The sequence below is a fragment of the Parasteatoda tepidariorum genome, chromosome 2 (assembly GCF_982258835.1).
Source record: "Parasteatoda tepidariorum strain Cologne lab strain chromosome 2, Ptep-v5.0, whole genome shotgun sequence".
Classification (NCBI taxonomy): Eukaryota; Metazoa; Arthropoda; class Arachnida; order Araneae; family Theridiidae; genus Parasteatoda; species Parasteatoda tepidariorum.
In genome coordinates, this window is record NC_141756.1 from 110992437 (window position 1) to 111064525 (window position 72089).

General features: G+C 29.0%; 1 protein-coding gene and 1 long non-coding RNA gene across 3 annotated transcripts; one reads left to right on the top strand and one right to left on the bottom strand.

Moving 5' to 3' along the window:
• Nucleotides 1-8497: 8497 nt before the first annotated feature.
• Trap1 (TNF receptor associated protein 1) lies at nucleotides 8498-57881 on the bottom strand. 2 transcript variants are annotated; one of them, XM_087158043.1, is made up of 17 exons: nucleotides 57624-57881; nucleotides 54974-55096; nucleotides 53648-53730; nucleotides 51532-51675; nucleotides 49744-49815; nucleotides 47673-47842; nucleotides 44173-44285; nucleotides 42727-42800; nucleotides 38661-38934; nucleotides 34366-34435; nucleotides 33082-33229; nucleotides 29781-29908; nucleotides 26059-26246; nucleotides 22305-22390; nucleotides 15039-15184; nucleotides 13152-13224; nucleotides 8498-8671 (listed from the first exon to the last, which is right to left on the bottom strand). In XM_087158043.1, the coding sequence occupies exons 1-17, from the start codon at nucleotides 57721-57723 to the stop codon at nucleotides 8570-8572; spliced, it is 2094 nt and encodes a 697-aa protein (XP_087014169.1). In that variant the 5' UTR covers nucleotides 57724-57881; the 3' UTR covers nucleotides 8498-8569. The 2 variants fall into 2 exon arrangements, with proteins under 2 accessions (XP_087014169.1, XP_087014170.1); XM_087158044.1 differs by lacking the exon at nucleotides 13152-13224 and having other exon boundaries at nucleotides 57624-57858.
• Nucleotides 9409-15078, top strand: LOC122270896 (uncharacterized). The gene is made up of 3 exons (XR_006226045.3): nucleotides 9409-9634; nucleotides 11286-11338; nucleotides 14939-15078. It is a non-coding gene; the product is annotated as an uncharacterized LOC122270896 (long non-coding RNA).
• Nucleotides 57882-72089: the final 14208 nt, after the last annotated feature.

The window sequence follows — 72089 nt, forward strand, 5'->3', positions numbered from 1 at the left end:
TCGATACTGTATAGTGATTTAATGATTACTCTACAATCATAATCTGTAGATACTATATAGTGATATAATGAGTATAATTGTGCAATTGAAATCTGTGAAAACTGTATAGTGTTATATTGAATATTACTCTGTGGGGTGATATATTGTGTATAACAGTACAATGAAAACTTGCGTATGCTGTATAATCATTTAATGTGTATTACTCTATAATGATAATGTGTGGATAATGTATAGGGATATAATGAGAATTTACTCTACAAAGATAATCTGTAAACACTGTATAGTGATATAATGAGTATAACTGTGCAATGAAAATCTTTGAACACTGTATAGTGATATAATGAATATTACTTTACAACAAAATCTATGGGCACTGCATATTGATATAATGAATATTTACTTTCCAATGTTAATCTGTGGACACTGTATAGTGATATAATGAGTATAACTTTGCAATTAAAATCTATTGGCACTGCATAGTGATATAATGAATATTAGGCTGTAATCAAAATCGATGGGCACTGTATTGTGATATAATGATTATTCTGCAATGATAATCTGTGAACACTCTTTAGTGCTATGATGAGTATAACTGTGCAATGAAAATCTGTAAACACTGTATAGTGAATATCACTCTACAACGAAAATATATGGACACTGCATAGTAATATAATAAATATTTACACTGCAATGATAATCTGTGGACATTGCTCTAATTTTATAATGAATATTACTCTACAATACCAGTGAACCAAATCTGTGGACATTGTGTGATATAGTGAATATAACTTTGGACAAGGTAATGTGTGGAACTATACTGTAAATAATGGACACTGCATAGTGAGATATTGTGTATAGCTGTACAATAATAATGTATGAACACTGTGTCCTTAACTTTAACCCACTCATAATCTGTGGACATTGCTCTAATTTTATAATGAATATTACTCTACAATACCAGAGAACCAAATCTGTGGACATTGTGTGATATAGTGAATATAACTTTGGACAAGGTAATGTGTGGAACTATACTGTAAATAATGGACATTGCATAGTGAGATATTGTGTATAGCTGTACAATAATAATGTATGAACACTGTGTCCTTAACTTTAACCCACTCATAATCTGTGGACATTGCTCTAATTGTGGACATTGCTCTCCCCGTAAAAAATCGAATTTCAACCTGCAGTCTTCTCTGCATAGCAAAACCGGTTTTCCCCAGCTAATAGATAGGGGAATAGTGTACAGGAGAGAAACTTTCTCCCGATTTTGCCCATTTCCTAAACTGCTAGTGGGTTAAAATATCTTTTCCTTTTAAATGAGTGTTAGTTTTGGTAACATGAGTGCGGAAGGAAACCAAAATATTCAAATAATTAAAAACAATTTCTTGATAAAAACATTTTTCTTCATCTCAGTCACAAAGGGAGGAAGAAAAAAAAGTAAATTTGTGGAAATCTACAAACAAATCTACGCCACGAGACACCGGAGAGCTCTCTCTGAAAAATAATCTCACAATCGGGAAGAAATAAAGGGGGGGGGGGTCGATTTACGAATGTTGGTAATACACATCAAACTGTCATTAAGCGAGAGAGATGGAGTCTTCTTCTTGGGATAAAAACTCCCTCATAAAGGACTGTCCTCCCTTTTTTCTTCTGAGATTTGCATATTATATTGCCGACCCCCCATCCACTCATTGCCGCCACACCAGTCCCTCTAATCTGTATTTCATGATACAGTGTAATACGGAAGATACCGGGTATTGGAAAAATGTAGAAACCACAATTTATCACAACAAAAAAAGAAAGGAAGAAAAGAAAGGAAAAAAAGATCCCTTTTTCTTGGACGAGGTCTTGAATTTATAATCAAGAGATGAGAAAAGAGAGAGACAAAAAAAAAATGAGTGAGGGGGGCCTGTAAAAAAAAAAATTTAATATTGATGGCATTCACGATAAGTGATGCAAGGCAAAATATTATAATGAAGTAAAAATCCTTTTGTTGCATGTTTTACAAGGGCCCTTCTCGATAAGAATGAAACGTTCGGACTATGGGGATTATTTGGAAAATTCTTCGACATTTTCATCACATTCTTCTTCATAGCAGGGAATTAATTTTCTCTATTAACGCACGCAGGAAAAGCGCATTTTAGATGATGCTTTTGTGCTTTGACAAATATAGTTGCCGCGAGATGAAGCCTACTTTCGCACATGGATGAAAATTTTTAATGAGATTTTATTTATTCATAGCGCTTTAATGAACATTTAAATGAAAAGTCATTATGTAAACAAACAATAAAATGTCTAGAATGAATTAACAATCAGGCAAGATGACCCCAAGAATTACAGTAGGAGTTACAAAAACAATCTAAATATTTTCAATAACTGTATTTCATTACAACTGTATTACAGTTCCTGGCCAAATTATTGGTCGCACTCTAAGATTTTATGTAAAATCTTAATTATCAGGTGATACTTTATACAGCTTTATTGTTTTGACGCGGTTTGCACTTGTTTAACTTCGTGTATCAATTGGTTAACATTGCCATGCAATACGTTAAAAATAAATACAAATAGGAAGTATATAAAAATCTCCTGAATAAAAACCCATTACATGTATGTTTAAATATAAAAGTATTACCTGTAAACTCGTGCAAATCGTGTCATTATTAAGAAAACTGCAGTGTATCTAATAATTTGATCTACTTATTATAATATACTAATATAATGCTCGATGTATTAAATATTCTATATTAATATTAGTAATTAGGTATAATTCGATGGTAATTAGATTTTCTTTTTTTTCAAATGTGCATTTTTTTCCTTGTATATATCGAGTAAATATTATTGTCTTTAAATATTTGCATTTATTGTGTTGAAATCTCTCAGGTTTCAAGACTGGGAGCGCATGCGTCGTCATATGCATGCGTTGCTATAGCGACCGCTGCTGTTAGATAATTTTTTAGAATTCTTTTTTCATTAAGTTCATTATGCGTTGTTATTTTTGGCGAGTTTATTCTTGAAAAGGGCACCTGAGAGATCCTAAAAATACCACTGAAATTGTAAATAAAGAGAATCTCATCCCTTGAACAATGTTTTCCTAGTATAATCAAGAATCAGAAATCTAGTCTACTGTTCAAATGGTGAAAAAAATGTTTAAAAGTAAGGTATAACTTTTTTGCATCATTTTAAAATATGCAATTTTACATTTCAAAATACAAAATTTAAGTAGAATCGAACGAACAATTCCTGAGAAATCGAATTTTAAGTATCTGGCTTTTTTGAAATTCGATTTCTCAGGAATTGTTCGTTCGATTCTTATCAAATCTTGTATTTTGCTATATAAAATAACATTCTTTAAAATGATGCAATTTTACTCTAGTCTAGTTGGTGAAGGCAGTTTATAACCTAGATAATTGAGCAAACTGTCAGTTTCTTGATACGTAAGCCCATGTCAAATGTACATCACATACATGCTGATTTTTTAAAAATACTATTCATTAGTAAGTATTCACAGAAATATATACCATTGTGATTTACTGTTGACACAAGTAAAGCCCTTGATGCGTAACTAAGAAATCCAGGGCTTAATATAGGAGTAGGTAATCCAGGGCTTAGGCACAAATACATTTTGAAAGTCAAAGTCTAAGTAGCTTTATTGAAGATTTTTTTTATTGGCCTTCGATCTTCAATACAAAGATCCACTGAAGATACATATTTAAATAACATAATTACATAGTTAATGTGGAAGTAGTAGAATACAAAATAACGATCAGCATCGTGGTTTACTCATTGCGCAAAAAATATTGGCAATTGATGCAAATACATGTAAATTGATGTGTTTTTTTTCTTCTTTAAATTCCAGAGGATTTTTAGTTTTGACTCACCTCATTTTTATCATTCCAACAAAAGCTTGAATGGGCATAATTATCGACTAAGTCAACCTTCATCTGTCAAAAGGTACCTCCAGATGGAATCGAGTAAACAAGCGTTATTTACTACTGAATTGGTATTTAATATTTACAGTGGTAGTTACGCCACAAGCTGACTAAATATTACTTCACATTCCGATCTCAAAGTTCGGCTTCATTTCTCATTCCGACATCAAAATTTGAAGCAATCATCATCCATAATATTTACCGATTCATCTGTCATAATCCGTAAGTAATACTTTTCATTTATACAAGTTATTTTCATTATCAAATAGTTACGATTTTTCTCGCTCCATGATAATATTACTGTTGGTAATAGTGATGTAGGTTAGAATCATTTTTAGAACAATTTTTAAATTATATTAGAATGAATATGAAAACACTCAATTCTAAAAGTACAATTAACAAGTCATTAAGTAGGAACATGATTTTAATTTGATTAATCCGCATTTTTAGCGACATTGTTGTTTCTTTCCTTTTTAATTAATTTAAGCAGCATTTTTTTACTGTGGCTAGCGTTTTCGGAAGAAAAAACTCTTTGATGCATTTTTATAATTTTAGTAGCTTGCTTTGAGTTTCCTCTTCTGTCTGAGCAAATGTTTTTAACATACATTTGCTCAAATAAAAGAGGGGTTATGAATAAGATAAAAACGATTAAATAGGGCAAAGATTTTTAACTCTTAATTATTAGTTCTTTAATAAAATCATCAGGTCTATTTCAATAAATATCTTCAGATCATTTTTAATTGCAATAATAAAGGGAAAAAAATCAAAAATACTAACAAAAGTATTAAAGCTATTTAACTTTAGCAGGTGTAAAGTTAAAATAAAATTGGAAAATTAAAAAGAGGAAAGCAAACTTTCTTTAATGTGCTACAGCATTTGTTTCTTAATTTTTATTTTATTTTTTGACTTCTTAACACGTCTTAATATCTCCCTTGTAAATGTTTTAAAGAACTCTCAATACCTGGAAAGATATTTATGATTTTACACCAAAGTTTGCAATGTTAGATTAAAATTTAAACAAGCTTAAAAATAAAAACTCTATAAGATGAATTTTAAAATGTGATATACTTTATAATTATGCACTATAAGAATAAATTACACAAAGAAACTTTACAAAATAAAATTTTTGAATTAATTGTAGCTTTTTTTTAAATATATTAAACATTTTTAGACGAAATTTTTATTAAAATAAGTTTCAATAAAGATAACTTATGATAAATTAATTAAAAAAAATAGTAGTTTTTTGGGTTTTTTTTTTTAAAAAAAAATTAAGTTTTGAAGTTTAACAGGAAAGTTTTTATCGTAATAGGATAAAACTTTGATTTTTAATTACAAAAATAAACATTTACGTAACATTACATAAACGTATTGTGAGTGCAAATCATGAGAAACACTTCTGAATTTTAAACAATTTTTAAAACTTATCACAATATACGTTTTTACCGTCTTAATAAAATTTATTCAAAAATAAGGATTTTCTTAATTTTATAAAAAACTAAACAACTTTGTATACAATTTATAAATATTATAAAAAATTGGATTCTTAAAAAAATTTTAATCTAGCAAAGCCTTGTCAAAAATTGATCTAATATTTAACTATTTCACAATTCCCCAGAGGCCATTCACCCCTCAACTCTCAGGGAGGAGGAATAATTCTAAATATGCTTTTAATCCTCCTTATTTAATTTTTACAAATATAGAGTGGATTACAAATGTTAAACGAGCATCTCTGTGTAATTTGGCAAGAGGTTTTCCTTCAATAACTTTAAATTGTATGTTCTGATAACTTGTAAGAAATTAACAGAATTTGCAGACTGGGTCGATTATCTCCTGAACTACTGGACAGATTTTAATGAAATTTGATATGTACATACATTGATACAATTCAAAACAAATAACCATTCAACAATTGTAATACACACACATGATCATACGCAATACTCATTGGAGTCGGAAGGTATGAAACAGCGGTTGCAGAATAAACAAAAAAAAAAAAATGGGTTAATAGGGGGTATGGTCCCCTCCTGCAGATATACAGGTCTTGCAGCGTGATTTCATACTTGAAATAAGGCAGTTTATCATTCCCTGTGACAATTGGAATGAATTGTCGAATGGCAATTTCATACCTCCCGACTCCAACGAATGTTATGCACGATCCTGCGAACTTATTACAATTGTTGAATGGTTATTTGTTTTGTATTGTATCAATGTATGTACATATCAAATTTCATTAAAATCGGTCCTGTAGTTCTAGAGATAATAGACCAAGTCTGCAAATTCTCTTTAATTTCTTACACCAGAGTACTTAAATAATTTCTACCTGTGCAGCTGCTACATGGTAATTGCATTTAATTTTTAATTCGTGCAGATGAAATCTTACTGTGACAAGCATGCTTCTAGATTTTTATTCCTTGACATTCCCCTCCCCCTTCCAATACCAGGGTTCCCACTCAAATTTTTTTTTTTAAATTCAAGGACTTTTCAAGGACCTAAAATCAAATTTTCAAGGTTCCATTCAGTAATATAGTTAGTATGCTAAAATACATGTAAACTAGATTTTATAATTACATCGAAGCAGAAATACTATATTTTTAAAAGCACAATGCTTAATTGACCCAAAAAAAATTATTCATTAAATTTATCAATTTTACATTGTTTAATAGTAACTTGATTGTTTAATATGCATAGTCAAATATCTTTGAAGACTATAAAAAAAAAAAATTCCAATTGACATTAGATAGTGAAACTTTTCATGAAATTAAATTAGCAAATTGCATGAAACCAGTGATTAATACTAGACATGGTTGTTTCAATATTTTTTTTCTCACAATTGATTTCTCCCACACCTTACTTGTATTTTATCATCCAATCATAATCATAGGAGAGGTAAATAAATATATGGGTCTTGAACTCTTAGTTTTCTGACTCTAACTATTCTTCAGAAAACAGCAAATGGATAATGAAGGAAGAACAATGATTTCAATTTCTATAAATTCCGCTTGAATTTTGGTGTGCTTTTTGTAAGTATAAGTTATTTTAATTTCCGGAAAATCAAATACTTTTCAAGTACCTTATCACAGAATTCAAGGACTTTTCAGAACCCTATTTTTTCCAACAAAATTCAAGAACTTTCAAGGTTTTTCAAGTACTGTGGGAACCTTGAATATGCTGTTTACTGCCATGGTTATTAGAATTTCTGAGGTATCTATTCAGTGCAGCCTTAGACCTTCCTATTTTTTTTGTGCAATTTGAGAGCCACTCAAATCCATTTCTTTACAAACTAAAGTTCTACCTCATTCGTCTACCATTAAATGAGTTAAACGGGTTCTCGTTAAATGAGCATGCTCTCATGTTTTATGCTTAAATGTATTATGACGTAATTAGTATAGACTTAATACTTTTTTTCAATGATTATGTCAATTTTGCCATGATTTAAATATTATGCAGAATAAAAATAAAATCGTCATGCAAAGAAATTGGGCTCTACATTTGCAAGTAGAAAATAAATTTGCATGCTCAGTCATAACAGGGGTGCTTCCTATTTGGCGACTTTTAGCTCAGCTTTGTACATTTTTCCAGCACTGTAAAATACTAAATCGTACACAAGCAGTTAATTTAATTAGAAGAGTTAATTAATTATCTGTAAAGTAGAGTAGTTAATTTAATTATCTGAGAGAAATAAATTAAATGATATTTTAATTCGATGAATATCAATTTCAAACTATTGTTTTTATATTCCTTGGTGAATATAATTGATCAATACATTTGAACTGTGATTTCAGTGTCATTCTAAAAATTAGAGTGATGTTAACTTCATGAGAAATAATACATTTAATAATTGTTACAATACTTTTTGAATCGAAAACTACTATGTAGGCTAAAAATGTTCGAAATAATAGTTTTATTTTAATATATAATTAATGAAGAACACAATTTTTCAACTTAACATTTCAATTTAGGGAAGAAAAAAAAAACTTTTGTGCAAACTCACTAAAAAATAGCAAGTGTAACAAAATGAAATGATAATATGTCACAGATGATTCTGACTAATGATCCAATCAACACACTTAAAATTTCTCTTTAGTTCGAGTAGATGTAAGGGGTGATTTAATGCATCCAGAACTCAGATCAACATCAAATAAATTAGCAGTGGTGTCTTGTACCAACCATCCATGTAAAAAAGATATGCAACTTGGTGTGCTTACCACAAAGTAGCATATTTTACCATAATTGTTACTTAACTCATTTCTTGTATTTTAATTTTTTACTACCAATCTCTTTTCTAACATTCTTTTTTTAAAAAAATCTTGTGAGAAATTAAAATGTATTAAAAATGTGTATAATTAAAAATATACACATTTTTACATGTTACAGAGCAACAATGTAAAAATGTGTATATTTTTAATTACTACCCCTTAGAACTAAATTTTTTATAATTTCGACTCCTGCCTTAATTATACCTGTTATAATTTTTTTTTTAAAATTATAACTGACAAAAAAATTTATTTAGAACAAATAGGTATCTGCAGGTCATTTTTAATAAAAATATCAACATGACAATAAAATAGGAAAGTTTCTCTTTATTCTTCAATGATTGCATTGAAATAAAAACTATTTACATTATTACGAAATGAAGATCAATGTTTTTCTAATAGCATGGCTAATAGCTCATTTAAATGAACAGTAATTTTACGAGGATCATCTACTAAACCAGCAGACACCATAGCAGCATCATATACCTGCAAGAAAAAATAAAATGATATAATATTTATGTAATCAATTTCATAGCACATATGGTAAGCCACAATATCAATATGCATTTACATGCATTTAAAGAATTGTTTATTAAATGATAATGTGTTAAAGTATATTTATATATTACTATCATTCTTAGAAATTTGTTGCGAATGATGGTAAATTTTGTCTACGAAATTTAACTATTACTTATCTATATTTGCAGGGGTGATTGTAAGCCCAACTCAAACACTTGAAAATTTCTTGAAATCATTAATGATGATGCATTTCAAAAAAATAATGTCCTTATAAAATTAAGTCATTGATCTTTTCAAAACAAGACATTCTTAATAAATTCTATGCAGCATGATTTAAATGAATATGTAAGTTTATTTTTATCTTTAAAAACATTTATTATTCTACCAGAAAAAATTTTTACAAATGAAAAAATATGGCAAGTATAAATTCTAGTCCTAATAATTCTAAATAAAATATACAAGAATTTGTATACATAAATGTAATTGATGATTCCTTAAACTTCTGGACCTTGGATTTCTGGAAACTTCTGTATCATAATTAGCATAAAATCTGGATTTTTTCCGGAGCACAATCATCTCTGTATTTGTAAACAATTTAAGTGAAAAGTTAGAAACCGAAAATAAGCAAAACAGAATTTTCAAGATGTGTATGCTGTTTTTGCTAACATACATATCTTAGGATTTTAATTTGCTTATTTTTGGTTTCTAATTTTTATTTAAATTGCTTACACATGACAAATTTGGTTTAAGCTGATTTTAGCACTTTTCCATTTTGACTCCACTTTAAAGTTTTTATCCTAAAATGTTATCTTAAAATTTGATTCAATCAATTTCATATTTTGATGGATTATCTATCTTTGTTTCAGGTCAAGCCAAAAACGTTAAGTTGGCAGTACCAGAGTCACAGGTACAGAAGCTTTTTAAAACTACGTAAGTATCCGCAGTTATTCTGTTTATGTGCAAAAATGGCAAAAGATATAAAGTGAATACGAAAAATAAATTATGCATGTTGTGTAATTCACCAGCGCAAAATAGTGTGTCGGCAAAGTTATGCAGTCAAATAACTAAACTTTAAATTTATAAGTAAATTTTTTTTTAATAACTTTTTTCTTGCTTAGAAAAACGTTGTTCTGTCTAATATATATTTTAAATACAGTTTGTACTTAAAAAGATATCCAGAAATTTAAATCCTAAAGACCCCTGTGGTAGAATTTTTTTGGGCTTTCTGCTACATACCTCTCTAGCATTAATAACTTTCTGCAAGATACTATTAATAATAACTAATATATATGTTATTAATTAAATTTAAAGTAACAGTATTTACAAAGAAAAGCCTATTTGGATATAATGAAATTGAAAGTATTTTTTTTAAAAATGAATATGTAATATTTTTTATTCTAATATCGTGGGTGATATTCTCACATTTTGAAAGAGGAACACGAAGAAATATTTTGTACACACTAAATATTTCTTTTTTCGCATTTCACAAATCATCATCACATAAAAAAATAATAATTAAAAATTAGTATTAATAATAATTAAAAATTAGAAGAAGAAAAGAAAACCAAAATTTTTTTATTTTTGGAATTAAGAAAAATCATGAGTATTTTCTTCCCCTCTGATGCTTGAAAAGGGTATCTCTTGAGTATAATTGTGGAGGTAAAAAAAATCTTTCAAACGATTCTGCAGAAAAAACATTTTTTGCTTCAATGTTCTTTATAATTTCATTCTTGTCAAATAGGGATTGAAAAATTAAGAACATTTTTTTCTCCTCTGATGCACAAAAAAGGCATCTTTTAAATATAATTTTAGAGAGAAAAAATAATCGAAATTTTTGCTGAAAAGAAAACTAAAATTTTTTACTTTCTAAAGGAAAATTCTTTCTGCAAGAACTCTGTAACGTTCTGCGACAATGTCGCAGTGATTCTGCCACGGGGCAAAAGACTAAGAACCCAAATCCTAAGTCTAATAAAATCACTGTATGCTACACACTAAAATCTCACTAATTTTTATTTAGTAACTTACATTGTAACGGGTGGTTTATTTGTAGCACTAGATGGCGCTAACCCTCTATCCCAAAAACGATATCAACAATCTTTCTGACTTAATACGAGATGATGCAGGACGAGCTCTGTGAACCATCCTGGTTCCCCTTTTCCTACTTATTTTGAGTAAACACTTTCTAGTTCATTTTGTTAGTTAATGTTATGTTTTTTTTTACTCTTTATTGCATGCATGTTTGTTACTATAAGTATCTTTCAGAAAGATATTAGTGCTAGAGAGGTTTGTCTGCCACAAGGTTGATAAGTATCAATAATATTTTTATAAATATTGGTAGTTATTTTGTTCAAATTTAAACTTTAATAATTTTGTATAATGAAGTATATTATCTCAATAATTTGCTTCAGTATTAAAAGGATGTAATGATTTATAGATACTTACTAAAATTTTTTATTTATTAATTTAATACAGATTATAAGGGCAGGTGACATTTTTTAACACTTTTTTTAAATTGTTAATAAATTCAGATTCTAACAAGTATGCTTAGTAAAAAGAATCTAATGTAATCTTTAACTAATAGTGGCATGCAGAAGAGGCAATGACATCCATTCAGCGAATACGGACACACAAAATGTAAGTCTGTAATGATTTTTTTTTTTTATGAAATTAAATTTTTCAATAGAATAGAATCAAATTTTTCAATTTTCAAGAATATTTAGTCTAGAGTTTTGCTTATAGAATTGCATTCCTTTCTACGCCACTAAGTTTATACTCTTAAACTTTTCACAATTTTTTGAGTGGATAAAAAATTTGAGTTTAGTGAATTGAGTGGATAAAAAGTTGCATTTAAAGTTTTTTTTATACAAGTTATTGAAATGCTTCATTAAGTCCAAAAATACCATAAGCAACAAAAGGCAAGTTTGTACAAGTGAAGAAGCTGGCGGTTTGAGACAGGTATTATTAAATGCATCTGAAGTTAGAGTATTTAAAAATTATATTAAATACATGCACAATTAACAAGAAACATAATGAATTACTATTTAATAATGTATGAGCCATTATTTTGAATGTGCAAAAAATGAATTTTTTCATGGAATGAAATATGTTAGTGTTTGAATTTGTTTTAAAATATTAGCAAACATTAAGTCACTTAATATTTCGATTTTAATCAATTAGTAAAATTTTGTTTTTAATTTATTAATTTATAATTTTTGATATATATTATTTTGAAAGTACTGGTACTGGTTGGCTCCATCAAAAAGTCCTCCACGAAGACAAATTTCTCTCATTACTCGATCCAAGAGTTCCCTTGTCTTCTGGATTGGGTTCAAAATTACAGGGCTACGGAGTAACCCATCATCATAAACGCATAAAATTGAGTCGGCTGTTCAATGACGGGACGGTTATAATATAAAATGATAGATACGAGAAAATGTGAATTAATGACTTGAAAATATTAGGATTGTAAAATAATAAATTTACAAAAATTCAAAATATTATGAACTTACTGCAAAAATATTTATGTTGCAAAAGAAAGATAAATTAACATTTATTTAAAATTTTTGGTTCGAAAACTTTTTTTCTTCTAAGGACAAACAAATAAATTTCTTTACTTCTAATAAATTGCAGTTCATTTTCTGTAAAATCTCATAAATACAGAAGGTTCCCCATTGTTACAAAGGCTTTGAAGCTTTCAACAAATGTTGGCACTGGTTGTGGTTACAGTTTACTGCCTTTACCGGCATAATTGTGTACTTCTATACCTTCTATAACCATATCTTGAAGTAAAAACATAACAAGTTTCAGCATTTTCAGTAACTGATGCTTGAGGCATTTTCCCTTAACTGTACTAAATGTTCATTTTCTTCATCATTAGAATCAGAAGCTACTGTATTTCCCCTCAAAACAAAATAATATTTTTTTTCTATTATTCTGTCAATAAGATTTCTGAGCTAAAGATGCAGGATTCTGCTCACTTTGCAAACGACCTAATAGGAACTTATTAACATTATAATAAGAATAGCAATTGTGACGGGACCATTAAAACAAGATGATACATATAGGAGGGATACAAAAGATAAGGAAACGATTGATCAAGGTTTGATTGCAAAGGTTTTGTTCACTTGATATTTTAATTTTACACAATTAAACACAAATTACAATTATTATTTTAATTTTACACAATTAACAATTATTTTAATTATTCACAATTTTTTGATCATGAATTGTTTTTTGTTATTCTTGATCTATTTTTTAATGTATTGAAATAATTCAAGGTTTGTGAATTAATCAATTTAAAAATATGATAAAAAATTTATCCTATTTCTATAAATATAAGCGGAAGTATTTATAATTCCACCAAAACTACTATTAATCCATTTTTTATGATTCTTGTAATATATGTAATAATCATGCAATAATCATTGATACAAAAAAGTGAATTTACTTGAAGAGCAACTAATTCTGCTAACTTAGGATTGCTATTACGCAATGTATTCAACTTCTGCATGATCGGGTGGCTGTAAGTAAATACAATTCAAAATTTTAATTACAATTATTTGCATTTTTTTAAAAAGAAACAAATTTTGTTTGTGAATTATTTTTTCTTTATAAATTAATACAAATTTTACAAAAAGTTTTAGGCAATAGACAATCATTCAGTTATCAAAAATCATCATTATCAAAAATTATTTGATATCACAATGTAATTTTGATGGCCTGGAAGATAGTAACAAAAAATATCTATTCATTATAATTATCCTATATTCATAAAAATTACCCTAGTCATCTTTATCAACTTTATTTACAATTTATTACATTCATAAATCACAGATTTATTTCAATTGTTCCTTTATTTTAAATTTATAAATACAACTATTGATTTATAATTTTTTTAAAAAGTTAATGTTAAACATGTTTTTAAAAATTAGTAGGGCTTTATTTTTTAAATTGATTTTTGGTGGTTTTTAGAATTTTTTTTTTTTTTCCATTTAAGAGCTTTTTTTTAAGAATTTTTATGCCATCAAAATCCTAGCACAGTTAATAAGCAATACACATTAAATAATATAGACACATTTTCTTAAATCACCTCAAAAAACAATTTCTATCATTATTTTTTCTCACAAGTTAGCATTTATAAGCATAATAACTTTTTTCTTTTTTTAAGAAATAAAAATGGAAAACTATGAAGAACATTCTAAGAGTATAAAAGTACACTCAATATTTATAAATGAATTAGAATTGCTTAATTGTCACACAATGTTTAAAAAATAACAACTGCATTGTGAAGCTATAACAATGTAACATGTTTCTATGCCTCTTCGAAACAGGTAACAATAATTTTATATTGCTGTTATAGAACATGTTATACTTTTAGCAAACCTCTGTCTAAAACATATTTCGAATGAGGCATTAAAACAAAAACAAAAAATCTAAATTATAGATAGCTTTCTTTCTATAGCAATGGCACTATTTTTCCAATATTATTTATGTGTAGTCAAATACAGATGACAGAAGTTAGAAAATATAACACTCAGTCATGACATTTTCTTAACTTCATAACCCTTATTAAACACCTAAGTTTCAATACAAAAAGAAAAAAATAGCTTTTTCCATTAGAGCAAATTTTATAAGTTAAAAAAATATATTTAAATACTTACACATTTTTGATAAAATTGACTTTTATGTATAATTATTTAATTTTCTATTTGTTGCAGAACACTTTGTTTAAATAAACTCATATTTTCAGGGAAAACAGCTAATAATTAATAATTGTTTTGTATTCAAAACGAAGGTATTTTTTGATCACTTTGTAATAAAATTGCTGCCACTCATTTACACAAATAAAAGAAGAAGTATGGAGGACAGTTACATTTTGGTGTAGATTTTTTTTATTTTTATTATAAACATTTAAAAAAAGTGACAGATTGTTTCGAAAAATTTTAAGTCCAAAACGTCCTATGTACTTTTGTGATTATTCTCATGCATAATTGAAATAAAACTTGTTCTTAACTATCATAACTCCTTGTGTCCTACAACATGCATTTGACTACTTTTCTTGATTTAAAAATTTCAGGTGTCACCTATCAGATAGTATAATCTCTTTTAAAAGAATTGCTTTCTAGAAGAAGAAAAAATTGTACAATTGCCACTCTGTTTTAAAATGTTTGGGAAAAATTAATTTTCACTAGTTATATAATAAGACATTTTCAAAATTCTATTCATTTATTCTAGTATCTTGTAGAAAAATTTTCCAAAATCAGCTTACTTCCACCCCATGAAAGTAATCTAACCCCTTAAGGAGCTTCCTGAGACAATGAATGAGATTAATTACCTTAAATTGAGTTCCAGAGTGAGCTTCAAAAGATAGTTTCTCTCTTCCTCAGACATTGATTGGAGTGCAGTGCGAACATAGTGACGAGCGGCTGACATCTCATCACAAGATATTAAACATGGATGATTTGATAACCTTTTTGTCACCTAAAATAATAAACAAACATTCATATATCTTTATATCGAAAATTTTAGACTTTGTATAAGATTAATTCTACTGAGCAATTAAAAAGAAGAAAAGAACAATGTAATTCGAGATGGAAAAAAAGCTGCTTGACAACAACTTTTTTCCTTACAAATGCTAAAATAGAATTCAGAAAATTTAAAAAAAAAAAAAAATAGATTTTTGAAAAAATTTCTTTTGCCATATGTAGTTTACCATACAAAAATGACAAATTGCAACATATAAAATCTCAATTTTGCTTCTTTTGTCATTTAGATTGGTTTTTCTATTGCACAATAGTATATTTATGGTTCAATAATGTTTCAATTATTATTGATAAACTAAATTATAATGATTTGAGATTATGTAAAAAATCAAATATATAAATCCTTTTACAAAAGCATTATTAGTGTGAAACACTATTTTTATATTGGTATTGTGCGACTCACAAACACAAGTTAAAGAAATGTGTAAAAGACCTTATTAACTAACCATAATAAACAGATTTATGAAAAAATTACAGCAGTCAATTGAAACTCGCTTATCACCCTAAATCCTATAATTCTTTGTGTTCATCCAAAATTTCTAAAGAGGAAAAACCATAGTTTTGTTAGTCAAATATATGAAATCACAACCTTTATCTGCATGATAGTTACAAAATAAATTCCAACTAAATTATTCATCTCAAACTAAAATCTGAAAATCTGTTTAATCTAAGGAAGCTTTTTAAGTGGCACTATTCTCTATTTGTATACGTTCTTGGATTGAGGTACCAATTACTAGAAGTTACTCAGGATCAGATCAAGCCTATGTACAAAGTGCAAAAATAAGAAAAATAAAAAAAATGTTGATCTAATGATTGGATTTTTATGTGCTAGGAACCAATCTTAATGGTTAGGTGATGTTCAAACATGTTAATTATTAAGTGCAGATGATATCTTAAGTAACAAAAAAAATAAATACTTTCTCAAACTACACATACCTTGTTTTGACTGATTTAGATTTCTTACCCTGAGAATACAAAATATAGGGGGTAGCTGCAATCTGGGAAATATGGTGCAAATAGTTTGATCAGGAGAGTTGGCCAAAGTTTGGATCCCCTAATATTAACTTTCCTTTTCAGGGTTCTTACACTATTTTGAGAAAACAATATCCTGACTTTTGCCGGTTTTTTCTGACCTTTTACAATAAATTTCCTAACCGGCCGTTTCCCACTCCAATACAACTTTTAACATTGCAGTTTCAATTAGTAATAATATGCTACTTAGTCATAAGTATAATAGATTGAATAGGATATTAAAGTGGAATTGCATAACAGCATTTTATATCCCAAATTATATTTTCAGAAAACTTGTGAAACATATTTTTAATTATCATAATTAGATTAAACTTTTAGTGTGTTTTTGCAGTTAGATACGAAAACTATTTAAATAAAAAGATCAAGAAAATCTGTTGGATTATGGAAATATTATTTTATTTAATGTTAATGCATGAGTGTCGTCAGGATATAAAGGGTTAATCAAATCTGAGAGATATGTATCAGTATCCTCAAATAATATTTACTCTTAAAACATACTAGAACATTTGTTAAGTTAAAATATTAATTTTTAAAAATCACAATTTCACTTAAAACTGACTTTTCTTTTAAAAGATAATATTGAAATATAAAGGGGGAAAAAGTCAAGAAAAGTTAATTATATACAAATAAAAATTCAGATAGAAAAATTATGCAACTTGACAGAACAATAAAATCAAAAATATCTTTTTTCTTCAGTATTTTTAAATTTATTTCTGTAATACTGTAAGCTTCCGGAGAAACTCAGGGGCTCCTATGTTATATAATATTTCTCAGCATATTTTGTTGTTTGACAATTTCTGAATCAAGAACATCCAGTTCTGTTGCAGCAGTTTTCCTCAATTTAGATGTTCTTAATTTCAAATCATCTATCTGTTCTTTTATTCCTTTTCTAGAAATTTCAGCTTTTTTATTCTTTTGCTTTTCTTTAGCTTCTAATGCATGTCTCCATCTTGTTCTAGATCCGTTTACAGCATCTAGCATTCTTTCATTAATGTCTATATTTTTTATTCCATTTATAAATGAAACATAATCATACACACGCCTTTGTGAAATAATAGAGTCTTCATTGAGATTTTCAACCAATAAGCTTTTATTGATTGAAAACCCTCCTTTCGACTGTTGCGTTACCATGAGAGAGGTTAAGAACAATTTTTATAACCTTCCACAAATTTCCACATTTTTTTTCTCCGTGCAAATATTTCGAAAAAAAAATATCTAATCTCTTTTGCTGTGGATTAAACTCTAAGAAACTCTTTTGCTCTTCTTTTTTTTGACAGCATCACAAAACAGTAAAAATTTCTTTTCTGATTTTTCTGCTCAGAGCCTGACAAAGGCAGGGGCATGCGGGGCAGCCGCCCCGGGCCCCGACATCAGGGGGCCCCCAAATCGACTAGAAAGTTTATTTTACGTTACTTTCATTAATAAATTTTTTTTAAACAAAATATCAGTTCAGTGTAAAATTAGCTTCTTTATTAATCTATCGTATGTGCACAGAAAATCTAAATTTCGTAAATCCATGGCTTCCTAGGACATAATTCAGCTATTCCAGCTTGTATTTTTACATATCGCAAAATGTGATATGTTTACAAAAATACAGGCTTCTGATTGGCTTAATTGAGTAATCGTAATTGTTAATCGCAACTGCTCAACTGCTGTTGAATATCGAATGATACCGCACAGTGATGACTGCAATCGTATCTTAACTGATCACGTGACTTCACGATCTTTGTTTACAATCAATCGGGTAGCGCGCTTTCAAATGTAAGTCTATCGGATTTTGATGCCTTTTTGAAACACATTTTACATTTTCTTAATTTCTTTAAGTACTAATGGTCGATTTTCGTGTTGAGCTTCTAGTAAACTTTATGGTAAGTTTCGGCTAAACTATGTCATTCTTTATTTGAAAAAACTTTAGATTCTTATAGGTGGTGAGTAAGTTCTGTTTCTGTTTACAGATATTGTTTATTATGATACATACTGTACATAATTGTTGACTTTTTTGTTTAGCCCATAATAAATTAGATTGACTGTGATGCCAGATTTATAAATAGGTCAGAATAATTTAAATATTTTTTGTTACAAGGTGATGAAGTTGCTTTGTTTTTTGATTAATAACTTCAGGGTGGCAGAGCTGAACCTTAAACATTTTGCTGACATTTTTAGGTATACACGTTGTTATTTTTTTAATTCTTATATCTATTAAAAGCAGAATTTATTCATTTTTATGTGTATCTCTCCAAGCTTATTAAAATATTTTAATTAGGTTTTGATGATAGTATTTGTTTTCTGTGGGTGGGTGTGCTTTTTCCTTAAAAATAGAGTTTGTTTTGGAAATTAGAAGTGGTTGTTTATTTCTTACGTATGCACATAGTTGCTTAATTATTATCGTATAGTTTATAGGGAGTAATTTATTTTGCTTAAATTCTTAATTATACTGTATTAAAGCTACAATAAAAAATGGAGCGGTCTTACATGTCTGGGAGCCAGAAAAGGAAACATAAAAAGGCTCGAGAACTTCAAGCTGAAAAAGCTAAAGGGAGCATCTTAAAATTCTTTCCTGCACGTATAGAAGAATCGGAAATCTCTCCTGCATTACAAATGCAACCGTTACCCAATTTGCAAGATGTTGGTTATAAAAAGCCCCATGAACGCGAAGAACAGGAGTGTGCTTCTGCAGATGAGGTGCCCAAAAATAACAAACAGGAAGTACCAATCAATGATCCGGCTGCCGATTATGAAGTGCACAAAGAACAAGAATGTTTTACCGCAAATGTTTTATCACCTGAAAAGGACATTCAGCAAAAAGTGCCGATTGATGATCCGGCTAAATGGCACACTATCACTGATGATATGATCGATCATTTTCTTAGAAAGCCACCTCCACAAAATATGGATCTGGTAAAAAACACTGTGAAAATATTCAATGGAGGCAAACGTCTTTTAACCAAAATTAATTTTTTTAAAATTAAAAAAAATGGTGAAAAATTGGCAAGAGAATGGCTGGTATTATCAGCATCAGAAAAGAAATTATTTTGCAGGGTTTGCAAATTATTGGGAAACACAACAACTAGCCTTTCAACATCTGGCTTCGATGATTGGAAGCATGTTGTCATTCGACTTACAGAGCATGAAAATTCTTTTATGCACAGGGAATCAATTTTAAAGTTTACCCAGAGACTTAAAACTGAAAAAAGAATTGATTCTGCAATAATCAAGCAATATCAAAGTGAAGTACATTACTGGCGGTCAGTATTACAAAGAATTGTTGAAACAGTTAAATTTTTATCATCAAGAGGTATGGCTTTTTTTGGGGAAAATGAAACGTTCGGTTCAAATCATAATGGGAACTTTTTGGGTTGCCTTGAATTGATAGCCCAGTTTGATCCATTTCTTGCGAAGCATATCGAAAAAGCTGGTAATCAAGGAACTGGCAATGTTAATTATTTATCATCAACAATTGTGAATGAATTTGTTGAATTAATGGGTGAAAAAGTCTTGAATGTTGTTATTAAAGAAGTTATAGATGCCAAGTATTTTTCAATTATAGTGGATTCTACTCCAGATGTTACCCATATAGACCAGTTAACTTTAATTTTGCGATATCTTGGTCCTGATTATGAATCTGTTGAAAGGTTTATAAAATTTATACAAATTTTTGGTCACAATGCAGAAAGTTTAACTAATGTTATATTGCAAGTTTTGGAAGATTTAGGTCTTGACATACAAAATTGCAGGGGCCAAAGTTATAATAATGCCTCCAACATGGCAGGGAAATATTCAGGTGTTCAAGCAAGAATTAAAAATATTAATTCTACTGCGGAATACGTACCATGTTCTGCTCATTCTTTGAATTTAGTTGGAATAAATGCTGTAGAATCCTGTATTAGAGTTGTGAATTTTTTTTCTTTACTGCAAGAATTATATAACTTTTTTTCTGTTTCAACATACCGATGGCAGATTATGATTGATAATTTTAAAGGAAATAAGCAAAAACTGACCTTAAAAAATCGTTCATGTACACGATGGTGTGCTGATGCAAATGCTACTAAGGCATTGCGTCAAAACTACGCTTCAGTTTTAAAATCTTTGAGTTATTTGGCAGACGATCAAGACCAAACTCCTTCCACTAGAAATGAAGCTAAAGCTCTTTATAAAAAATTACTTAAGATTGAAAATGCACTAAATACAGTTGTGTGGGATAGCATTTTACAAAGATTACATCAAGCAAGTAAAGTTCTGCAAAATTCTAATGCTCAATTAGAGATAGTATCGCCATTATTTGACTCTTTAATAAATTTTGTGCAGTCAGTTCGAAATGAATTTGACAAATATGAAGATGAAGCGCTGCAAATTTTGCCAGAAAACAGTATGTATGAGGCAAAAAGAAAAAAAATTACACCTCGAAGTAGACTGTTAGATGATGGAAATGCACATGAAGTTAACCTTGAGCCACGCGATGAATACATTATTAACTGTCACTACAAGTTATGTGACACATTAATTACAAACTTAACAAACCACAAAATTCCATATGAGAAATTACAAAATAGATTTTCATGTTTGATAAACACAGGATCAAATTTCCAAATAACCAAGGCAGAGGAATTAGTAAGGCACTATCCTTCTGATTTAGATGAGGAGTTCCCTGATGAACTGCAACATTTTCATTCTTTTCCAGTAGATAAGCAGGCGACTGCATTAGATATGATAAAAATGTTAAAAAAATTTAATTTATCTTCATCATTTTCTAATGTTGAGACTGCACTTCAAATTTTTTTATCATTACCAATTTCAAACTGCACTGGGGAAAGATCCTTTTCATTGCTGAAGAGATTAAAATCGCCCATAAGGTCATGCATTCTTCAAAGAAAATTGTCTCAACTTTCTATGTTGTGTTTAAATTCGGATATAACGAAAAATATTGATTATAATGATATAATTGATAATTTTGCTGAAAGTAAAATTAGAAAAAAACCATTGAAAAAGAAATAGATATAATATTGACTTGTCATGCAAAATTGTCTCTGTCTCATAACAATATTGTATGTAATTGTAAAATTAAAGTTATATTACGGTACAATTTATAATCTCCCTCTGTTACACTGAATTTCTAATTATGTAATTTTTTCTTCATTTATTGAAAGAATAGTAAATATTGGTTAAAACTGAGTAAGTAATAAACATGTTAAAATTTTGTTGATTTAAAAATAAACATTATCATTCAAGGTCAATATAAATGTTATTATTTTAAGTTTTTTTACATAGTAATGGACGGTTGACCGACCATCTAAAGCTAAGCACATATGGCGCTAGGGGGGCCCCCAAAGAGGTTTTTGCCCCGGGCCCCAATTAGGCTAAGTCGGGCCCTGTTTCTGCTGTTGTTTCAGCTACTATTGTCTGTAAACCAGTTATTCACACAAAGAGCAATAAACCTAGCAACCCTATCAAAAATTCCTTATCATTGGATAAACAGGAGGAAAATTGCTAACAGGACAGGTTCTACCAGGGAAAGAGGAATGTTATTATGAGGAAATTATATATTTTGAATAACAGAATTTTTCCTTGAAACTTTATTTTTGCCTGTCCAGTCTTTGAATGAACAATAGTTTTTTTTTATTTTCCTAACTTTATGAATATGTAAGAAAAATCCTGACTTTTTAGCATGATTTTAGAATAGCCTGACTTTTGCAGGTTTTCCTGACCGTGTAGGAACCCTGCTTTTGTGTATTTTGTCATAACTCGAGAACTTTTTAAGTAAAACAAAAAAAAAATTGCGAAATTTTAAAATTAATTTCTACTAAAAATACCTTTTAATAACTATTTTTTACTATTTTATTTAATAATAGTCGAACAAAAAATTAAATTGTAAGGCATACACATTTTTACGTCATCTTTAAAGAATGTAATTTTTTATGACAAAATACAAAATTGAAACAAAATTGGTCAAATAGTTCCTGAGAAATTGAATTTCAAAGAAATCTTATACTTAAATCAGTACAATCAGAAAAGGAAAAGCAATAACTCACAACAATTTTGTTAACTTTGTTTCCTAAAAGTGAAGATAACCATTTCATCAAATCTTCTGCACTTGATTTCAACATAACGTTATCATCTGAAAAAAAAAATTATAAAAAAATAAAAGAAGGAATTTAAAAAAAAGGGACAAAAATGATGTAAAATGCATTAAGAATATTTTAGCAAACAATTTGAAAGACCAATGAATTAAAACTAAAATGTAACATGTAAGCAATATTAAATAAAATAAACACTTAAACAAAATATGTGCGGTTGAAATTATACATTTTGTTCCCACTTGAGGCTGAAACTTCAAAATAATTTATTTAACTTGCTACAGTGTAAATCATGCTACCACAATTTACAAATTCATAAATGACAGCAATCTTGATTTCTGAATTACAATATTTTTTTTTTCTTAAAAATACTTTTCTGCTGGAATAGAACTAAAGCAACACTTTTGAAAAAGAATGGCGATTATAGGCCTTTTTATTTTGAAAGCCATTGCAAGATAGAATTTTAAAAAATTACTAAAGATAATAAAATTGAAGAGTCATCTAAACAAATAACAACACCAACTGTTACAATAAAGAACAAAATTAAAAGTGTTACTGCAGGGTTCACACTCTTTTAACAAAGCAAAAATTAAGGACTTTAAAAATAGTATGATTGTTTATCATCAGATATACATATGCCACCAGCAGGGTTCTCACGGGTCAGGGAGAACAGGGAAAACCTGGAATTGTCAGGGAATTTTATTTCAACTCCAAAAATCAGGGAATAGTCAGGGAAAGTTGAAATTTTCTTACAAAAACCTGGAAAATTCCCTCATTATTCCTGGGAAAAAAAACAATCTTAAAGTTGTCAATAACAATACTCTGTTATTGAGATTCGAGTTAAATAATTCTAACATCTATTACAATTATTTATTGTAAAAATTTGACATTTTAGACATACTGAATTGCTTCCTTTCTCATGTAATGATATATATTTTACACAAAAAATCTAATACTTGGCATAACAAATAAAAAAATCCAAATTTTCTAATGAACAATTTCATAGTATAGATAAAATATGGAATGGATTTTCATTGAAATTTACCTGGAATACCTGGAAAAGTCAGGGAATTTTTTTTTTCTGAAATTGAGTGGGAACCCTGAGTGACAGTGCCAATTATTTACCTTTCTACATCTTATATTTTGCTACTAGACCAGCAAATGTATTTACTATTTACTTTTATGATAAACTTTAACAAATTTATTTCCAGCCAAACCTGTTATTAGGAATTAACTTTACATAATGTTACTAAACAATCTGGCGAAACACATAAACTAATTTTAAAGCAACCAAAAATTGAAAGAAAATTAAAAACAGTATATTAAGTTGCAATGTTAACAGAATAAAACGATTATTAAAATCTAAGGATCTTTTAGTTGAGTAGATTTAAATTTTTATGAAACATTACGCTTATCCTTAAGAAATAAAAATAATAGCGTAACAATCAAAAACTTTTTAAAAAAAATTACTTAATTTATTAATAATTACAAAACAAATTATAAATAGTTACTAAATATTTAACTTTCCTGTTGGAAGCAAATCATGATTTTTTATTTAGTACTCAAGAAAAACATTTTAGACTTTTTGGGAAAAAAAAAAAAAACTTGCTTTTCATCAAAATTTCCACCACACCACAGGATTTTGATGAAAAACCTAGGTGGGCTGGCATTTTTCAAACCCTGTTTCTTACAGATCTGTTTAATTTTTAGTACAATCATGAATTTTAAAAGATGTTATGCTTTTTATAAATTTAGTAACTTATTACACATTGAAGTTTGAAATATTATACAAATTTAATTCTTCAAGATTTTAGGAAATAGTTTTTGTTATAAATTCTAGTTCAAAATTTTTCTGATACTTCATTTCTTAGCATTTTACTCAATTTCTATAAGCTGATGTGTTACCAGTAGAACTGAATTTCTTGAAATCTGTAGGTACCTTAAAACTCCCCCCCCCCCCAAAGGCACTATCTCTTCCATGTGCAGTATCCCCCTTGCCCACACTATTCTTTTCTTTTAGAATGCTTCACTCTCCTCATAGAAAATCATTCCTGGAAAAAGGCAGAATATATTAATGAAAGAACCAATATATTAATGAAAGGACATGCTTTCTTGTAGCCCCTCTCCCCAATTAATTTTTGTCACTCAAAAATGCTTTATCCTCAATGCATGGTCTAATTCTAAGAGATAAAAGAACATTTCGTTTTAAAAAATTCTTCCTATCACAGGGATGAGAGTAGTCAGAAAGTAAGAAAGAGGAAATGCAAGAAAAAAGAAAAATATATATACACAAAAATTTGACAAAAAAAGTTTGATTTTTAAACTTGTAAACCATGTGATTATAAATCCCGATATGAGGCTTTTAAATCACGTAAATATGAAACTACATCGAATTTAAAAAATGCGAAAATACAAATCATGATTTTTTAATTTTTAGATCACGATGCATAATTTTTAAATCGTGCGATATTACAACCGCAAAAACGAATCACGACATTGGATTTTAAGCTCGCGTGAGTATGAATTAAAAGCTCGTAAATACAAATCGTGATATTGATTTTTTAAATCTCGTAAGTAAGAATCGCAATGTACAATATTTAAATCGCTGAATAAGAATCGCAACGTTCAACTTTTAAATCAGGTAAATACGAAACTCGAGGATTGATAATGAAATCGTGATTTTAAAAATGCATAAATACAAAACACGATATTGGATTTTTAAATCTCGTAAATAAGAATCGCAATGTACGATATTTAAATAGTGTAAATAAGAATCGCAATTCGCAACTTTTAAATCAGGTAAATACGAAAATCGATGATTGATATTAAAATTGCGTGAATAAAAATTTAGATATTTGCAGAGTCTGAACTTCGAATTTCTAAAAGGCTTGTTTGTATTGCTTTTGTTTAGACATAATAAATAAAAATTTACAAGATTAATTGAATGAGCAAATAAATATTTTCACAGCAAATACACCTCTATTTTTGTTCTCGCTCTTTTTTCTTTTTGTTTTTGTTTTTACGCCAGAATACAAGCAGTGACGTCTGAATTATGAAAATACGAGCTATCCAGCAGACGGATAAAAAATACGGAAAATCTTATTTTCTGTGTGTGAAATCGGAGAAAATAGCTAATTTAAGTAAAAATGCGGAACGGTTAGCAGCTAGGGCGTAGACTGAATTTTCTGTTTATCTTTGAAAATCGCAAATAAATATAATTATTTTACTTCAACGACTGAATTTTTTTAAAAAAAGCGGGATATTTATAAAAAAAACTAAACTTTTAGAGAATCGGAGTTTTTGATAAAAAGGTTGAAATTCGAGAGACAAAAAAAATCTTATCCCTGTATAAAGGTCAACCAGTTTTATCCCAAGGAAATGATTTTTAGAGAAACTTCAGAGGGAGGAATAAGGACTTCAATAATTTCGCTCGGCAGAAAATTAAATTCCTCATAAAATATTTTAACTTGTGCAAAAAACAATTTCAGTGGAAATTAATGGAAAAATCAGGAGAAAAAAAAACGGAAATCCGCGAATCCGCGGAAGAATCTCATCCCTGCTATCAACTATAGTGATACTAAAAAATTAAGGACTTTTAAAAACCTTATACCAAAATAAAAGTACTTTTAAGGGTCTCCAAAATAAAATTAAGCAGTTTTAAGGACCGTGGGAACCCTGTGTTGACTCATGAAGTGCATTGAAAACATACCTATACTGTCTAATGTAGCATCCTCTTTGTCTTGCCTCATTTCCTTTTCAACAGCAATGACATTCTTGAGATTAAATTGTTGCAACTGATACAGAACGAGTTCATCGTAAGGTTCATAGCAGAAAAGAACTTCAACGTCTTTCCTCTTGATGGCTTCATAGTAAGGAGATGTTTCAGCTAATTGTCGACTAGAAGGAGACAATGAATGTATGTAAACATCATTTGCAGTGATTTAATCCTAGTTATAAATATTTTTCTAGTATAAGTATTTTATCAAAAGTCTAATTAATATATTGGTAATGAGTAATTAGTGGACTAAAAAAACTGATGTAATATTTTTATGTAGCAATATATAACGCCAAAACTAAATTGTATTTGATTTCTGTACTAAAAAATAAATGTATGCAAAACAAATAAAAAGAAAGGTCTAAAAAATAAATGTATTGTATGCAAAACAAATGAAAAAAAAGGTAAACTAAATACATTGTAATCAGGAAACAAAGATCAAAATAAAAATAATTAACCATTGCTTAAATTAAATGGATGGTGTTTTCTATACTAGGGAACACTGCAAGCTCCATACTACCTATACTTCCGGGTTACTGTTACTGGTGTATTTTAAAGCCATTTGGCTCACAACGTTATCATTGTGTTTTGAGATTCTTGCAAACGTGGTATTCAATTACTTATTACTTGCGTTTACAATGCTAACAATACTTGTGTTTACAATGCTAAAAGTGCTAACACTAACGTAAGATGGTGCACAGCTTGCAACAAGAACAAACAGTAATAAACAAATGGAAAGAGGCCAAATCAGGACTGCCAAAAAAGCAAGTTATTCAAAATCTAGCAACCATGTCACCTTTTTTAACAATATATCTATAAATAACTAAAACAAAATTTTCACTAAAAAACTCACCAGAATTACTTAATAACAATAATATCTTATGGAATACGGCAGATTTGAGCTCAGAAATATCCAATTATTTCTTTTACTGAAAACAAAATTATCTGCTTGAAAATATCGCCTTGCAGAATAAGCTGTAGTAAGCAGTTGCAAACTTTCTAACTGGAACTAGAGCAGGTATGGTGCTCGAGATTGTTATTGTTTACATTTATATTGAAAACACCATCCATAGACATCTAAAAGTATTTTCGATTTTGCAATATATGATAAGATATACATGCATAAGAATACATGCATAAGAAATGAAAAACAATGCTTTCACAACAATTCAAGACAGGAGAAAAAAAATTCCTTAACACCATTTAGCAATAGGGTATATATAGTAAAAATAAAAAAAAATTGATGGAGAAAAGTGCTGACACTGAGCCAAAATACTGAAACAGAATTATAAGTCTGAACGATTAATAGTTAGTGGCCGGCACCTAAATTCGAAATGTCGTATGTTTTCAATTTTCAAGAATTATAAATATTATCCTAATTAAATAAAAAGACTCATTCCAAACCAACTAATTTTAAAAGTGCATCAAAACTATATAATCAAGTGAAAAGAATCTATCAAATGAATAAAATCTATCAAGTGAATAAAATTTATGTATCAAGTGAATAAAATTTATGTATCAAGTGAATAAAATTTATGTATCAAGTGATAGGAATATAATGAGTATTTTGAGAACTTATTAAAATAAATGGTAAAAAGGATTGACTAAAATCTGAAAATAGAATATAGAATGACTTAATCACTTCCTACTTTCAGGTGACGCAATCTTAGCCCACTGGCGGTTTAGCAAATAGGCGAAATTGGCACAATGTTTCTCCCCAATCTTCCTATCTGTTAAAGAGAAAAACCAGTTTTGCTATGCGAAGAAGACTACACGTTAAAACACGACTTTTTACATGCAGAACCGTCAGTGGGTTAATAGTGAAAACTAGGAATTTTTATCTCAGACAAAAATATCCATTAATTTAAAAAAAAAAATGATTATCTGAATAACATAAGACACCTGTAAATGAAACCAAACATAATGTATAATGTTTAGCCTCTGAAATAACATTGATAATCACAGATCATTTTAGGTACAAAAAAAATGGCTAATCTATAATAGACAACTTACAATCCTATAAATAAAATTACAATATTTTAGAGAATAGGAGTTAACTGGATACTCACAGCAGTATTTTAACTTTTATATCAGTCTTATTTTGAAGTTCAGCAAGTGCATAGTTAGATTCTTTAAAAAATAATTTTTTTTTAAAACAATGAATGAAAAAGAAATTGTATTGTGAAAGAAAGACTTTATTTCTTTAAAAAAATGCTCCTTGTAAGCAGCCTACGTGTGAGACACTGGTTGTCATAGCAATTCGGCCAAATGCCTGTTACTGGACTGATGAAACAAAGTGTAAAAAGGAAATAGTAGCAAATGTTTTTTAATAATTCTGTAAAGATTTTTTTTTAAAAAATTACTCTTATACTGGTTAAGCAATAATTCGTTCTTCTAAAGAAAAGATATTTCAATAAACAAATTAATATTTTCTTTTTAAATCTATGATATTTCTTCGGAAAAAATGATTAAGCTAATCCATTTTTGTTTTAATAAATAATAAAGTTTAAAATAATTAAGCTTTGCATTTTGAAATTTGCAGCATAAAATGATGTGAAAATAATTTCACTTAATATTTGAAAATATTATAATTAAAAACATTTTTTGCATCCTTTTAACTTAACTATTAAAATTGAATATGAGTTGATACAATTTTATAAATTATTATATAATTCGTGTCACATATTTTATTTAAAAAGAATTTTTCCAACTTTAAAACTGTTCATTATCAGGGGTCTGTTTAGAAAAAATTCGGGTCTGTCAAGCAACCCTTCACAAAATATCTTTTCATAAAAACGGACCCTTCACAAATTTGTTTATCTTCATTATTGTTTTGTTAATCGAATAAACCCTTCCCGGGGGGTGGGGGGGTAGAAAGATGGTTCGCAACGAACTGAGTTTTCCAAGTTTCCTGAATTTAAATTCTAAATGTAGTATTCTAAGAAAATATTTTTTACTTTTACAAACATGCTGTGCACATTCTTATTGATAATAAATGATAATTTTTCTTTCGTAAATAAATAATTGATCAATTTATATTTGTTCGTAAAATTAATTAATAGAATATTATGTAAATAAAAATTAATTTCTGGCAATTTTTTAAATAAAATATTATAAATTTAAGAATTGTTTAAGTTTACTTAATGCGTAACACATTAAAAGTGATACATTACTAAGTTGTGTTAGTTAAAATATGTCAATTGAAATTATTAAAAATGTGAGTGATTTTGTTTCCATCATTCGCCCGAAATAAATATTCTCTGTGTTGAGCAGTATAGGCTAAATACCAAATATTTGTCTTCTCTAATTTAGTAGCAGCAATTGTTGAGCAGAATCTTGTATCTATTTACAATTTAAAAACTTCTTGAAAAGATTTTTAGCAAATTTTGCAATAACAGGATCCTATTTGCACTAATTCACAAAAGCAGGACCCTGGTTGAAAGAATGTGACTTAATGCTTATTTTATATTCACAAATTATGAGTACTTTTTTCACAATTTTACAAAAACAGGACCTTTCACAAAATGTCTGGGCAGATTCCTGATTATCTATTCAATAGTTACAAGAATTATTTTTACATGTAATTTCAAACAAATAAAAACATAGAAACAAAAAATAAATTTAAAAAAAAATCAATCTATATATAATATAATTACCTGGGTGCTGCTAAGTAATAAATGTCCTTTTGTCCTTCTTTTATATTCTTTACGTAATCAGTTAGGCTGATTTTTCGCCCTTCAGGATGGGCTGATGATTCAAACAATAATGTCTTTGCTATGTCTTCCTATAAATTATAACATATCACTAATCAAAAAAAATTGCTTTTCATAAATAATTCATGGTTTCTAACTTAAATACAATTTACTATGAATCGTGATTTTTTACTTTAGAATAACAATCTGCATTTTTGAAAAAAAAAAAATGCTTCAAACAGAACTTTTTTAAAAAACAATTTAAATCATAACTAAAAATATCACCTTACCCAATAAAACTAATTTATAAGTGAAAGTTCATAATAGAAGTTTCATAGGTATAATTCATAAGCTTAACAAATAATTTTATGATTATTTAAAAATAAAATACTTACAGTCGAACTCACTTATAAACGAATCCTGATTTAACAAGAACGAATTTAACAAAAAAGAAAAATTGGAAAACTAAGTTGGTTCAATGTTACGTCAATTGGAGAATAACTCGTTTTTAACGGGCAAACCCAGATTTCAGTGAGCAATATTTTTGCGATTCATAAAATTTATACTTAATTTCACCTCTTTAGATCAGCGGATTTCTCCTTGGAGAAAATCCTTTTTGTTTTTCGAGTAGACTGATTGCCTTTTAGTGTCTATGATGTTTTTGACTATGAATCTTATCCGAAGAACACTAGCATAAGAGATAATTCAAAGCAAATTAACTTCTGTGCTGCACAGAAATAATACTTCTTAAGTACAATGTATTAACGATTATAAATTTTCTAAAAAAAACTGCTTTTTACGAGCACTTTATTATAACAAACAAGTATAGGCATCCCTTCGGGTTCATTATAAGCAAGTTCAACTGTATTTAGAAAATCTTTTACCAATGAAACTCCATTAATTAAAAAAATTTTATAGCAACTATTATATTGCTTGAAGAAATTCATATTCTTTCCAATTAGAGCTTTATAGTTTTTACTTATTTAAAATGAATTTATTAAATAGCTTGAGAAAAATACCAAGAATAAACTAGATTGCAATAATAAACCATTCAAAAAATTATTTCAATATTTATAGTTCCTAGTAGGACTGGGCTATAAATCGATGTATCGCAACATATCGATTTAACGCCTATATTGGCAAGTCGATACAGCGACTTTCGTTCCAGGAGACTCATCAGATTTCTGTTGCATCAGAAATATGATTTAAGTCATCGAGGAAAGACGATATAGCGATATAAGACATGCAAGGATCTTCCCTTACGTTCCGATGCCGACTCGGGGTGTTCGTTTCGTTATGTTGAAATGGCCTTGATTGATCAGCGCTAGAATCAGAACCAGAGATTTGAGAATACTATATCGTGATCTCGCATGTTCGTTTTCGCACCTCTTAGTTTTTTTTTCATTCTTTGTCGCGACTTGATATCATTTCTTGTAGATTATTTTCAATGGGACAAACTTCGTGATCGCTGCCGTTGCCTTATTCTGAACGCAATCTATTATTGAAAAGAATTTATAAAGAGTTTCGTCATTAATTAGGTAATTTTTTTTCAACAAAACCTTTTCTTATTTTTAAATGTGAAAATTATCGGAAATCTAATTTAAGGCGCCCATAAAGAATTAAGTTACAAAGTAATTAAATTTGTTAGGTTTTTTTCTTTTCTTTTAATTTATTAAAAACTTTTTGGATAAAACTTCTAATAATTTAATGGGTTTTTATTACTGATTTTAAATTTATAAATCTTGAGTTGCTTTTATTTTTAGAAATAAAGTTAAAACAAAACTTATTTTTTGTCATTTGGATTTGGACATAAGTCAATCAACTTCGTTTATTCAAAAAAATTTGAAAGGTTTGGGAATTTTATTCATTTTTTTCGTTTTATTAGAGAGTACAATCAGTTTTTTAAAAATTTTCTTTTAATATTATTAGTTAATTAGCTAAATATATTATCGAATATCACAATTCTTTTGTTTTCATTTTTAAGAAATTAAACGTTACTTTGTTTTTCGTTCATAATTTGGTCATTATTCAATTTAATGTAATTATTTATGTGAAATAATAATAATAAAAAATAGTGATTTAAAATCGTTTTATTATTTATTTATTTTTTTAAAAATTTATTTAGCACTTTGTTTCAAACATACAAATAATTTTTAACGAACTTATTTTTTAAATTTTCTTTCTATATTGTTAGGTAAATATATTGATAAATTTCTATTTTATTTATTTTTTTATTATTTATTTTTAAATTAAGAAATCTTTCGTTATTTACGTGATCATTTTTAGAAAATATAACTTGCGTTTACTTTTTCATTTAGAATTTGAACATTACAATGGAACTTAATAATTATGTAATTATCAAAGTTATTTTTATATGGCTCATTTAGTAAAATTATTTTTTATGGCTTTAAACTTTTTTTTTTCAAAATTTCATTCGCTTAAACTAATTGATTTTCAAATAATTCATAAACCTATCGTTTTAAACTTTCTTTTATTTCTAGTTAAAAGCTTAGTAAAGTTACCTAATAATTACCTAAATTCTTCTGTTACCTAATAATTACCTAAATTAATTAACAATTAATTTATAATTTAATTAATTAATAATTTAGATAATTAGGTGCTTAATTAGACTGCTTATACCTTATAAACGATAAAGAGGTGCAAATATTTCATTCTGTATCTACACATTTTTTCAATAAATATTTTAAGTAAGTTTTGTGCATTTGATATCTTTCTTAAGCAAAACATATATGTCTTCAAACTTATAAATTGATTTAAATCAATTTGAGTATGGAGTTTCGATAGAAATCTGACTTTCTGTGCCTTACAAGTAAATGAAATTCAAAAATACTATATCGCGATGCAAAACTGACGATGCATCACGATATATAATTTCTAATATCGCCCAGTCCTAGTTCCTAGAAAAAAACCTTTATTTTATTTATTCTACTGTTCTAGTTCTTTGGAGATATAAAAACTTGTAATATCAGCTAGATCAGGGCTCAAGTTGAAGTTTCAGCACTCTAGCAAATCAGAAAATGTTCAAAATTTCAATTGTAAAATTTACCCTTCACAATAAACATGAAAGTTAAGTAAAAATTGCTAAAAATGTTTCAATACAAATAAAATTTTAATAAGACTGCGTTTTAATTGTTTCAGTTTATCAAGAATCACTATATCCTATTAGAAGCATTGCAAAAGAAACAAAAACAAGAGAATAACAAATAGCAAAGCAATACATTTCCTTTAAAAACAAAATACCTACTTTTAACTGTTGATCAGTGTTTGACAGGATACCTTCTTTTAAGAAGAGAGAATAGTTATCATGGAATGCTCTATAGTTATTAATATCCTTTCTCATTTGGTCTTGTAGATATCGAAGAAACCTATTTGTAATCATTGTAGAAATTTTTCTGAAACAGAAGTTAAAATTGAGGATTTAAGATAAAATATGCATTTTAGTAAAATGAGATTTGCCTATTTCAACTGTATAGAAAAAGGAAAAAAATAGAAATACTGTGAAAAGATCACAAAGGTGGCTCCAATTCATGGAACATTTATTTTTAGGAGTACATGTTCACAATATTTTTCGAATATTTAGTGTATATAATCATAATATATTCCACAATGATTACTTCTGGTACCATTTTATCCCAAAGTTGAGTGAAATAGTTTACCATTTCTAAAATTATCAATATATTTCTTCCCAACTGATTCAAATAGAAATTTTCATCTTTTTAATAGCACTGTTTTGCCTTTCAATATGAAAGGGTGGCAGTCATGGTCGAGTGTTGTTGAGCCACGCAGATAGCAGTTGGAAGGCTAAAAGATTTTATTTAGCTTCACATGGTATATTCAAAACATTTTCTATCAATGGTGGAACTCAAATTAGCACTCCAAAACTGTGTGCATAGGTTTTTATCCTAGGGAAAGTAGCAAATGAATTTCCCTCTATTTTATTATATTTTAGGGAAATAGGGAAACATAAATAATTACAATTGATTTATTAAATAGGTCATGAGATTCCCACAAAGAGTAAAAGAAAAAAAGTCTTACTTTTAATTAATGCATAACTGAGCCAAAATTAGGTTAAAGGACAGGATGTGAATTTAAAAGTGTGAGAAAGCGCTTCAATTAGAATAAAAAAATAAAATAAAAGGATTTGCAGAAAAGAAATAACATAAAAAGATTAATTGAAGCTTTTTATGTTACACACACACACACACAGATATATATATATATATATATATATATATATATATATATTAAGTTTTAATTTCCCTCACAAATACTTAGCATTTGACAACATTTTAAAAGAAGTATTTGAATGATGAAAAACTCAAATGGTGATGATTCTGAAACTTTTAAACGGCAAAAATATTGAAAAATTAATTTTTGAAAAGATAATCGATTAATAAATTTAAAGCAGGCTGGCCACAAACACCTAAAAGAAAGTGTCTGATATATTACCAGAATGATTTTATCGAATTTCCCTGATCTTTTTAAGCAGTGGAATAAATATGTTGGGAACATCAAATAAATTACTTACCTTATCAAAGCACTATCTTGTAAGAGTTCTCGACTTAAATTCAAAGGTATATCTTCACTATCAATGACACCTGTTTAGAAAACAGAGATCGTTAACACCAAAAGTTCAAAGTAGAAATAATCCATAGGTAAACAAAAAATAGGTGATAAACAGCATATAAATAATTTTGTTTCTTACAAAAAATTTATGATACTAATGAAATAATCATAAGAGAGAATTTCTAAAACCAAGTGAACATTGGAATATTAAAATTATTTACATTGTGAGCCATACAAATTTTCACAAGTTTAAAAATCTGTAACAAGCAAAACTTGAAGCTAGCAGAGCTCATTCTAGGCAGGGTTAACAGGTCGCAGTACCCTGTTGCTCTTTTAGTCAAAAGGATCCACCCTGCTGCCCCCTAAAGTAAGTTAGTGCTCTGATGTAATAGACACCATAGCCTTTATTTCCTCAACCTTTCTTCATTTTTTCCCTAAACTCTACTATGGATTTCTTAAGCTTTTGTTTTTTTTTCCAACTCTTATTAATTAGTTTGTCATTGCTGTCAATAACATAGATATATATGGGAAAGGAAAAATAACCATCACACCCTCTTGTTGCACTTGTCTTTGAAAGTTTGCAGTTACTTCCACTATCTTCCAGAGCAGAAAAGTTCAAGAGGGGCCTCTCAGTTGTCCAACAGGAATTCATTAGTGGGGAGAGGGGTAAAGATGCTTTTCTCTTATTCTTGGCATACTCTTCTCCCTAAAAGAAGATAAATCTTTTTTCTTTTTTTTTGTCAAGCAATGTTCTATTGTAAAGGTGGGAGAGTGGTCAGCAGGTGTGGAAGGTCATCCTTTTGGTAAACCAGAACTGTCTTTTGGGAAACTCACAGTTTTAGCAAGCAATCAAAATTCTTATGACTGTACTTAAACTACCATAAATTCAGGAACACCACTTACAACTCTACTCCACACAACAAAATATCACTATAAAATATGTTCATTTGAGCAGATTTTAGGTTCATTGTTAACTAAAAAATGGTGGAAATTAAATAGAGCACTTTTTTTAATTCATTTAATGAAATTATTGAAGGAGAACTTTTGATTTTATTTTAACAATATGCTTACTATAATCAAAAGCATAAATGGTAGTAAGATGCTTTATTGAATTTTGTATGTTATTTTTCAGTTAATCTTAAATTTTTTTAAAAAACTTGTATGGTATTGAAAACAGTCTTTTTATGAAAATATTTTTAATAATTAAAATTGTTATTTCTGTTACTGGCATAAATAGTTTTTAAGTTAGAATAAGCAAAAATATATAAAATTTTTGATTTTTTTTTTTTTTTTAAATTTTGAACTTAACTACAAAATATTGCTATAAAATATGTTCATTTAAGCAGATTTTAGGCTCAGGCTTATCTAAAAAATGGTGGAAATAAAAATAGACCATCATTAAATCCATATTTTGATAGTTTCTTAAATTTGTTTAATATAATATTGAAGGAGAACTGAGTAAGATGCTTTATTGAATTTTGTATGTTATTTTTTAATTAATCTTTATAAAAAAATTTTTATTTGTATGGTATTAAAAACATAAGTTTTAAATTATTTTTAATGTATAATATTTTCAATGTATATTATTTAATTTAATGCTGCATTTTAATTATATTGTTATACTATTTAAAGCACCTATAATAAAATTAATAACTGAAAAGTTAATTATTTATTAAATCATAATTATTATTAATCATTTTAATTATTAAATCATAACTACAGACACTTAAAAACATACATTTATTATTTTATTAATATATGCATGCATTTTGAATAAATTACTAAGCTAATTAGCTCATTAACTTGATTTATATGATAATTTATTAATAAAAATTAGTAATTAATATGATTGCTTTGCTACTTTTTGTAAAGTTAAAAGTATTTTTCACCCCTCTTACAAATTGACAATATTTTTCAATAGAACGTGTAAAGCCCATAGAAAGAAATTATTGCCTTTTTAGAATAATAATGCCCTTTTTATAAACTTTTGCGCCCTGCACTTTTTTCTGCCTAGAATGAGCTCTGGAAACTAGAATTAAGAACAGAACATAATTCTAAAATAAAATTAAAAACAGGACAGATACATAGTAGGAAAAAAATATGAAAAAAGAAATACAATGAAATCTATTTCAGAAGTTCTCGTTCAAATTATTCATATTCTTGTTAATTTGTTTCCTATAAAGAAATATTGTAGAATTTAAAAAAATATTATCTGTATTATTTTCGTGGTTAAAAATTCTTTCTCAGACTTTCAAAACATGAAGAAACATAAAAATAAAAAAGAGCGCAAGTTTTTATAAATGAAATTAGTTAAGACAACAAAACAAAAAAACTGGATTTTTAGAAAGAGCTCTAAGTTGGAGAGGGTAACAATAACATCCTTTTTGTGCATTGTGAATTTAGCAAATTGCTAATACATTGCCAGTAACTACAATAGGTTTTGCAATTAAAAATAGAATATCTTAAAAAAAAGAGAGAGAAAGCTTTGCTTGATGGTGAGCATTTAAGATGACACTTGCAGATTATCTTGTGAAAAAAAAATTTAGACCACAAATAAAGTTGTCAAATTGTTACAAAACTTACAAAATACTATTAAAGGATAAAAACAAAGAAATGTGCATAAGAATATCAAAAAAATTTTACTAATAATTTTTAAACCTTTCAGAAAATTTAAATACCACAATTTAATGAATCTTTTAGAGAATTTAATAAACAGATAAATAGTGAAAAACAATGCTTTTTTGGGGTGGGAAGGTAAATATCTGAGCAATAATTCTGTGTTTATTATGTATAATTATCTATTAGTTAGAATATAATCTGTGTTTAAAAATGGCAATAGTCTCTGCTTTAAATTTCGGTTCTAAAAAATTAATAGAGGAGTGAAACAACTCAATTTATTTATTTAAACATGAGACCTTCAGGATATCTTTGTAGTATCTTTGAACAAGAGAACAATAACAATTTATTATTATTAAATTATTAAAATAAAGCATTGAATATATTCACATTTAAACGTTTTTGAAAATTTATACTTTTACTGATAAGCCAAAGGGTAAGACAAAAGTCCTTCTTGCCAAATCTACAGCGGCAGGATACAACTGAATATCAGCAAATCAGAACACAGCAAAAGACCCTTGATTGGTGTTTCATCAAAAATAAGCTTTATCAAATGTCAAGCCAACCCAAAGATCATTTGAGGAATATGAAAACCCCAAATAAGTCCTCGAATCGAATGTGGCTCATGGGATTGAGTTTTCTCCTTCCAATGAGGTGCACTGGACTTAAATCCCAGCAATATTTGGTCGATACAAATTCCGCACTCGGCTCGTACCGAGCACAATACTGGCGTAAAATATGTTCAGTCATAGATGAATCATGGGGTAGAGTTACCTTGTTGTTAAGTTAACCCTAAGAGTTTTCGGCAGTTTTCTTCTTTATATAGTGCAAATATGGGTAAGTTCCATTAAAAAGTCCTTCATGAAGGCAAATTTCTCCCAGTACTTGATCCAGGAGTTACCTCATCTTCTGGATTAGGTGCAAAATTTCAAGGCTACTTAGTTGAACATTAGTAGCCATAAACTCAAGATTGAGAACCAAGTACAAAATAAAATAAGTCACCAAATTATAGTAAACATCTCATAGTATGCATTTCTATACTTAAATACAAGCAGTTGAAGAGAAGACTTTAAAAAATAAATTTTGGTCATATTAATTAATTTAATTTTTCAAATTATTTAGAAAGGGGTGGAAGAATTAAATATTCATTTAAGAATTAAATAAAAATTAAGAAAAGAGGAAACATGTAAAACCTATAACAGCGTGATAAATCATATAACCCTATTACAATTTTTAAAAAAATATTTTAGCTAGGCTTATAAGGATAGGAGAAGAATAAAAAGTCTGAAAATACCCGTCAACTTAAATCTAGAGAAAAAAAAAAACATGTGAAACTATTTAAATAATTTATAAACTTAAAGTTTTTTACTTTATTTTATTACTATATGGGTACATTGAGAGTCCAACATACTGTTAATCTTTATACATCATTCTTGATTAAAGAGAATAAAAAATAATAAAGTAAAAAACATAACAATGTAGAAATATTAAGAATTCTTCTGAACTTTAGAAAGTCAGAAATTCTGCCAGACATTGTAAAAATTTAATGCCTGTTTTGTCTACTCACTTCAAAAGTTTTAAACAAATTTTTACATTTTTTTCATAGAAATTCTTTTTTTAAATAAATGTTACTTTACGTACCTCTCATGAAACGAAGCCATTTGGGGAGTATATCAGCCTTGTTTTTAATCAGCACCCTCGAGCTATACAGAGAGACACCAATCTCCATATCTCGACTGATTTCGAAGAGTCCCGGCTTCCCTTCTGGCACGTACAGCAGGCACCTCAAATTGAGGGGTGAGTCTGTCTGGTAGTGCAAACAATAGCGGGGAGTGTCAACTGTCTTAGTGATGTATCGAAAGAACTCCGTGTGAATCTCTGGAGGTACCTCTTTGGGTTCCATCAGCCAGACAGCCTGAAATAAATATTATTTTGATTAATACATTTTCAAATTCATAAAATCCTTACAAATCTTTCATAATATGAACTAATTTAAGTAAAAATAAAGTATTGTTTTGATTTAATTTTTTTTTATTGCTAAAATCAACAGTTCAACTTCTCAAGAATTTAAATCTTATAATATTAATATTCTAAAACTTCAATAAATATGAAGCTGTTGGGGGGGGGGGAACACAGCAATAACAACTTGGGCAGCTGAATCAAAAATTTCTGAATTAGTGCAACAAATTGAACAAAAACTATTTGTTGGATTGGTTATGATTTTTTTTTTTTTTTGATGTAGGAAATCAAAAACTATACATCAATCAAACATTTTTTTTAAATATATTAATATTCTCCTAAGTCAAAATACAGAAATTTTCAAATTTTATTCAAAATAGTGAAACTGCATTAAAACATTTACTTGATATAAATTTTAAGTTCATTGATAATATTACTTTAGAAAGAAAAAGCAAATTTTTTGTTTCGATTTCTTGTTTATCTCACCCAGTGTTTTCATTAATGCGCGAGAATCTCGAATATTTTTTTCTTTTCTCGCATTAAAAAATTACAACCGCGAGAAATTCGCGCATTCTATAAATCAATTTCAAAATTCACGAATTTCTCCAATTTTGGAAAAAGCATCGATTTACGCCATTTAAAATAAAATCCGCTTCACTTTTCTTCCTGGATCTTTCATTATTTTCAACATTTGCCCTGTTATCTAGCTTCCCTATTTATCAGTATTGTTCAGAACCTTTTCGAACAACAGAACACAACCCCTCCGAACCCCTTTCTGAACACATTTCTCTGCAACCACGTGTTTGCCGTAGGTAAGGTTTTTTCATGTAAGACGTTCAAATTTTTTATGAGCTAATGTAATATGGATAAATACCTAGTAAAGGCAAAATCTTCTATGATGATGCAGCAATATTAAATGCTTTAAAAAATAGAAGACGTTAAAAATGTATTATAACAAAAAAAAAATAATGCTTTTTTTTCAAGTCTATTTGTGTTTTTTTAGTTTTTAGAAATCTCACTTAACTTTCTGAAATCTCACCCTGTTTTTGAGAAAGGGTGAGAAATTCTCACCCATTTTTTTTCCATGATGAAAACACTGTCACCCACCAAATACCAATTGCACATCAACTGTAGTTTACATGAGGTTAGAGTTAATTTATCAATGCATAACTGCCAACATGGATCGGAAAAAATCCAGTAGATTTTGTGCAATTAAAATAAATTTCATGATAATTGTTGCAGAGTGTACTAAATGTTTTACACATAGGGAATTTTAGGGATTTCTATTGTAATCAAAATAGGAAAAGTGCAATATTTTCCAGTTATGATACATACTCAAAGTGTTATGTATTATATTTACTCATAATTTCGAATATTAATAGGCATTAATTCATCAAAGATGGTTAAAAGATTTTTTTAATTAATTTGAAAAGAGAGTTCTGAATAAAAATGAACTGAACATTTTAGAACAAAAAAAGTTTTGAACCGAATTCTATAAATGAGGTTCCTTGCATTATGTATTAGTAATACTTATTTAAATAGCAAGCAAGCAATAATCTGCATAAAAATTCTATTCCAATAGTGATTTTTTTTAGGAAACTTACTCAATTTTAGAGAATTTTTTAGAATGTACAAAAACTAGGAGAATTTATTAAACCAGTAGACCAGGAGAAACTGGCAAAATCCAGTAGTCTACTGGAAAATTCAGTAGAGTTGGCAACTATATAGGTCTGATTTCTTTTTTAATGTAGATAATAAAAAACTATCATCTTATAAAAACCATATAAAAATCAACTATATAAAAATATATTATTGTTTTCCAAAGTCAAAATATACTAATCTCTAGAAATTTTCACATTTTATTAAAAACAATGAAACTACATTGAAAAATTCACTTGATATAAATTTTAAGTTCATTGATAATATTATTTTAGAAAGAAAAAAGAAAATTTTTTTGTTTTTGATTTTTTGTTTATCGCATCCACCAAATACAAATTGCACATCAACTGTAGTTTACATGAGGCTAGAATTAATTTATTAATGATTTTTTTGCAATCAAATTAAAATCATAATTAGAAAATTAAAATCATAACCAATGTGCAAGTGTAATATTTATTTGAATAATTTCATAAAAAAAATTTAAACATCCATTCTTTATCTTATTACACACATCCCACCCCCAAAAATAGACAAATTTTAATAGTATAAGAAGCATATCAGAAGCATCAAGTAAGAGGAATGAGATTTTGAGTCAAAACACTGCTGATGATACTTGTCCTCAGAAAATTAAATGTATAAAGAAACAAAAAAAATTTAAAAACCTCTTTTTAACTCAGCATATAAAAACTGTGAAACATATTTATGCAATAATAAAGGTCGATTTTACTATTGTTTATATGAACCACAGGCATCGTAGTGGACTAAAGAAAAACTCTGAACAATTTTTGGAACAATATACATACATGTCAGAATACTTTTAAAAGAAGCTAATGAAAGATTAAAAAAGGCATTATTTGCTATACTTAAGAGTATAATAAAAGCAAATTTTATTGCAAAAGAAAACTAAAGCATACTATTTTTAGTTTCAGATCCACTTTGTTCAGAACAAAAAATTTTACGTTTCCACAACATTTTATAAATGCAACAATAAATTCCTAATAGTTTGAGATCAATATATAGAAAAATTACAATAGAACTTTTACAAGAAAAAAAGAATATCCAGTATTAATTAGATAATATTCCCTCAAACATAAATTTAATTAAAATTTGTAATTGAGAGCAAGAATTCCTTAATCAAATAATTTTAAAGTTGAGTTTCGATAATCTCAAAACAAAAAGACAAAGAATAAGTAGATCAATACTATAATAAATCAACTTACTTAAAATGTGAATTCTCAAAAAATTTAATATCTATAGTTTTGCATAGGCTAATTAAATATCTGTCCCCTATACTGTGTTCAGATGAGGCAATATTTCGTTTATGCATTATTCTGGCCTAAGGATTTTGTCCTATAATACTCCAGTTGAGACTACCCATTCAGGATGCATAGCCAAATCTTTCAGCAAAAAAGAAGCACCTTTAAAGTATGTTCTAAGCACTCAAAAAATATTTTCAAGCACTATGTACATTAACAAAATTCAAAATAATTTTGAACAACTTTATATGATCACAATAAAATAACTAGTTTCTGACAAATAACTCCTTTCTTGATTATATAAGCCAACATATCGAAAGATTTTTTAAATCAATTTCGGAGGATGGAAAATAAAGACTGAAATTGAGAATATCTAGCTAAATGCAGTTGAGTTGCACATGACAGAGCTAGAATCGCTCCGAACCTAATAGACGCACATGCAGACTCGCAAGTATTTCATCATGTAAAATGGTTGGCGCTTTCATACGCTATGGAATGACGGTACACCGAAATGGATTATGGTTGAATGAATTGTGAAAACGTTGAATAGAACAATATTAAAACCACGCTTTTGCATAATACGTGGCAAAAAGCGACAATTTCATTAGTGAAAAGAGAATATTAAGCACTTTTTAAAAAATCCTAAAGAAAAAAAGCACCTTTAAGGGCTTTTAAAAAACAAAAACAGAAAATAAGCACCTTTAAGCACTTCTTAAAAACGCTACACATCATGCCATTATTATTCCGAAATGATGTGTGAGGGAGAGTATCACTATTACAATTATGCCCATTTGGGAACGGAGAGTTTTATTTAATAAAAAATTATTTCTTACCTGAATATTATTAACTCTTTTTCCATTAACGTAAATTGGATAGGCAACAAAGTTGCTGTACTTGTTAATGACACCTGAAAAGAAAGATTTATTTATTTATTTAGTAAACTGTAGTAAATAATTCATACCAACAATTTTTTTAAAAAAATTTGAGCTGCCAATTTTAAAAACATTTTATACAGCTTAGTGTAGTCAGAAGCATATTTAATTTAAAAAGAAAGATATGAAGAAATTATTCTCCTTTTTTTCTAGACCTTCTTTCACAATCTCTTACAATAGAACACTTTTGAAAGCTTAGTAATTTTATATATTTCCCTACTTAATATTTACTGAAATAGTTCAATTTCTTTTTGTCATAGGAATAAAATATGCAATTACATAAAGAAAATGTCATTTAATAGAAAAAGCTAGTGTTATGTTCTGAGACTGAACTCATACCTGCCACCTTTTATTATTCAGAAGACTCACAATAAAATAACAGGGAAATTACTTAAAATGCAGATTCAATTTTAATAAATTAATAAAAGTATAAACAATACAATTAAGTCTGCGATCCATGTACAGAACAATAAAAAAATTTGAGAAGTAATAATCAAAACTGATAAATAAATTAAGAAAATAAAAATAGAGAAAATCTGTTAAAAAATCAGCAAATAATCTAATCAACAAACTAAACACAAAGTGATTGGCATCAAAAGATGAAAAAAAAAAGTTCTCATTCCACAGAAGGGGTTAGAAGTCAAAGAGAACCCAAAAGTTTCTGGGCCAGAATACTCCTTGTCGACTGTGGGAGGTGAGTAGCACGATTGTAAATGAAAACAAAAGAAATCAATACACATGTTCCAGTAGTTACTTTTATGGAAGTGATTAAGCAATTTAAACTAGAAAGGCAAATCTTTCAATTTTCCACAAAACCTTTCAGAGTCTGTAAAAGAGGACAATCTTGACATTAAATGGGGACCTTTATAGATCCCCTAAAAAGTCCTGGAGATGCCCAGGGGGTGCACAGATCACAGCAAAGAACCACTGATTTAATATAAACATTGTAAACCCAAGATCTTCTCATAAGATGCTTTTTCATTTCTAAAGAAATTCCAAGGAATGTGTATACATCATATTTATGGACAAACTATAATCTCAATGAATTAAAATAACACCAGTTCAAATGATTGGTTTAATGATTCAGCTCAATGACTTTGAGATGTTGTCATCAGATAATCAGTGAGAGATTTTCAAACAAAAATAAATTACCACATTGACTGCAGTGTAAGTTTCTGAATATACAATATAAGATACAATTTATCTTATGTTGTATATTCTACTGCAATAAATTTTGTATTTTACCTGTTAAATAGATGATTTACATAATTCCCAACAAAATTCTTATGCAATAGAAATGAATATATTAAAAAAATATGGAATGATTTTACAGCTGGAAAACTATACCTTTAATCTCATCTTCATCAGCAAATTTTCTTTCATTACCACTTTTAATATATGCAACAACTTTTGTACCAGGCTGCACATTTTCAGCTTCCATTATTTCATATGAGCCAGATCTAAAATAAAAGTGATAAGTCATTAACAAAACGCTCATAATGAAAAAACCCTAAAATTAACATTAATACTGTTTTATTACAATTAACATCAAAATACCACATTTTAAACATTGGCTTAGTACATAGTAGCTTTAAGTAATTACAGAATTGATACAAAATTTATGACATTTCGTAACATAAAAAATTATGGATAATTTTTAAAACATTTTATAATTTTCAAAATATTTTATAACTTAATAATTTTTTTGCTTTCCAGGTTTTACTCTCTGAAAAAATTTCTAAGGATGCCTTTTGGTTTTATTTCAGGTTTTTTTAAGCAAAATTCCAGATACTGAAAAAATAAAGTTACATAGGTACTTCTTCTAAAATGTGAAAAAAGAAGTGGGAAAAAAATTATTACAATTAACTCATTTAGCTACACTTAAATTATTTTTTTCATTATTGCAACAAAATTACAATTTAAATGTATATAGGAAATGGATAGGAATGATATAGGATATAATATGGATAGGAAAAAATCCAATAGATTTTACAAAATAATATGAATTTCATGACAGTTGTTGCATAATATACTAAATATTTTACACAAAGAGAATTTTAGGGATTTTTATAGTCATCAAAATAGAAAAACTACAATATTTTCTAGTTATGATTGACATTAAACATATTTGAAATGACGTTAAACATATTATGTCTTATGTTTACTCGTAATTTCGAATATTAATAGGCATTTAATTAATCAAAGATAGTTAAAAGACTGAGAGAGTTCTGAATAAAAATAAACTGAACATTTAAGAACGAAAAAAGTTTTTAACTGATTTCTATAAATGAGGTTCCCTTCATTATGTATCAGTAATATTTATTTAAATATTCAAGCAAGCAGGCAATAATTCGTACAAAAATTCAATTTCAATAGTGATTTTTTTAGAAAACTTACTCAATTTTAGAGAGTTTTCTGAAATGTACAAAAACCAGGAGAATTTTAATTAAACTAGTAGAGTTGGCAGCTATGATAATGTATAATTTCGAAATTACAAACAACTAAAGTAGAATGAAAGATTACTAGAGTAATGACTTATATAAAGTTTTTTTTAAAAATTAACAAGTTCAAATGAAATTTTGATAAAACTGATTAATTTCTAAAGCAAATTTAGAAAGAGTAAACTAATTAAAGTAAATTAATACTTGAAAATTATTTAACTATAAATTTTACCAAAAAACTCTGTGTATAAAAAAGGAAAAAATATCAATAAAAGTTTAGCATTTAAAAATTATTTCTTATTCAAATTTGAAATATCCATTCATAAAAATCAGCTTGACACAAAGTATAACATGGAGTAAGAAGGAGGGAAATGGATGGTAGCAGAATTCAGTAAGATAATTTTAATTAGTATTTATGTACTAAGTAAATAGTGTGTGAAGGACATTATAAAACTGTTATTCTATATTTCAGTGGTTAACAACAATGCAGAATATTAAGTAAAATTATATGGCCGAATTATTTTACTACTATAAAAATTTTCCCTTTGTTTATTCCAAAAATAAAAGCCATTGCATGACAATAAGAGAATCTAATATTATATAGTATCACAACAGATGCAAAAAAATATTACAGTAAATGCTAGATATTATTTTGTATAGAATTTAATGTTATATAATGCAGAAAAAACAATGACCTTTTTATCTTCCTAATATTTTAAAGTTGTGCAAATACTGTCAGATTTTCTGATGTTATATAATTTTATGAGCTACTTGGGAAATATTATCAAATTATATAGATACCTTTTCAATGCAAGAAACTGGTTAACAAAAGACTACAAATAGTATTATTTTAAATAATTTCTTCATTTATGCACGAGTGGTAGTTCCTTTTTTAGATAATATTTTCAAAGAGAAAATGTGAAACAAATCATGTTTCAAAGGCAAAAGGAACGATAAGAACATTAATGAGTTAATTTATAAGAAAGTAAAAAATATTTATTTTCTGAATTCTAGATTTCAAACATTTTCCACCTATACCCGTTAAATCTTTTATCCTTTTACACAGTTTCTGTCAATCGCATTTGACCCAACAAAAATTCAAAACTTGTAGTAAAAACATAAAATATATTAAATATAATATTTTAAAATGGCTGAAAACCAATTGCTCACAATCATCCTCTCTTTCTTCAATGTTTTATTTTACAATCAGTGAAAAAAATAGACAAGACTATTTTTTTTCTCCATAAGTTTTCTCGAAGAAGACTTACGGTAAGTCAAAAATTATGGTACGTCAAATTTATACTTCGTGTCTCGATTACAAACTATCATTATTATTTTCTATCTTAATAACAGATTTAATCACTGATTTTTAAATTTCTGAATCACACCTTAAAAAAAGTTTATGACTTACTGATATTAGTTGCTTCGTAAGACACTAGCAACCCTTCTTGTTACAAATTTAATAGTTAGCCTCAAGGCAAAATTGAATCAAATATAATAAAATTAAATAAATTTGCACTGAAATAAATGTAAATCAAGATTAAGTGAAGTTGTTAGTTAATCAAAAAAATAATAATAATAATACACTGAACTCTGGCAACTACGTTATTCGATTCAACAATAACTCCCTCCATTACAATAATGTTTGGTAATCCCGACGAACTTCCATATGAATTAATGTTATCCACCCCTCAATATTGCAAGATTCTCTGAAGCAATAAACCCCTGTAAAATAAATTTTTTTTCCTCTAATTTCAGCCTTATTTTCTTCATTTATTATTGGTTTTCAAATAATGTAAAAAATCTTATTTTATCATCTTTTGCCATTTTTTCTTCATCTTTTCTGACAAGAAAAGTCTCACTGCTGATTCTTTTCTTATTTCTTTTCACCACAGTGAATGGCTTTTGTAGTCAGATTTCAATACCCCATCCTTGATGTACGTAGACCACCCCAAGACCTTCCTTTCTTAGAATTGCCTCCTTTATCTCGTAAGAAATCAGAGGTGAAACATTCCTATCTGATTTCATATTTAACCATAATTACCACTCTGCAAATTAAATTTTTATATATTATATAAATAGATTTATAGTTAATACATATATAACATTAAAATTAAAAAAAATCTTCTTGTGTCTCCAAAGTATGTAGGCCCTTATCCCTCTACAACAATATATTTATTTGCTCCCCAAAATATTGTTGTAGTGAGGTTTTACTGTAATAATAATTTTAAAAAATACTATAGTTTTTCTTCTTAAAATTATAAATGGGCCTTTGGGCCAACAGAAACAAAACACTAAAATAAAATCTTGGTTTGATTCAAATCTCCAAATTAGCATTCTCATTATTAAATTTGTAATAATAAATTACTTCTTATAATTTTGCATGTATGGGGAAAATGAACTCACCCATCGGACACCCATTTATAAGCTTTACTACCAGGTTCATGACGTTTTGAGTAAACTTCAACTTTATCAGCTATCATAAAAGTTGAATAAAATCCAACTCCAAACTGTCCAATAATCTTGTTTACTGCACAACTTGTTGAATCTGTTCTTTTCACTTCTTCTAAAAATGCCTAAAAGAGAAGAAATGCCTATTAGATGCTTGGAAATTATGATGTGTATGTAATTTCAAATACTTATAATTATAAATTAAAGAGTCTGTATGTGTGTCAATGAGAGTAAGTCTTCTATAATTGAAGAATTGTTTGAGCTAGAGCCTCAAACAATGGGCACAAGATTAAATATAGTCCAAAATTTCAATTGGTCCAGTTGGGAGAATTGTTAGAAAAAATAAATTTTTCCTATGAGTTTAACAGTAGGAATAGTTACATATAAAACTGTGGACAATTTATGTGTCAATTATTATTTTAAAGTATGTTAAATGTGTTTACCTGTTAATTGCATTATTTTAACTATTTAAGAAATAATATCCATTACATCTAGTAGCTTATGGATCTTTTTAGTTAGAGGCCTGAACAGACCCTTGAATAAGCACCTTTAAGCACTTTTCAAAAAAGCTACGTGCTCTGATATACTGAAAAAATTAATAAAATTAAAATAATATAAATTGCATTTATAATTTGCTGCTATTCTTGATGATTTTAGGTTAATAAATAAAAGAAAAGCAAGATTCTTGAAGCAAGATAAAGAAAAGCAAAAGTTCATTTCATTGAAATAAAGCTTAACTGTATAATATAATATCATTTAGCATGATGCTATTACTAGTTTGATAACATAGCTCTCACATGCCCTCCATGTTGATCATTGAGCTTAAAATAAATAAGAAAAATATTAAATAATAAACAATGTGCAATGAACTCCATTTTTAATTAAATAGAGCTGTGAGATACTAAACATCATAGATGTTATCTTTCAAATAATTGGCGGAAAAAACTTCGACAGCAAAATTTATAATAGCGTCTGATGCTAAACCTATGCCAAAAATTCATTTTACAAATGTGTTCTTTAGGAAAAACTAATAAGCGATAAAAGACGTTAGAACCAGCTGTCCAAGTTGGAGGATTCAAGCACAAACAGTTCTGGAGTAATAAAAGAGACAAAAAAAACTACTCCTCTTTTAACATAAGAGCACATATTCAACCAGTTATAATCCATTTTAGATTTCAATGTTGCATTAGTATAAAGGGTGTTATGAGAAATATTTTTGAGTGGATCAATCACAAGTTACACAATATTGTAACATAAGTTATATAACAACTTGAAACAGAACATTGATGTTAAAATACATTTTTTCATTTCCATCAAATTAACTAGATACATTCATTTATCAGGGTGCATAGCCAAATCTCACAACAAAAAATAAGCGCCTTTTAAGTACTTTTTAAGCACTCAAAAAATATTTTTAAGCACTATATACATTAAGAAAATGCAAAATAATTTTCAAAGACTTTACATAATCATGATTAAATAAAATAAAAAAAAACTAGTTTCTGACAAAGAACTCTTTTCTTGATTATATTAGCCATTATAAAATAATCAAGAAATTTTTCAGTTTGATATCAGAGGGTGGAAAGTGAAGCCTGAAATTGAGAATATCTTACAAAATGCAGCAGAGTTGCACACGAGAGTACAAAAATTTCACCGAACCCAGCTCGGTAGACTCACATGGGGACTCGCAAATATTTCATCAAACATGTAAAATGATAGAAGCTTTCATAACATATGGACTGACAGTACGCCGAAATAGATTTTGGTAGAATGAATCGTGAAAACTTTGAAAAGAACAATGTGAAAACCACGCTTTTGCATAATGCATGGCAAAAATCTACATGGTAAAGAGCAAAAAAATAAATCGCATTTTCGTAAAGGGAAAATTAAGCATTTAAAAAAACATAAAATGAAAAAAAAAGCACTATTAAGGGCTCTTAAAAAACGAAAATAGAAAATAAGGACTTTTTAAAAAAACTAAACACCATATTTACTTTAAAGTAAATAGAATTAAAAACATTCTAACCTTAGATCCTGATCTGGCAATAGTACCAAGGCTACTGATCATTTCTTCTCTTGTCATTCCAATGCCAGTATCCTGCAAAATTTATTTCCTATTTAGTACAAATAATTGTTCATAAATAAATAAAAATTTTATCAGAAAATAACAGTACACAGAAAATAGCGTTTAATAAATTTTTAAAAAAAATAGAATTTACAGGAAACAGCTTGTGATGTTAAATTAGAGGATTCTTGAAAAAGCACAAAATTTTTGAGAACATCTAAAGTCTTTTGCTAAACATGAAACTGAAAATCATAATGAACTTTTAACCATCTACAAGAAACTTTTAATTCTGAGAAGTGGAAATTAAATTGAACAGGTTTTTATTCTTTTATCCATACAAAAATATAGTTTTAAACTAAATGAATTAAAAGGAAAAAGTAGTCAACTAATGTTTCTGGTCAACTTAAAGTTTTCATCTGCGTTTTTTAAAAATTAATGAATAAAAATAAATAAAATTTTTCTGAAAAGATATGATTTAATGATAGTTAAAAAATACAAAGTTCAAAGAAAAGACAAGAACCTTTTAAGAATTTAATGGCACAAAGTCCAAAGGAGGACATGCTGCACCAAACAATATGATAAAATAGATCAAAACTAAAATGCATGTTACTCTTTCAGGGTGCGTAGCCAAATCTTTGAATCAAAAATAAGCACTTTTTAAAAACTTTTCAAGCACTTTACAAAAATTTTCAAGCACTCAAAAAATTCATATTCAATCAATGATATTATTGAAAAACAAAAACTTTTTATAAACAGTTTTAGCGTTAAAAAAAAAAAACGAAAGGAAACGGACGTAAATCGAAACAATCAGTACTTTCCCACATCACTGAGTGAATTCAACTTGACCCTGAACTCAGAACAAAAGTACCCTTACCCCCTACGTCAAAAAAAGTGTTAGAAGTAAAATAAAATACACAAGAACAAAATTAAAATAAATTAAAAAGAAAAACATTTCATAAGGATCTGATATTCTCTATCCGAAATGGAGCACTCGGGTTTCGGTTTCAAGTGTGCGCGCATGAGCAAGTCATAACGTGGGTACGACATGAAGTCCACGTGAATGATTACGTAGCAAACTCCCCATTTTTCGTGAAATGCATGGGATCCACCAGATATCACTGAAGGGGGGGGGGGGAAATTTATTCGGAAAAAAAGCATTTTTTAAAAACGCCAGATGAAAAAAGCACCTTTAAAAGCTTTTAAAAACGAAATCCCCAAAAAAGCACCTTTAAGTACTTTTTACAAACACTACGCACCCTGTCTTTAATTGTTGTGAAATCCAATTTGATAAAATGGTAATAAGTGAATAAACACGAACCTTTTAAGATACGTTATACAAACCTCTTAAAACACCATTTAAAAACAAATACTTCCACAAGATACTACAAGTGTGCTTCAACAAAAGGAAAAAAAGAACTTTTCATCATTAGGTAGTTACAAATACTACCTGATGATAATATTATCTGATGTTGGAAGTTTATTAATAATTCAGAAACACTTAGTTGCATTTTTATGTACAATGTAACTTAAGATGTTATTCAATTGTTCAATGTATTAAAATTTTAATGTTAGAATAACACTTATTTCTGTAGTGTGTAGTCTAAGTAAAATTTCATTATTTTATGTAATTTAGTGCTTGAATAGAGTTAACAGGAAAATGTATAATATTAATAAAATATATTCTTGAAGCAAAATTTTAAAAAATAAATATTAGTATTTTAACACAGTGTATCTGATCAAAATTCTTACTTGAATTGTGAAAATTCTATTTTGTTTATCAGTTGCAATATGAATTTCCTTTAATGCATCAGAAGATACTCCACTGCTTAGTTCAGCATGTCTTAACTTTTCCAGTGCATCACTGCAATTTGAAATTAACTCACGAACAAACACCTAATGAGAAACACAAATGTAAATTAGATATAAAAAAAAGAAATATCAGAAAATGTAATTTCAAACATATTTTTTATTAAAAAATAAAATTAAAAAGTTCAAAATGTTTGCATAATAAGTGAAAGAAACCTGGAAGGACCTATAAGAAGACAAGATTAAATTTTTTATTAGATTCAAAAATTTTAAAGATAGACTTTTCCTCTAGGCTCTATTTAAAGAAATCAAAAATATATCAATAAAAAAAATTTTTTTAATGTCTTTTTAAAGGATTTAGTTTGGTGAAAAAGGATCTTTTTCATATTTTTTTAAATATTTTTCAAGAGATTAAAAAGGAAAAAATTATTCTATTTTCACCTGACCAAAAAACATAGGGTACCATAACTTTTGAAAAACATGGAAATAATTTCGGTGGTGGTGATAAAAGTATATTACCAAAGTGATGTGCAATATGTTTTTAATCTTTTGGTCTGCAAAAATATAATTAGTCACATTTTTAGTCCACTTGGAAAAAGAATTTTTAATTTTTAAAATGCTTTATAACTTTCTATTTCTTACATTCTAATCTGTAATTTTGTTTGCACTAATAAGTGGTCAAAAATTTGATTAAATAAAAATTTAGTTTAAAAAAAAATTCTTTTTTCCCTTTAAATATATTAAGGTTGTGATAGTCAGAACGTGTCTGAACAAAATCATAAGAATTTAAAAGCTATTCCTGTAGCAGAAATGTGGCAACACCGCGACATTGTCACAGAACATTACTGAGTTCTTGCAGAAGGATTTTTCCATTAAGAAATAAAAAAATTTGCTTTTCTTTTCTGCAGAAATTTTTGAAAGATTTTATCTTTTCTTCAGAATTATATTTAAAAGATGCCTTTCTTGCCCATCGGAATGGGAGGGGGGGGGGGAACGCTTGTGATGTTTCTATTATCATTGGAGAATAATGAGAAGGAAAAAAAAGAACAATGATGTAAAAAATTTGGTTTTCTTTTTTGTGGAAATTTTCTTTCAAATTTTTAATGCAGTTATTTCCATATAGCTTTTAAAATCTGATATTATTTATCACAACAACTAAATCTCGAAATGAAAACAGGCATTTAGTAACCCCTTTTTGAAGGAAAGTAACCCTTATCTTCTTTTTCTGCCATTACTGCTATAGTTTTTATTTTTTAATGTGATGATGAATTATAAAATAATTAATTAGTGTGTAATCTAAAAAGGAAATAATTAGTGTGTAATCTAAAAAGGAAAATAATTAGTGTGTTATCTTTCTACAAAATGCAAAAATATCGCACATAATATTAGAATAAAAAAATTACTTATTCACTTTAAAAAAATAATTTATTTGATCCAATTTTTATTTTTTTGTTTATTAAATTTAAATTTTTTTTTTGAAGGTAACGTTTCTATTACTTTAAATTTGTAACATGTATATTTGTTGTTTTAAAATATCTTGCAGAAAGATATTAGTATTAGAGAGGTATGTCACAGAAAGCTGGAAAAAATTCTGCCACAAAGAAAGCAATTGTTTTGATAGTTTTGGTTACATTTGATTTGTGAGGTTTACATATCTCTCACAGCAATAGAGAATAAAACAAAAATAGTGTTGGCACAGTATAAAAGTGTTCTCTAATAAAAATATTTCTCATTTGAATAAAATTTTGTTCAGAATACATTCTGCAATTCGAAAAGCACGTTCTCCAAAAGAATATGACTAAGCTTGAGATAAGAAGGAATTTAAATTCTCTTTAAGTTTAACGGCAGACAATTAAGTTTAGATAGAATCTCATAAGATAAAACTATATTTTTATTTTTTTATATGTCTCTTTCATTTCCTCTCTGTTACATCATTTGAAATAATTAGATATAACTGTCAAATTTAGCATAAATGATGTTACATTTTATTTAGTGATCCTCCAGTTTAAAATGTTCCATGCCATCAGCATAAAGTGTATCAATAGGTAGTAGTACTTACTTCAGGTTCTGAATACAGAGATTTTGCAACAATTTTAAGCAACATCTTAGTTTCTGCCTGGAACTCCAGTTTCTCACCTTCTCCTAAAACATAGTCAACAAAGAAACATTTTTAGTTTCTTAAAGATTGCCAACTATTCTTATAAAATAATTTTTTCTTTCAGCTAACAAAAATAATTTTAATAAAAAGTTTTAAAAAAAGCAAAAGTTTAAAGATGCCTTAAGGTGGTTGTCCTAAAACCTATGAAGACTCTGTATTTATACCTTAAAAGCATTATTTACTAACAAATCATATAGACTTACAAATTTTGTACAGTTTCCAAATTGTTAAAGTACAACAAAATGAAAGATTACATCAGTGTTAGATATAATAATGATAATAAATAAATAGAAATAATAATGATAATAAATAAATAAAAAAATCAGAGAATAATTTCACTCCTCTATTCACTTTTGAGGAGGGAAATTTAAGATAGAGGAGTTAACAGAAATTAGGTTTACAAATTGTTACTATATCAATATAACATGTATTCTAAATAACGCATTAATTATGCAAAGTATTATGGCAGATTAGACTATAAAAATATTTCCGAATGTTTTTTTTTACGCTATAGGTTAATTCAATATATATTAATAAAATACATTGAATTTTATTTTTTTTTTTACATTTACAATCAATAATTTAACAAATTTTTTTTCCCACAATCTTTTCATGCTACTTAAGATTTTGGGAAATATGTTTAAACTATGCTGCTGTTTTTATATTATTTAATTAATTTTTTTACATATTTTTTATCATCAACAATTTTTGGTATGTGCATTTTTATCGGAGCCACTTTCATCACATGCCAAAAACTGAAAGGATATATATCATGGTATAAATATCTTTTTAAATATCAACAAAAGTTCGATGAAAATGTGAAGAATTCCATATTGGTGCCTGCCCCAAAATAGTCGATAAATTTTGACAACACATGGTCAGTAGAACATATAAAACTAAAAAAAAATAATAAAATTACTGATACGAAAATTTTTACAAAAATAATTAAATTATTACAAAAATAATGAAATTAATAAAATGTTTATTAACTTAATTATTAGTATAATACAAACATTTTAGGGATAAAATAAAAATTTCAGAGTTTTATGAAGTCAATTTTTAATAAAGGCACATTTAATATTTGAAATTAAGTATTTGATTCAAGTATTTTAACATGAATTTTTAAAGAATTTTTTTAGAAAAACTATAGAGCATAAATTTTTCTAGAAATGCCAGTAAATAATCGTGAGTTGGAACTTCTGACAATAAGAACAATTTTGAACATACCATGAGCTGTTTCTGTATCTTTAATAATTGTATGATAATCAGAATCTTCAGCTGCTGCTGCTTCTTTTGATAACAGTTGGCTGGAAGTGAACAAACATCGCTTTCCATGAATAGAGGGATTAACTACAATAGAGTAACATTTTTAAGTTTTTTTCTACAAATTAATTTACTTGCACTTATAAATTTTTAAATAAGATACAGGATATAAACTTTGAGGAGGAAACAACTGAATAAATTCAGCAAATCCAGTAACATTTTTGTTAATTATTATGAAAATAATTAGATACCGTCTTAATTGTGCAAAACATGACATTTAATATATAATTAATTACAAAAATTAATTTAATTCTTAATTTTGAAACTATTAGAATAGCATTGCTATCATATTATTAAAATTTTCAGTTAGTAGCCAGTGGTCGGTAGACTCTAACAACTTAATAATAGTCACTTTTTCTTAAAACCTAACGTGTTGGTGAGCAATATCGATAGGTTCTTTTAATTTAATAGCCACTTTTTAATTTCTTTTTGCTGAGATTAAGTTATATTAATTAACACTAGATTGCCCAAGGAAGTCATTTTGACTGCTTTTTTATTTCAATTAGAAAAACAATGAAGTATATAATGACATAATTTCTTAGAATTTTGTGACTTTTTATATAATATAAAAAAAATATTAAAAGTTAATTTTAAACAAATTTCTTTAGTCATTAGTTATTCCTTCACAATCCAGTCATTTCGACTACTTATGGGCAATATAGGTATATACAGTACAGAACCCGTTATCCGGAAATCAGAAAACTGGAAAACCAAAAAACTGGAACGAAATTCGATAAATTTTCCCCCCATTTTTTAAAAAAAAAATTTTTTTCCTCATGAGATTTTAGGATTTTTCGTTCTTTTTTGAAAGATGTTTACCTTACCATCATTTTGGAAATAATCATTAGTGTATTACTTCATCGTTTTTTCCTCTTTTTAAGATTATTTCCAAATTTTTTTTTTTTTAGTGGGGTTTAACAATAAAAAAACGGCTTTTTGTAGCGATTCAGAAAACCGGAAAAATCAGTTATCCGGAATAGCGATGGTCCCGATCGTTCCGGATAATCGGTTCCCTACTGTACTAAGTTTCAGTCTTTCTAGCATTAAAAAATATCCTATTAGAATAATCTACAGTTATTAAGTTAATTTAACGATAAAATTAATTAAATTTTATCGTGACAAAACTCTGCATACTGACTGCAAAGAAACTTATTTAAAAATATTTAAGGAGGGTGAAATATATTTATACAGTACCACTTAGAAATATGTGAAGTGTTAAAAAACTTTCCTTCCAGATGAATCTTTATCTCAAATTGGATGCAAAAGGATTAAAATTTTGAATGGAAGCAGACATTTTAATGAAAATTCTGTTTCCTGCATTCATGTACTTTCATCATTAAAAATTTTCAAAAAACAAACAAACAAAAAACACATAAATTACTAAAAATAGGAAAGTTTGTGCAATTTAAGTCTACACTTCTTTTTTGTTGACATGCCACTTTACAAGTGGTTATTTTCAGATCTACATGTTATTACATAAAACTTGAAAGTGAATGCTAGAACTTTGTAAGGAATAGAAAATTGTAAGAAAATTGCAGGTTCTTTCTCTGTTGATGCAGCTAATAATAATTTTGCAAGTGAAAAGAAAAATTAGGGAAGTTAATTTCGTTGCCCAAGTTACTGAAATCGAGAAAGAAACAGACAATGTGCATGTTGTTCTTGTAAAACGGTCATGTAGATTGAAAACCTTCAAATATAACTACCAAGATGTAGCTTGGGTTGATATGTTAGATATCATAGCAGTTCTACCAACTCCAACCTTAAACAACCAAAGTGTCAATTTTGACAGTGATATTTCCCTGTCAAATTTATAAGACGTCCCCTGTAATTACATTTCATGTCCTCTCTATTACATTTCATGTCCTTCCGGTAACATTGCATTATTTAGACTTAATAAAAATTAGTTTGCGATTTAAAAATTCTCGTAATAATTTATTTTACCTAGAAATGTGATAATTTTTAAAAAAAATTACAAATAATGCTTAGGATGATCCAAATCACAAAATTTAGCATAAAAGTGCCCTTCAAAAATGTGTGATTTTATTTGTCCTCTCTTTTACAAGCATTTTTAATTTAATTGCAATTAAATTATGAGGCTCTTTTATTATTTTATACCAATGAATTAAACATTGCACCTTTAAGAAGCATATAATTGCAAAAAAATTTTTATAGATATATTTTTTTGAATAAAATACTTGTGTGATCGCCCTCTATTACATTTGGAATTCAACAGAAAATAAATAATAATGCAAACTAATAGCAGATTGGAATGCACTCCAGATGCATTTGCATATGAGAGCCAAGAAGTCCAGGTCTTTTTGTTTTGAGAAAGCTGTTGTTCTCTGTCTCTAAAGACACGGCCACATGCAGATACAATTAATTTTTAAATTATATTGATTTCAATAAACAAAATATTTAAATAAGAATATTATTAATTTAATAAACTCGCTCAAGTCTAAAAAATTTATATCTCAAAACATACTTCACTTTAAAATAAAAAGAAAGTAAAAAGATCTGACCGAGTAATAAATTAAATAAGAAGTTGCATGCTAACCATTTGGAGAAAGTCTAGCAATAAATTTAATACGGTTCGAGACCATACGAGACCGTGTTATACGTAAAGAAATTAAGGCTAGTCTACTTGAAAAAGCCATTGAATTTTAAATTAATATAATTAAATATATCAAGAAATAAATATCACCCTCGCCGGTTTATTACGACATTGATTTTCAGGTCTTTCTTTTTGCATCATCCAAACCTGTAATTTTGTGCTGCTATAACTCAAGTCTAGCTTTAAGCTTACATGCACTCTAAGCATTTGTAAATTAATGTTGCTTAGCAGCCGCTAAAAATAATTAAATACAAATGTTTTACTGACGTAGAATGAAAAATTATGTTTCCCTTTCTGGTACTAATATTTCATTTTATTTTTTAACCGTCGTTGAACAGCCAATCCAATAGTGGGTTTACGACTACTAATGTTCAACTTCGTATCTTTGTAATTTTGAACCAATCCAGAAGACACGGAAACTTCTGGATTAGCACCCCAGAGGTATGATTTGTTATGGGAACATGGAGGATTTAGTGACTCGAAAGATTTAACTTACTTCATGCAGCATCTACTACACGGAGAAACATCGGCAGGTGGGGATTGAACCCACACCCTCTTGGACATGGGCCCAATGCCAGGGGCCCCCACCAGGAGGGGGGAGGTGGGCGCACGATGCTCCCACTTAAAGCTTCGGGGAGAATTTAACGAATTATTTAACAAATCTCTTTAACCATAGTTCATAATGTAATGAGAACAGCAAAAAATAGTAATTGTAAAACGATTAATAAGATCAGACACCGATTTAAATAGCTTTATCTTAAAATGTAGCATAGAATTACAATATTCCAATAATAATAAAATCCAAAGCTCTTAATTTAGAAATCAAACATAATAAAAAACGAAATAACAGTACAAGTAATTTTAACCTTTTGGTTAGGGATACAAAAATAGTTATAGGTAACTTAGTGACTTCAATTTTATGTTGATGACAAACCAATATGAAAATTAATGAGAGAAAATTGGATCATAATAAAATACATTCAACCTATAGGACCACAATGTGTATCCCTAATAAGCCTATAATTCTTTCTTCTGGTGGGGTACAATAGTACCCGGTAATATAATAAGTGCACTTATTGTAGGTCAATATTAAGGGAAGTTATAGGATCATATTGTAATACAGAATATTGACATTAAAACTTTCATTTAATTCACCGGATTTTTTTTTTCGAGTGCTGTATTTTAAGCATATCAATTATTTAATGTGAACCGTCAATCAATTTTGGCAAGTTTATATCACTTTCGCAGGTCACCATTGAAGGGCTTTAATATCGACTACATCAACCTTCATCTATCGAAAGGTATCTCAAGATAGAATCAAGTTAACATGTCTTGTATACTAGTGAACTGGTATTTAGTATTTATAGTGGTTGTTACGCCACCGAGGCTTCAATGTTCAATTACCAAACAATCTTAATTGAGAACATAGGCCCCCATCCCCCCAAGCTCTTGGGCGCATTCATCCCTCCCCCCCCCAAAAAAAAAATTTGCTAACTTCCCCCTTCCATGTTAACTTGTTCGAAAAAGTTCTACTTTGCTTGCTCATAATATGACAATAATGCTCCTTTTATTTATGAAATTTAAAAAAAAATTCTCTCGTCTAAATTCCCCCCCAAACTATTTGTTCTATTTAGTGTGAAAATTCCCCTCCCTCCAAGCTTTAAGTAGGCGCATCGTGCGCTTACCTTCCCCCCTGATGGGGGCCCCTGGTCTGAGAAACATCCACGAGGATGATACGAAGACATGCCATCGCAATTTTAATCCTCTGCAGAGGGGATGGCTAACCTGATTTGGTAGACCGACGACCTAAGCTCGACGTCGAATGCTTTACTGTAGAACAGTTTTACGAGGACCGATACCGCTCACCTTCGGTCCCTACTGAGACTAATCAAAGTAATGATCCACCCGCTGACTGACCACAGCCAGTTTTGCTTGACTTCGGTGTTCTATTGGGGCCGTGTCTGTACTATCAGTCCAATGCGGGACACAGGTGGCATAGAGCAGCACTCTTTACCTATGGCAATAATTCGCCAATAGCGTATGGAGAGTCATACGAGAAGGAAATCCGTTGGTTTCTGTCTTAATTTTCAAAAAGATTAAAAACTTAGAAGTTTGGAAGCTATATGGAAATAAAAACTACATTGTTACAAAACTACTAAAACTACAAAACTACTACTAATTCTAAAAGAAAGGGTCTTGGAAATTTGAAGAAATATTTTTGACAAAAATATACGAAAAATGTGGATAGTTGATCGTGTAAAGCTAAGCACAGATAGCGCTAGTGATTAAAATTCGTCGTAAGTATGCCGGGTTACTAATATCGATTGATTTTTACGCCTAAAATTTCAAGAAACGCACCATCCAATGTACATTATAAAGTGTTCTTTCAATTTAAATTTGAACGAAACAAACAACAAATGAATTTGGAAAATTCTACTAGCAAGCTATGATACCATTGCGATATTAAAAATAACATTACAGTGATATTGTACACTTCTTTTTCTTTGTCTGCATGACAGCCCCTTGCAGGCCTTGTCTGTCGCAACAGCTGACAAACGCCAGCGATTCATATCTCTGACAACCTCCCGTCGAAATTTTAATCTTTAGGGTTTTCAGGTCATTTTCGATGTCGTTGAGGATATAATATAAAATAGCAAATAAGGGATAACAATCAAATCATGGCAAACCCTACCCTTTATTTATGTTGCGATATCATTGTTCTTAAATTTGTTTAAAGTTCACGACCTGCTAGAATTTATAAGTTGCAGAAAACTGTTATGAATGGTAAAATTATTAAGAGTACATTTAAACACAAATCACAACAATAAAACTTCTAAGAATATTAAGCTTGTTCACACATCACCTCGTAAGCATAACATCAGAGGAGGAACTTATCGAAAATGATACTATGTCTACTACTATATCTACATAGGCACATAGCTTTAATTTGATAGTTCTTTTTCAATCGGACATATTTTTCATCCTTTTATTAAGAAAATTATTATAAAAAAATAATCTGATGAACACAACAAAAATAATATTTATAATAGACTGATTAAAAAATAAGTCTAGATCTGAGCCAAATTTATTTCAATTTACAGCTAAATTCATTTGATATCGTATTTAAGTACTTATTTATTAATTTTCAGTTTAGATTTTAATTTCTGATAAATACTTTCATTGTTAATAATATATATTTTAATTCAGAATAGATTTTAATTATTTATACATTATATTTCAAATAATTATTTTATTTTATTTAAATTTAAATGTTTTAATTACTTGATAAAGCATTTTCATAACATTGATGAAAATACTTATACTTGACAAAACAATTATACTACATTGTATTGTGGTATTGACTTAGAACACAAGAAAAGTTTATTTTTATTGCTGCGATAGAAGAGAAAACTTTATTTTTAATTTTATAAGTTCAGAGCTACCACTAATTTTTAGTGAAAACATTATATAAGAATATAAGAATATAGTTTTAAAATCTATTTTATATTTTATAACCGTCGTTGAACAGCCGACCCAATTTTTTTGGGTTTACGACTACTAATGTTCAACTCCGTATCCTTGTAATTTTGAACCAATCCAGAAGAGTAGGAAACTCCTGGATCAGTACCCCCGGAGATATTATTTGTTATATGAACACAGAGGACTTTGTGATCCGACTGATTTAACGTACATCAGTCACCATTTACTACACGGGGAGTCTTCGCCCGGCTGGGGTCGAGCCAATGACCTCATGGACGTGGATCCAGTGCCCTACCAACCCAGCTATCCCGGCCTATTCTATTTGTAAAATTTATTTAATTTACTTTTATAGGAGTCGTTGAACAGCCGACCCAATTTTTGGGTTTACGACTACTAATGTTCAACTCTGTAGCCTTTTAATTTTGAGACCGATATAGAAGACCCGGAAACTTCTGTATCAAGTATTGGGAGAAATTTTGCCTTCGTAGAGGAATTTTTTTATGGAACTAACCCGCATTTGCGTTACATGGAGAGGAAGACCAAGAGAACCTCCCACTGTTAGCCTGACTGCAAGAGAACTCCAACCCATGATCTGTCTGCCACTGAGGATATTTCACGTCAGCATTGTGGTTGGTGCAAGCCGGATGCGGAATTCGTATCGACCAGCCATTGCGGAATCGAATCCCGGTTCAAATCATTGGAAGACGAACGCTCTATCCCCTGAGCCATCGCGGCTCATGGATCAAGTATTGAAAGAAATTTGCCTTCGTGGAGGACTTCTTAATGAAACTAACCAGCATTTCCGTTACATCCCATCAGCAAAAACATAGTTTGAAATGGCCGAGTATGAAAATTATAAGTTAATATTAAAGGGACTTACACGGGGTGTTTCGTATGCGTAGCGTCGGAACCGAAATTTATCCGTTCTTAGCAATTATTTACTCTTTTCAAGAGAAAAATTGTTATTTTTTTATATAAAGCACTTCATTCACCTAATTATTTTATTTTATATTATTTCTTTAACTACTTTTTCAAAATTTTAAAGTAAATAAACTGTTCTATACATGAAAAGAGTTATTTTCCTCGATTAGAGTTATTATTCAAACTCGGAACGAAATTAGAGTTAAATGTAACGAACAATTGTATCCTTTTTTATGCACGAAAATGGGCCAAATTAGGTTTTGTTGACTAACCGGGAGTAGGTGTATTAAGCTAAATATTCTCGAGGCTGGCATGTGAAGCGTGGCGCAGTTGGTAGTGCTGTGTGCAAGATTGATGTGAAGTCCCGGAGGTCCTGGGTTCGAAACCCTGTGAGATTTCGATTTTAAATTTTTTTTATTTATTATATTATTTTCTTAAAAATACTTTTCGATATTATAACGCGAATCAAGTGTTCTGTATATAAAAATAACTATTTTTTCTTTGGGAAATAGCGAAAAATAGCTAATAAACGAATAAATTTGGGTAAATTTTTATTTCTTCATTTATTTCATTTTATGTTATTTTTTAAACTTTTTTTTCAATATTTTAAAGTGAATAAAGTGTTCTAAATATGAAAAGAATTATTTTTCTTTGTTAAGGAACGAATAATGGCTGAAAAAGGGAAAAAAGTCATATCAGGAGGAACGCAAACATCACACCCCGTAACTCCCTATAATATTAACCTACAAATTTCAAACTCGGCCTTAAATTAGAGTTTAATGTAACAAACAATTGTACCAAAGTAATTTTTTAAATTTTTTAAATTAAGTTTATATTATTTTTTTACAAATACTTTTCGATATTGTAACGCTACAAACTTCTTTATCCGTACCTGTAACAACCACACCACGACTCACACATTGCTTCCATGAATATATAGCTTAAAGAACTTTCCTCGGGTTAATTAACAAAATCCATTTTGGCCCATTATGTGCCCTCTGATTAGTGTATAAATGTTTCCTTTGGTACGATTGTTTGGTATATAGAACTCTAATTTCTGGCACAGTTTGAAAATTATAAATTAATATTAAACGGAGTTACGGAGTGAGTCATGTGCGTAGCTCCAGAGTCGAAATTTATCCGCTTTTCAGCTATTATTCCCTCTTTCCCAAAGAAAAATAATTATTTTTATATATATATAACACTTTATTCACGTTGAAATATCAAAAAATAAAATTTAAAAAATAAAATAAAGTAAATAGAAAAAAAAATTAAAATATAATCCGTGACCAGCACCGAACCCCTTACCACCGGGAATACAAACTTTTTTACTAGTGGCTCTAACAACCACACCACGACTTACACGTTACTTCCACGAATATATAGCTTAAAGGACTTTAATCAGGTTAATTAACAAAATCTATTTTGGCCCATTATGTGCCCTCTAATTAGTGTATAAATATTCCCTTTGGTACGATTGTTTGGTATATAGAACTCTAATTTCAGGCAGAGCTTGAAAATTATAAATTAATACTAAACGGAGTTACGGAGTGAGTCATGTGCGTAGCTCCGGAGTCGAAATTTATCCGTTTTTCAGCTATTATTCCCTCTTTCCCAAAGAAAAATAATTATTTTTGTACATATATGACACTTTATTCACGTTGAAATATCGAAAAATAAATTTTGAAAAACAAAATAAAGTAAATAGAAGAAATAAAATTAGAATATAATCCGTGACCAGCACCGAACCCCTGACCACCGGGACAACAACCTTTTTTACCCGTGGCTCTACCAACCACACCACGACTTACACGTTGCTTCCACGAATATATAGCTTAAAGAACTTTCCTCAGGTTAATTAACAAAATCTATTTTGGCCCATTATGTGCCCTCTAAGTAGTGTATAAATATTCCCTTTGGTACGATTGTTTGATATATAGAACTCTAATTTCTGGCAGAGTTTGAAAATTATAAGTTAATATTAAACGGAGTTACGGAGTGTGTCATGTGCGTAGCTCCGGAGCCGAAATTTATCCGTTTTTCAGCTATTATTCCCTCTTTCCCAAAGAAAAATAATTATTTTTGTATATATATAACACTTTAATCACGTTGAAATATAGAAAAATAAATTATGAAAAATAAAATAAAGTAAATAGAAGAAATAAAATTAGAATATAACCCGTGACCAGCACCGAACCCCTGACAACCAGGTCTACAAACTTTTTTACCCATGGCTCTAACAATCACACCTCGACATACACGTTGCTTCCACGAATATATAGCTTAAAGAACTTACCTCGGGTTAATGAACAAAATCTATTTTGGCCAATTATGTGCCCTCTAATTAGTGTATAAATATTCCCTTTGATACGATTGTTTGATATATAGAACTTCAATTTCCGGCAGAGTTTGAAAATTATACGTTTATATTAAAGGGAGTTACGGAGTGAGTCATGTGCGTAGCACCGGAGTCGAAATTTATACGTTTTTCAGCTATTATTCCCTCTTTTCCTAAGAAAAATAATTATTTTATTATATATAACACTCTAATCACGTTGAAATATCGAAAAAAAATTTTGAAAAATAAAATAAAGTAAATAGAAGAAATAAAATTAGAATATAACCCGTGATCAGCACCGAACCCCTGACCACCGGGTCAACAAACTTTTTTACCCGTGGCTCTAAGAACCACACCACGACTTACACGTTGCTTCCACGAATATATAGCTTAAAAAACTTTCCTCAGGTTTATTAACAAAATCTATTTTGGTCCATGATGTGCTCTCTAATTAGTGTATAAATATTCCCTTTGGTATGATTGTTTGATATATAGAACTCTAATTTCTGGCAGAGTTTGAAAATTATAAGTTAATATTAAAGGGAGTTACGGAGTGAGTCATGTGCGTAGCTCCGGAGTCGAAATTTATCCGTTTTTCAGCTATAAGTCCCTCTTTCCCTAAGAAAAATAAATATTTTTATATATATAACACTCTAATCACGTTGAAATATCGAAAAATAAATTTTACAAAATAAAATAAAGTAAATAGAAAAAAAAATTAGAATATATGCCGTGAGCTGCATCGAACCCCTGACCACCGGGTCTACAAACTTCTTTACCCGTAGCTCTAAGAACCACACAACAACTCACACATTGCTTCCATGAATATATAGCTAAAAGAGCTTTCCTCAGGTTAATTAACAAAATCCATTTTGGCCCATTATGCGCCCTCTAATTAGTGTATAAATTTTCCCTTTGGTACGATTGTTTGGTATACAGAACTCTGATTTTTGGCACAGATTGAAAATTTTAAGTTAATATTAAACGGAGTTACCGAGTGAGTCATGTGCGTAGCTCCAGAGTGGTTGTTACAGCTACGGGTAAAGAAGTTTGTGGACCCGGTGGTCAGGGTTCGATGCTGCTCACGGATGATATTCTATTTTTTTTTTCTATTTACTTTATTTAATTTTTTAAAATTTATTTTTCGATATTTCAACGTGAATAGAGTGTTATATATATAAAAATAATTATTTTTCTTTGGGAAAGAGGGAATAATAGCTGAAAAACAGATAAATTTCGACTTCGGAGCTACGCACATGACTCTCTCCGTAAGTCCGTTTAATATTAACTTATAATTTTCAAACTCTGCCAGAAATCAGAGTTCTATATACCAAACAATCGTACCAAAGGGAATATTTATACACTAATTAGAGATCACGTAATGGGCCAAAATAGATTTTGTTAATTAGCCAGAGGAAAGTTCTTTAAGCTATATATTCGTGGAAGCAACGTGTAGGTCGTGGCGTGGTTGTTAGAGCCACGGTTAAAAAAGTTCGTAGACCCGGTGGTAAGGGGTTCGGTGCTGGTCCCGGATTATATTTTAATTTTTTTTTTCTATTTACTTTTTTTTATTTTTTAAAATTTATTTTTCGATATTTCAACGTGAATAAAGTGTTATATATATGTAAAAATAATTATTTTTCGTTGGGAAAGAGGGAAAAATAGCTGAAAAACGGATAAATTTCGACTCCGGAGCTACGCACATGACTCACACAGTAAGTCCGTTTAATATTAACTTATAATTTTCAAACTCTGCCAGAAATTAGAGTTCTATATACCAAACAATCGTACCAAAGGGAATATTTATACACTAATTAGAGGGCACGTAATGGGCTAAAATAGATTTTGTTAATTAACCTGAGGAAAGTTCTTCAAGCTATATATTCGTGGAAGCAACGTGCAAGTCGTGGTGTGTTTGTAGGAGCCACGGGAAAAAAAGTTTGTAGACCCGGAGGTCAGGGTTTCTGTGCAGGTCACGGATTATATTCCAATTTTTTTTTCTATTTACTTTATTTTGTTTTTTAAAATTTATTTTTCGATATTTCAACGTGAATAAAGTATTATATATATATAAAAATAATTATTTTTCTTTGGGAAGGAGGGAATAATTGCTGAAAAATAGATAAATTTCGACTCCGGAGCTACGAACATGACTCACTCCGTAACTCCGTTTAATATTTACTTATAATTTTCAAACTGTGCCAGAAATTAGAGTTCTATATACCCAACAATCGTACCAAAGGGAATATTTATACACTAATTAGAGGGCACGTAATGGGCCAAAATAGATTTTGTTAATTAGCCTGAGGAAAGTTCTTTAAGCTATATATTCGTGGAAGTAACGTGTAAGTCGCGGCGTGGTTGTTAGAGCCACGGGTAGAAAAGTTCCTAGTCCCGGTGGTAAGGGTTCGGTGCTGGTAAAGGATTATATTTTAATTTTTTTTTTCTATTTACTTTATTTTATTTCTTAAAATTTATTTTTCGATATTTCAACGTGAATAAAGTGGTATATATAAATAAAAATAATTATTTTTCTTTGGGAAAGAGGGAATAATAGCTGAAAAGTGGATAAATTTCGACTCCGGAGCTACGCACATGATTCACTTCGTAACTCCCTTTAATATTAACTTATAATTTTCAAACTCTGTCAAAAATTCGAGTTCTATATACCAAACAATCATACCAAAGGGAATACTTATACACTAATTAGAGGGCACGTAATGGGCCAAAATAGATTTTGTTAATTAGCCTGAGGAAAGTTCTTTAAGCTATATATTCGTGGAAGCAACGTGTAAGTCGCGGCGTGGTTGTTAGAGCCACGGGTAGAAAAGTTCGTAGACCCGGTGGTAAGGGGTTCGGTGCTGGTAAAGGATTATATTTTAATTTTTTTTTCTATTTAATTTATTTTATTTTTTAAAATTTATTTTTCGATATTTCAACGTGAATAAAGTGTTATACATATAAAAATGATTATTTTTCTTTGGGAAAGAGGGAATAATAGCTGAAAAACGGATAAATTTCGACTCCGGAGCTACGCACATGACTCACTCCGTAAGTCCGTTTAATATTAACTTATAATTTTTAAACTCTCCCAAAAATTAGAGTTCTATATACAAAACACTCGTACCAAAGGGAATATTTATACACTAATTAGAGGGCACGTAATGGGCCAAAATAGATTTTGTTAATTAGCCTGAGGAAAGTTCTTTAAGCTATATATTCGTGGAAGTAACGAATAAGTCGTGGCGTGGTTGTTAGAGCCACGGGTAGAAAAGTTCGTAGACCCGGTGGTAAGGGGTTCGGTGCTGGTAAAGGATTATATTTTAATTTTTTTTTCTATTTACTTTATTTTATTTTTTAAAATTTATTTTTCGATATTTCAACGTGAATAAAGTGTTATACATATAAAAATAATTATTTTTCTTTGGGAAAGAGGGAATAATAGCTGAAAAACGGATAAATTTCGACTCCGGAGCTACGCACATGACTCACTCCGTAAGTCCGTTTAATATTAACTTATAATTTTCAAACTTTGCCAGAAATTAGAGATCTATATACCAAACAATCGTACCAAAGGGAATTTTTATACACTAAGTAGAGGGCACGTAATGGGCCAAAATAGATTTTGTTAATTAGCCTGAGGAAAGTTCTTTAAGCTATATATTCGTGGAAGCAACGTGTAAGTCGTGGCGTGGTTGTTAGAGCCACGGGTAGAAAAATTCGTAGACCCGGTGGTAAGGGGTTCGGTGCTGGTAAAGGATTATATTTTAATTTTTTTTCTTCTATTTAATTTATTTTATTTTTTAAAATTTATTTTTCGATATTTCAACGTGAATAAAGTGTTATATATATATATAAAAATAATTATTTTTCTTTGGGAAAGAGGGAATAATAGCTGAAAAACGGATAAATTTCGACTCCGGAGCTACGCACATGACTCACTCCGTAAGTCCGTTTAATATTAACTTATAATTTTAAAACTCTGCCAGAAATTAGAGAACTATATACCAAACAATCGTTCCAAAGGGAATATTTATACACTAATTTGAGGACACATAATGGGCCAAAATAGATTTTGTTAATTAACCTGAGGATAGTTCTTTAAGCTATATATTCGTGGAAGCAACGTGTAAGTCGTGGTGTGGTTGTAGGAGCCACGGGTAAAAAAGTTTGTAGACCCGGTGGTCAGGGGTTCTGTGCTGGTCACGGATTATATTCAAACTTTTTTTTTTCTATTTAAATTATTTTATTTTTTAAAATTTATTTTTCGATATTTCAACGTAAATAAAGTGTTATACATATAAAAATAATTATTTTTCTTTGGGAAAGAGGGAATAATAGCTGAAAAACGGATTAATTTCGACTCTGGAGCTACGCACATGACTCACTCCGTAAGTCCGTTTAATATTAACTTATAATTTTCAAACTCTGCCAGAAATTAGAGTTCTATATACCAAACAATCGTACCAAAGGGAATATTTATACACTAATTAGAGGGCACGTAATGGGCCAAAATAGATTTTGTTAATTAGCCTGAGGAAAGTTCTTTAAGCTATATATTCGTGGAAGCAACGCGTAAGTCGTGGCGTGGTTGTTAGTGCCACGGGTAGAAAAGTTCGTAGACCCGGTGGTAAGGGGTTCGGTGCTGGTAAAGGATTATATTTTAATTTTTTTCTTCTATTTACTTTATTTTTTTTTTTTTAAATTTATTTTTCGCTATTTCAACGTGAGTAAAGTGGTATACATATAAAAATAATTATTTTTCTTTGGGAAAGAGGGAATAATAGCTGAAAAACGGATAAATTTCGACTCCGGAGCATCGCACATGACTCACTCCGTAAGTCTGTTTAATATTAACTTATAATTTTCAAACTCTGCCAAAAATTAGAGTTCTATATACCAAACAATCGTACCAAAGGGAATATTTATACACTAATTAGAGGGCACGTAATGGGCCAAAATAGATTTTGTTAATTAGCCTGAGGAAAGTTCTTTAAGCTATATATTCGTGGAAGCAACGTGTAAGTCGTGGCGTGGTTGTTAGAGCCACGGGTAGAACAGTTCGTAGACCCGGTGGTAAGGGGTTCGGTGCTGGTAAAGGATTATATTTTAATTTTTTTTTTCTATTTACTTTATTTTATTTTTTAAAATTTATTTTTCGATATTTCAACGTGAATAAAGTGTTATACATATAAAAATAATTATTTTTCTTTGGGAAAGAGGGAATAATAGCTGAAAAACGGATAAATTTCGACTCCGGAGCTACGCACATGACTCACTCCGTAAGTCCGTTTAATATTAACTTATTTAATATATATACAGCGGCCTAGGCCAATAGGCCCATACGCCAAATACAATGAATCATTTAAAAGGTCAACAGACCCTTATATAAATAAAATACAAAAATTATATGTATATATACAATACAAAACTTATTAACCCTTATATAAATAGAATACAAAAATTATATATATATATATAATACAAAAATTGTGAACCCTGAGACAACCAGTAAAAACTGAGTGAGCTGTGAGCCAGAGCTGGTGGAACCCTTAATACAAGACAAAAAATCTAACAATTCACCAAAAACCGCCGTAAATACAGCTCATAAAACCGCCAATAGGTGAAAGGATAAAATGACATAAATGAATATAGTGCTAAAATTGAAAAGTTAAAACTAAGACAAAATCACAGATGTATACACTTGCCAATAGGGCATTGAAAGGATCCAGCCAATCAAGCCAGCTTGAATCCTGCTGGTGGAACCAAAATAGTGAGGGTGAAGTAGTAACAGGTAGTTAAAATGAAGAACAACAAGTAAAGCAGAGTAAATTCAATTAAAGTACAAAAAAACAGAGGACAAAATACCAATAGATACTAAAAGGTAAGAGTTAAAAGGGGTGTATAACAATCTAAAAACCATGTATAAAATACAATCGCAATGTAAAATACCAAATGTATTAAAATCCAAAGGTTGTAAACAAACCTAAAGCATGTATAAAATGCAAAGTCAAGTTAAAAGTCAAATTAAAACACTGAAATGTCAATGTGGTCCAAAAAAAAGTTTTGGCAAGGTGGTTAGATTAAGCAGGTTAAAATTTTAGTTATTGTCAATTTTGTTTATTAATTCCATTTGTTCCTCAAGAGTAGTTTTAATGATAATCTTGATAATTTCTCTACAAACCTTGTCTGCAAAAATTTGTTGGTCTGTTTTTTGGAAGAAATAATTTTTTCGGAGTGTTCGGTACCGATCACAATAATATAAAAGATGCTCTATGGTTTGTCTTTGGTTACAGTTAGAGCAAGTATCTGATTTATTAAAAAATTTGTTTTGGTGTACTCCGAACACTCCGTGCCCCGTTAGAAATTGGTTAAAATAGAAATTAGTTTGCAACCTTGTAGTTGACGGGGTCTTAATGAATTTAAATGTATGCCTGCCTTTCTCAGAATTTTCCCAATTGGTTTTCCACCTTGCCATTAAATATTGTTTGATTTCGGTTTTAGCTTGTTTGGGGGTCTTCAGAACCTGGAGATCCACACTGTCAGAACCAATGGCTTCCTTTGCTGCCCTGTCTGCCTCCTCATTGCCCTGGATCCCCACATGTGCTTTTACCCAGTTCAAAATAGTGTTCTTATTCCAAATTTTTTTGATCTCTTCTATGAGTTTGGAACTGGGTTCTGGGTCAGCCAGGGCCTGGAGGGATGATAGTGAGTCTGAAAAAATCGTTGCATGTGTAATATCATGTTGACGTAGCCATATCAGGGCAGACTTGATTGCCAAAAGCTCTGCAATAAATATGTTGGTGTTATCAGTGACTCTGGTGGAGGCTTTGAAAATCGTGATACCGTTGTTCTTAACTATCATTGCGTGTGAAGTCCTGAATTTATTCGGATAATCTGCCTCCATCCGAGAGCCATCAGTGTAGATCTCCACTCCCTGATCTTTAGGGCTGCTATATCCCCAGGGCAAAGCAATGTAATCTGAAGGATGCCCTAGGGCTGGTTTCTCGAAATCTATGTTATGATCAAGATCAATTGGTAGAGTATAATTTATGTCCTCGAGTCTCCAGCCCCACTTCACCCTTTTGCAAAAGATGTCCTCCACGATTTTCAAACCAATTGGCATAACACCCGCCAGTATCTGGATTGCCTCTGTGCTCGTTGTAGCATAGGCCTTCGTGATGGTTAAGAGTGGTATTCGCTGGATACTGTTTAATTTTTCGTTAATTCTCCTAGTATTTCTGTACCAGACACTGGCGGCGTAAAGTATAATTCTTTCACTTGCCTGGAGATATATGCGTTTCAACAATTGTGGTCTGAGACCTCATGTAACTCTGGCGACTCTCCTAATTCCCTGATTAAGACCTGTAATTCTGTCTCTAATATCATTTAAGTGTGGAATCCATGTCAGACCTGGATCGAGGGTTACCCCTAAGTATCTCATCGTACTTACATTTTTAATATTGTTCGTATCATCCGGTCTAAATTTAATACAGGGGAGTCTTCCCATCTTTTTTTTATTTTTGGAAATGTAATAAGTTGAGTTTTTTCTTTCGAAAAATTTAATTTGTTGTTCTCGGCCCAGTCTGACATGTGGGATAGAATATGAGTCGCCAGTTTATCAAATTTATAGAAAATTGGACCACTTACCAACAGTAAAATATCATCTG

Coding starts and splice junctions, on each gene's coding strand:
- Trap1 (XM_087158043.1), bottom strand. CDS start 57,723: ATGGCTTTTTCAAGTAGACTAGCCTTAATTTCTTTACGTATAACACGG. Junction 38,935..42,726: donor AAAGAGTTAATAATATTCAG/GTAAGAAATAAT, acceptor TATTTATTTCAG/GCTGTCTGGCTGATGGAACC. Junction 15,185..22,304: donor ACAAAGTTAACAAAATTGTT/GTGAGTTATTGC, acceptor TTATTATTTTAG/GTGACAAAAAGGTTATCAAA.